The sequence below is a fragment of the Marmota monax genome, unplaced genomic scaffold, assembly GCF_021218885.2.
Source record: "Marmota monax isolate L192 unplaced genomic scaffold, Marmota_monax_Labrador192_F-V1.1 WCK01_AAM20220418_F8-fsc00132, whole genome shotgun sequence".
Classification (NCBI taxonomy): domain Eukaryota; kingdom Metazoa; phylum Chordata; class Mammalia; order Rodentia; family Sciuridae; genus Marmota; species Marmota monax.
In genome coordinates, this window is record NW_026695199.1 from 5,338,720 (window position 1) to 5,410,808 (window position 72,089).

Below are 72,089 nucleotides of genomic sequence, written 5' to 3' on the forward strand. Positions count from 1 at the left end.
TCTCATAATCTAATGTTTTTACACCTGAATAGACCTGCATTAACAGAAGTTCAGGGAGGGGATACCTTATTTTCATATCATAGCAATGATTAAGACTTTAATTAATAAGGATTAATATGTCTATGGGAGTAGGTTAGATCTGACAAGACTGGATAAGTTACTGCAAGAGACAGTTGGTATAAAATGGGGTCACCCCAAATGTTTGGCCTCTTGGGCACATACCCAAGTGCCATACTATTTTTCTGTCATGCTATGACATAGCCAGAGTGTGCTAACCAGTGCCATAATCAGATGCCAATCCAGGCAGTAGAACCATAATCAAAATGAGTCTTTTACTTATAATGTACCTTGATTTAGGTATTTTGTTATAAGAATATAAAATGGAATAAACTCAGAAGAAAAATTGAGTTTAAGTCCATATAAAATAAGATTTCAAAATTCTGTGAATATATTAGGAAACATTGAATTATACACTTTAAATTGGTGAATCGTATAGTATCTGTATATATCAAGAAAATTTCAAAATCACCCTTGAATCAGATCATCAAATAAATGCTGTGTCAGATGTATTATTATTTGATACACATAGGAGATCCTTTCAGTTGCCACTGTCCTTGATATCATTCTAAAATACAATATGTAAGACAGGTAATGTACATATGAGAGATCAATAAGTCTTATCTGGAAAATAGCACTTACAAAAATGAAGGAGATATTAAACAAGTTTTTATAACCTTAAGGTACTCTACCTTGTATTTGTTCTTCTATCATCCACATGATCAGCCTGTACAAGTGTACTTTGAAGTGCAGAAGTTATACTTTAACTTTGGATTGATTTATCCTGAGAGATATAAGCCTAAGAAATTGAAGAAAAGAAGAGCTGCTAATGTAACAGAAGCATTGCATTGCACTAATATGTCTGTGAAAAGGAACTCGGTTCTTCTGCTGATACAACTGATGTGTTACTTTAGCTCTGGAAGCTGTGGAAAAGTGCTGGTGTGGCCCACAGAATACAGCCATTGGATCAACATAAAGGCAATCCTGGATGAACTTCTCCAGAGAGGTCATGAGGTGACTGTTCTGACATCAACAGCTTCCATTCTTATTAATCCCAACACAACATCTGCTATTAATTTTGAGGTTTACCCTGCACCTTCAAGTAAACAACATTTGGAAGAACGTTTCTCCAAATGGATCCATGAATGGATTTATGATACTCCAAAAGATGACTTCTGGGAATTTTATTCATTAGTACAAAAAGTTTTCAAGGACTATTCTGATACAATTGAACAACTCTGCAGAAATGTAATTTTAAACAAGAAACTTATGATGAAACTACATGAATCAAAATTTGATGTGGTTCTTGCAGATGCAGTTGGTCCCTGTGGTGAGCTGCTGGCTGAGCTACTTAAAATACCATTTGTATACACTCTCCGCTTCACTTTTGGCTACACATATGAAAAATACAGTGGTGGACTTACAGTTCCTCCTTCTTATGTTCCTATTGTTATGTCAGAATTAAGTGATCAAATGACATTCATGGAGAGGGTTAAAAATACAGTGTATATGCTTTATTTTGATTTTTGGTTCCAAATATTTGATGTGAAGAGATGGAATCAGTTTTACAGTGAAGTTCTAGGTAAGTTGATTCTTTAATTATTATTTGAAATCCTAAATTTTCTATGACTTTGAAGCTGACCTTTCATAAGCATAAAATCAGAAAAATTTTCTTTTCTGTAAGTAAAACTATAGAACAAAATGTGGTGTATATACACAATGGAATTTTACTCAGCATTACAAAAGAACAAAGCCATTGCATTTGCAGGTAAATGGATGGCATTGGAGAAGATAATGCTAAGTGAAGTCAGCCTATCCCCCCAAAACAAATGCCTAATGTTTTCTCTGATATAAGAAGGTTTACTCATTAGTGGGGTAGGGCGGGAGAGCATGGGAGAAATAGATGAATTCTAGATAGGGCAGAGGGGTGGAGGGAAAAGGAGGGGGCAGGGGATTAGCAAGGGTAGTGTAATGTGATTACATTAGATTATACAAAGTACATGTATGAAGACTTGAATTGGGTGCCAACATACTTTATATATAAACAGAGATATAAAATTTGTGGTATATATGTGTATTAAGAATTGTAATGCAAAAAAAAGTGTACATGTATAAAGGCAAAAAAAAAAAAAAAAGAATAGCATTACCTTAGATTAGGTAGAGGGAAGAGAAAGGAGGGGAAGGCAGGGGATGTGGGGATAAGAAAGACAGTAGAATGAAACAGACATTATTACTTTATGTATATATGTGACTATGTGACCAATGTGATTCTGCAATATGTATACTCAGAAAAATGAGAAATTATATCCCAGCTATGTATGATACATCAAGTATAAGTGAATTCTACTGTCATGTATAACAAATTAAAACAAATAAAAAAAATAATTTTAAAAAGTATGGAATGAAAATATAAGGTGAACAAATGGTCTCACCAATAAAAAAGGGCTTTTACATTATAGGGTCAATTAGAAACCAGTGGCAATCACTTGTACGGAATGCTCTAGGAAGCAATAACTTGCAAATTGAATCATGGAAGATTTGTCTGCACTTTACTATTTTTTTCATCTTTAAGGACTGCTGAGAGCCACGGCCAAGTCTGTATGGCCCCTGGCATTTTGCCAACAGTATTGATTGACAGGAGAGGCATTACTATCCGCCTCTGCCGCAACTTTTGAGTTCTCGCACTATTTTGGAGTTCTCATGGGGATTTCTGGGGATTCCCCAAGAGTTCCCATTGGTTGGGGAAGTGCAGGAGGAGGGATTTCCGGGAGAGATATTTCTGGCTGGGGGTTCCTGGACAAGCCTCGTGGCATTCGGGGAGGATTCCCCAGGAGCTGTGTGAAGTGTTTTCCTGCAGTTTAAAAATAAAGTTTGTTCCTGCTTCAGTGGCTCCTGATTTGTGCCCAGCCAGACTGCGGCAAAGGACAGTCATTAATTTCCCTAAATGTTTTAATGATGATATACATGTACATTAATAACATACATATGTATTACTAGCATAACAATATGTATGTACCATGGAGAAAATTATTTTTGTGTAGCTTTATTTCCTCAGTTAGAAATTAAAGTATTTATCTGAATTACCTTAAAGATTCCTTCACAGTTAAGTAAATAGTGTCTCTATCTCAGATGCAGAGAGCTATATATTGAGCTATCTCATACTTCACATTCCTTTGATAAAAAAAACAAACCAACCATGCTTTGAGGCCTAAAACTTTGTGTGGAGTGGAACCACACCTTATTAGTCTATATTTTTAAAGACTAATATTTACTATTTAACACAATATGAACTAAATTGAGCATGAGAACAAATCTCTGTTTTAATGATTTGTAAAAACTATATGGCTGTTATTTTCAAATACATATATATTACCGAGTTAATATTATTAATCTCCTAATAGGAGGCAATTGCAGTAGTGGTCACTAGGAATTCAGGCATACTCACTAACCATTACAGATCACTTGTGGAATCAAGAATCAAGAGAATGGTTTGTTCAATTGTGAGAATAAGACTGAGTACTCCTAGAAAAGATGTCTTTACAGTTATGGGAACACTGATTGGTTATGGAGCTCACAAAGATTTTAAAAATTTAGATTATTCTACAGTTTTAGAGAGAAAATAAAATAAAATATGTTACTTCTATGCTGGCTTATGTTAGTAATTATTTGTGATTGTATATATACTGATGGAACATTAGAAAGTACCCACACAACTAGTTTATGTACATATTAACATATGTAAAACATATCAATTATAGTATACAAAAAAGTACACTATAAAACATATCAATTTTAGGGGCTGGGGATGTGGCTCAAGTGGTAGCACCCTCGCCTGGCATCCGTGCGGCCCGGGGGTTCCATCCTCAGCACATACAAACAAAGATGTTGTGTCCACCAATAACTAAAAAATAAATAAATATTAAAAACTCTCTCTCTCTCTCTCTCTCTCTCTCTCTCTGTGTGTGTGTGTGTGTGTGTGTCTTTAAAAAATATCAATTTTAGGATGCAAACACACACAAACACATACATACATGCACTTTAAGCATCTTGACAACATTAATCCAGTTCATTTCATGGAAATTATATGAGGCATTCAGGATACAAGTCTCTCATCATCTTTTTCTTTTCTTCATCCAGGGAGACCCACTACAATATATGAAACAATGGGGAAAGCTGATTTTTGGCTCATTCGAACCTATTGGGATTTAGAATTTCCTCGTCCACTTTTACCAAATTTTGACTTTGTTGGAGGACTCCACTGTAAACCTGCCAAACCCCTCCCTAAGGTAAATCTGCTCCTGTTTGTTCTGTTTAAAGATTGACATTTTGGGTAGAAATGATTCTACATTCCTAATTCAGAGATTTTGAGTCAAAGATATGAAAAGCAAGATAAAGAGTTCTGCCAATTATACTCAGCATTTCTATGCCATCAAACATACTGGCATTTCATTATTGTCACAGAAGAAAATAGGAAATCTGGCATCCTCTGAGACTAGTCATTAAAATTATGCCTTCATTATATAATTCATAAAAAAATCAATCAATTATTCTACTAAATATAAAGAAAATATTTATTAAGTGACTCACATCTACCAGAGGTAAATGCTAGATACAGAGAGATATAAAGTTGACACAGTTTCTGCATCATCCAGACCTTACATTCAAGCTGAGTACAAGGACTATAACAAGGAATAAATTTGTGTGTGTTATCATAAGGAAATTATACAATGCTAAGGAAACCTCCAGCAAAGATCATGAGAAACATCCTAGAATCCTTGATAACTAAGGTGAGGTCTAAAGAATGCACAGGATAAGAAAAGGGGTTGAGGGAGAGAGGAAGACACAAAAAGAAAAGCACATACAATAAAAATAAATAGTAAGGGAAACTCCCAAGAACTTCAAGAGTGCCACAGTCTGGCTGGGCACAAAATCACGAGCCACTCAAACAGGAACAAAGTTTTTATTTTTTGAAACTGCTGCCAATGTCTGGTACCGCCCGGGAAGATTTTTTCCACCCACGCGGCCTCCTCTCGGACCCGCAGAGAGAGCTCCTCCCCTGGAACTCCCTCCTACTGTACTTCCCCAGCCAATGGGAACTCTCCAGGAGTCCCATAGCTGGCCTAGGTGAACAGCAGGAGTCCAATATCCATATGAATGCAAATCTTACCATAAACATATCATCTCAATGGCTAGCTGGCTTCACCTTTCGACCAAAAATGCCATGCATCATATACTTGGCTCTTAGCACAAGAGTAGTGTAGCAGGAGTAGGACAGCAAAGAGCAGATAATGCTAGAGAGGTAAGTGAAAGTTAGGTAACTAGGAGTTTAAAGAATCTATTAAGTGCATTGGGGATTCCATGAAAAGAGTTAAGCATAAGAGAGATGTGAAGGGGCTGAGGTTGTGGCTCAGCAGTAGAGCACTTGCCTAGCATGTGTGAGGCCCTGGGTTCCATCCTCAGGACCACATAAAAATAAATAAATAAACAGATAAATAAATACATAAAATAGATTTCATCCAACTACAATTGAAAAGTAAAATTTTTTTTAAGAGAGAGATGTGAATAAATTTTCTCTTTTGAAAAAATCTCAAAATGCAGTCACCAAATTGGATTGTAGAGGGAAAGATAATACAGAGGAAACACTCAGAAAGTTGTTGCAAGACTGCACATAACAAATGATGTAAACATGGATGAGGTAGTTCTTACATGTGATGATGCTTACTTATCTGTTAATAGTTCAATTTCATATTGTGTTACATGGAAAAAATATATAATACTGATACACAATATCCTTGGTACAAACATAGGATCCATAGTAATATTAGCTGTTGTAATTATTTCTTTTTTGTATCTATAAAACAATTTTTTTCCTTCTAAATAACTGAACTTTGTTATCTACTTTTAAAGATCCTAACTATACCAAAAAGGTAGGCTTAATGTTTAGAAATAATAATATTTGGGTGTTTTTACAGGTAATTCATTTTAACATACCCAAAACACTACTGTGTACATGAATTTGGATTATATTCAACTTGAGAGAAAAAAAAACAATATGGCTGAAACTAACTACCGTAGGTATTCTCTTGGAAATGTAACCAGTTCAGGTCTTGCATGGTAGTTCTGTAAGGATCCCACGAAATGTCGGAGAAAGAGACCACCAAGTGACCACTCATGCAATTGGCAGAAGGGAGATTTATTGAACCAGCATGCTGGGGCTCCGTGCCCATTCAAGAAGGGGAAGCAGCCCAGAGCCCCAAGCAGGGGCTGAGCACTGCTTAAATACACTTTTTGAGGAGGGCGGAGGGCCTTGTATACATCAGAACAAATCATCATGAGGCGTGGAAAAATTGAATAACAACTCCTAAACATGATTGGTTCATTCATTGGCGGGAAGGGTCAGGCTGGAGTGATAGGTCATTCCTAAGGAGGGGGTTACATTTAAACTGATTGGTCCAGGCCCTGCAATGCCTACGTGCGACCACACAGAGCCCTTATTAAACAACCAATAGTCAGGGGAAATATTTACTGGGCAGTTCCAAGCATTGTCTTAACAGCTACAGAAATTTCAGGTTTTGCAGGTAGCATAGAAACCTAACGATACCTAATCCTTTACACTTTAACTCAGACCTTGCAGCTTAGAAACTTTACAACACCCGGTCTTTTACCCTTTAACTTTTATGCTTTAACTTCAATTTCTTTTACCCTTACAGTTCCCAATAATATCAATTAGTTAATATGTAAAAGACATAATGGATATAATTACACATATAACAGAAATTAGTTTTCTTTTTTTAAAAAATTCTAATTTGTTATATATGACAGCAGAATGCATTACAATTCATATTACACATATGGAGCACAATATTTCATGTCTCTGCTTGTACACAAAGTAGAGTTACACCATTCATGTCTTTATATATGTACTTAGGGTAATGATGTCCATCACATTCCACTGTCTTTCCTATATCTTCTCTTCCCTCCCACCCCTTTGCCATACCTACATTTGATCTATTCATCCCAAGCCCCCCACCATCTCCATTATGAGTTAGCCCCCTTATATCAGAGAAAACACTCAGCTTTTGTTTTTTGGGGATTGGTTAACTTCACTTAGCATTATATTCTCTAATGCCATGCATTTAACGGCAAATTCCATGATTTTATTCTCTTTTAATGCTGAGTAATATTTCATTGTGTATATATGCCACATTTTCTTTATCCATTCATATACTGAAGGGCGTATAGGTTGGTTTCACAGTTTAGCCATTGTGAATTATTCTGCTATAAACATTGATGTGGCTGTGTGCCTGTAGTATGCTGTTTTTAAGTCCTTTGGGTATAAACTGAAGAGTGTGATAGCTGGGTCAAATGATGGTTCCATTCTGAGTTGTCCAAGGAATCTCCATACTGCTTTCCAATGCTGCACCATTTTGTAGTCCCACCAGCAATGTATGAGTGTGCCTTTTCCCCCACATTCTCACCAACACTCATTGATGTTTGTATTTTTAATAGCTGCCATTCTGACTGGAGTGAGATTAAATCTTGAAGTAGTTTTGACTTGCATTTCCCTAATTACCAAAGATGTTGAACATTTTTTCATATATTTGTTGATTGATTGTATATAATCTTCTGAGAAGTGTGTGTTCATTCCTTGGCCCAGTTATTGATTGGGTTATTTGTTTTTGTGGTGTTTAACTTTTTCAGTTCTTTATATATCCCAGAGATTAGTGTTCTTTCTGATATGCATATGGTAAAAACTTGCTCCCCAAATGTAGGTTCTCTTTTTACCTAATTAATTGTTTCTTTTGCTGAGAAGAAGCGTTTTAGTTTGAATCCATCCCATTTATTGATCCTTGATTTTAAATCTCGTGCTATAGGTGTCTTATTAAAGAAGTTGGGCCTAATCCGACATGATGGAGTTTTGGGCCTACTTTTTCTTCTATTAGGTACAGTGTCTCTGGTTTAATTCCTCTGTCCTTAATCCACTTTGAGTTGAGTTTTGTACATGGTGAGAGATAGGGGTTTAATTTCATTTTGTTGCATATAGATTTCCAGTTTTCCCAGCACTGTTTCTCCAGTGTATGTTTTTGGCACCTTTGTCTAATATAAAATAACTTAAATTATGTGAGTTTGTCTCTGTGTTCTCTATTCTATATCACTAGTCTACAGGTCTACTTTTGTGCCAATACCATCTGTTTTTGTTACTATTGCTCTGTAGTATAGGGTAAGATCTGGTATAGTGATGCTACCTACTTCACGCTAAGGATTGCTTTAGATATTCAGGCTCTCTTATTTTTCCAGATAAATTTCATGACTGCTTTTTCTATTTCTATGAGAAATGTCATTGGGATATTGATTGGGATTGCATTAAATCAGTATGATTCTTTGGTAGTATGATCATTTTGACAAAATTAATTCAGCCTATCCAAGAACAAGAGAGATCTTTTGCTCTTCTAAGGTCTTCTTTAATTAGTTTTTTTAGAATTCTGTAGTTTTCATTGTAGAGGACTTTCATGTCTTTTGTTAAATTTATTCCCAAGTATTTTATTTATTTATTTATTTATTTATTTATTTATTTTTGAGGCTTTTGTAGATGGGGTAGTTTTCCTTGTTTCCCTTTCAGAGGATTTGTCACTGAATTTCAGAAATGCATTTGATTTAAAGGGTGTTGATTTTATATCCTGCTACATTGCTGATTTCATTTACTAGTTTTAGATGTTTTCTGGTGGAATTTTTTGGGTCTTCTAAGTATACAATCATATAGCTGGTAAATAGTGCTAATTTGAGTTCTCTTTTCCTATCTGTATCCCTTTATTTTCTTTTATCTGTCTAATTGCTCTGGCCAGTGTTTCAAGAACTATATTAAATAGAAGTGGTGAAAGAGAGCATCCCTGTCTTGTTCCAATTTTTAGAGAGAATGCTTTCAATTTGTCTCCATTTAGAATGATGTTGGTCTTGGGCTTAGCATAGATAGCTTTTACCATGTTGAGATATGTTCCTATTATCCCTAGTGTTTCTAGTGTTTTGAACATGAAGGGGTACTGTATTTTTTGCCAGTTCTATAAAAGGTCCAGAGGAACACACACCAGTGTGCAACAGTTCCCATTGGTCATATGAGGTGGTGATAAGGGTTATTTACAGCCACTTATACACAGTTCATTATTGTGGAACTTCAATATTATTTACAAATTTCAGGGCAAAAGATGATACATATAAACAACCCAAACAAATGATCACCCATATATATGTATCATTCCAATGCAGTGAAAATGCTGATTGTGGATCAGTATGGTTCTGAAATGGACAAGTAGAGGATTATTAGGATTATGTAAAAGAAAATCCAACCACACTACTTATATTCTGAATACCAGTGATTGTTAATCTCCAGCTTTTATGGGATGTTATAGAGGAAAGCACTGAGAAACTCTCTCAAATTATAAAGTGAAAAAATAAGTATTATAGAGATAAGAACTATAAACATGTAAAAAAAAATCCCAGTAACTTTTCTTCAGTGCTCACTAGGAGAGAAATAAGTACTAATAATTTCAAATTAAAAAATTATCCAGGTAACCTGCCTAGAATAAACCCAAGTGATTTCCTAGAAATGTAACAATTGAAGCCAAGTAAAGTACTAGCTATAGTGTCTAACAAAAAATTGACATTAGTAATGAATAGAGTTATAAATTAAGAGTCTACATGTAATAATTTCTAACATCACCTCTCAAATTACTGTTTAATGGCTCTAGGTCATTTCTTCCTGACACACAAACACAAGCACACACAGGGAGACATGTTTATACAAGTAAGCCTAGTAGAACTTGAATGCCATAATACACATCTCTTTCAAAAGGGTGAGAGATAAGGGTCTAGTTTAATTTTGATAAATGTTTGGATCAATTTAAAAATAGCCATTGACACCAAATTCCTAATAATACATGATTTTTCTCCTCTTAGTTTACATAGAAATTATTTCTAGTATTTTCTGTTTCTCTTTTTTTCAACACTTTTATTGGTGCATTATAGTTATACCTAATGATGGGATTTTATGTTACAAATTCATACATTCACACAATATAACAATATAATTTGGCCAATATAATTTTCCAGAAATTCCCCATTTTTCCCCACCTCCCACCCATTGATCCCTTTCTCACCCGATCTCCCTTTGATTTTCATGAGATCCATCCCATCTTTATTTTCCTTTTTCCTCTCTAGCTTTTACATATGAGAGAAAACATACAACCTTTGACCTGAGTTTGACTTATTTCACTTAATGTAATGATCTTTAGTTCTTTGGGCTGAATAAAACTCCATTGTGTATATAGACCACATTTTCTTTATTCATTCATTCATTGGCAGACACCTAGACTGATTCCATAATTTGTCCATTTTGAATTATATTGCTGTAAAATGGGTATGTGTATATCCCTGTAATAAGACGACTTTAAATATTTAGGATAAATACTGAGAAGTGGTATACCTGATTGTTCCATGCTTACTCTTTTAATGAATCTCCATACTGATTTCCATAGCCATTTACAATGCCTCCAATTGTGTAAAAGTATTCGTTTTTCTCCATATCCTCTCCAGCATTTATTACCCTTTTTATTCTCAATGACTACTATTTTGACTAGTATAAGATGAAATCTCAGTATAGTTTTGATTTTCCTAATTGGTTATGATATTAAGCATTTTTTCATATTTTTGTTGGCTATTTATACTTATTCTTATGAGAAGCATCTGTTTAATTTATTTTCCACTTATTAATTGGGTTATTTGATTTTTAGTGTAAAGTTTATTGAATTCTTTATATATTCTAGATATTAATCCTTTGTCAGAAGGTAGATAGCAAAGATTTTCTTCCATCTTATAAGTTCTCTCTTCACAATTCTGATTGTTTCCTTTGCTGTGCAGAAGCTATTTAATTTGATGCCTTCCTATTTATTATCTCTTGGCATTGTTTTCTGACCTCTAGAGGTCTTATTTGAGAAAGTCATTGTCTGTGCTTATATGCTGGAATGTTGACCCTATGTTTTCTTCTAGGAGTTGTATTATATTTACTTTAATTTCTAGGTCATTGATTTTTGTGAAGGGTGAGAGATAAGGGTCTAGTTTAATTCTTCTGCAGTTTTCCCATCATCATTTATTAAAGAGGTAATCTTTACTCCAATGTATGTTTTTGGCACCATTGTCAAGGATCAGATGACTATACATATGTGGGGTTTTCTCTGTCTTCTATTCCGTACTACTAATCAATGTGTCTGCTTTTATGCCAGTAACAAGCAGTTTTTGTTACTACAGAAGTGGTATGCCTGGGTGATATGATGGCTCCATGCTCTATAGTATAATTTGAATACAGATATTGTGAGGCCTCCAGGATTGCTTTTTGAATTTAGATTTGCATTCACTATTCTGGGTTTTTTTATTTTTCCAGTTGAATTTTAGGAGTGTTTATTCTAGTTCTGTGAAGGACATCATTGGTATTTTTATGTGGATTGCATTGAATCTGTATATTGCTTTGGATAGTTGGCAATTTCAACAATATTAATTCTACCTCTCCATGAACATGGGAGGCCTTTCTAATTTCTTATGTGTCTTCTTTAATTTCTTTCTTTAATTGTAGAGGTCTTTCAACTCTTTTGTTAGATTTATTCCTAGGGGCTTTTAGTTTGCTTGTTTTGTTTTGAGGCTATTGTGAGTGGAATCATTCTCCTGATTTTTTTCTCTGCTTATTCAGTGTCAGTATATAGGAAAGCTATTGATTTTTGTATGTTGATTTATTATAAGCTATTTTGTCAAATTTATATATTAGCTCTAGCAATATTTGGGTAGAGTCCTTCGGGTCTTCTGTGTATAGAATTATACATTTACAAACTAATAATTTGACTTCTTTATTTCTTATTTTTGTATCTCATATATATCTTTCTTTTCTAACTGCTCTTCTTCTGGTTTTGGAATTGGTTTGTTCTTCTTTTTCAAGGGCCTTGAAATGAATAGCTTTTTTATGTGGAATCATTATGATTTTATTATACAGGCACTCAGCTATAAACTTTTCTCTTTAAACTGCTTTCATACTAATCCAGAGATTATGATTTGTTGTATTACTCTTCTCATTTGAGTCTAAGAATTTTTAAATTTTTCTCTTGATTCTTCTATAATCCATTTTTTGGGGGGGTTGTTTGTTTCATTCAAAACAGTCTGTTCAATTTTCATATGTTTACATAGTTTGGGTATGGTTTTAGAAATCATGCTGATTTCTAATTTAATCCCATTATATTCAGATAGGATATAATAAATTATACCAATTATTCTGTATTTGAGGAGAGTGGCTTTGTCATCATAAATATGGTCTGTTTTGGGGATGGTTTCATAAGATGCTAAGAAGAAAGTGTATTCAGATGTTGTTGAATGAAATATTCTATAGATATCTTTAAGTTCATTAGACATAATATTTTTCAGATCCAAAGAGTCTTCTCTTTGACTTTATGTTTGAATGACCTTGATAAACAAACTGTATTAAATCACCCAGTATTATAAACAAACTGTATTAAATCACCCAGTATTATTGTATTCATGTCCATCTGAGGCTTTAATATAAGTAGGGTTTCCTTTATGTAATTAGTTGGACCCATGTTTGTGACTTAAATATTTATAATTGTTATATCCTCTTTGTAAATTATTTCCTTTACCAGTAGGAAGTGACTATCTTTGTCTCTTTGATTAATTTTGTTTTGAAGTTTACTTTGTCAGATATGAGATTAGCTAATCCTGCTTATTTTATCTTACCCTTTGCATTATATATTATTTTTATGCTTTTGCTTCAGCCTTTGGCTGTTTTTATCTGTAAGGTGCATATTTTACAAACAATGTATCATTGGGTCTTCTTTTATAATCCATTCTGACAGACTATATGTTTTAATTGGAGAACTGAGACCATTTATATTCAATATAATTACAAAGGGAAGTTTATTAATTCCTGTCATTTTGATTTATTTATGTTTAATTTGGTCCTGTTTCTCATTTCCTTAATTATTCTTCAAATCAGATTTGTTCATTTTTGAACTCTATGGTCTATTTTTCATTTCTTCCAAAAGAATTATTTTATTAAATATCTTCTGTACTGTTGATTTACTTGCTCTGAATTCTTTTATTTTCTGCTTATCTAGGAAAGTTTTAATTTGATTTTGAAGAATAGCTTTGCTGTGTATAGCAATCTTGGTTGACAGTTATTTTCTTTCAGGAGTTGGAACTTATTACTCCAAGATCTTCTGGCTTTTAGAGTTTGTGCTGAGAAATGAGAAGTGATTCTGATTGTCTTGCCTCTAAATGTAACCTGACAATTTTTTCTTAAGGATTTTAAAAGTCTATTCTTGTTCTGTATTGTCGCGACCCCTTGCCCGCAAGGAAGACGCAACTCAGGAATCTTCTTTCAGCAGTTTATTCAGGCCCTTGATATTTCTTCTTCTTCTCTCTCTCGGATGCCCCTCCCAGCCTTAATAAAGCATCCCAAGCCCCAATGCAAAGCTGCCGCGTGGAGCTTTCTCACAGGGTGGTGAAAAATTATGTGCCAACTTTCCCAGATAAGGAGTTGTTTGTCACAGACCACAGCGGAGCCAGCGTCATCTTGTAATGGCGACCATAGTCTGCAGAAACGGCAGAAGCGGCTCACCACAGTTCCCCCTTTTCTGTTTTATTAAAACAATACAGGCGAGAGTAGAGGTCCTATCCCACTGTGCAGAAGTGGCTGCATAGTATGACTTAGTCCTAAGGAGGCGCCTTCCCCAGATCTGAAGCCATATCAGCCGACGCCTTTTTTCGTGGGGCGGGGCGTGAACGCGTCTAACCCGCATGCAATAGGACATGCTCTCCTTGAGGTCCTCGTCAAGGATCACTCAAGTGCAGTGCCTTGCCTCGCATCCTGTATCGTGACGATGGTGGACGAAGGGGGATAGCTGAGGCTGAACTGTGGCTGTTTATAATGACAAACAAGTTGACAGCACCCTGAAAGAAAGGCACGAACTTCAAGGCGATAGAAAAGTACTAGTGTGGAAACCCATCTGCGTGCAATGGCAGTAAGACCGGCAGAGTGCAAGGGCTTTCCAACACTAAGAGAATAACAAGGAAAGTCATGTCGATCCCAGTGCAATGTTATAATAACTTGGGGTGTAACGACCATGACAAAGGTTTACTGCTTAAGATGCGCAAGCCAGACTTGAGGCGAGTTGCCATTTTCTAAAGCTGCAAGAGCTTGTATGATCATAGCCTTATCGTGAGCACTGCGGGCCTTAAGGCGACAGAGAAACCACAAACAGAGGAACATACCGAAGCAACACATTGCACCAAAAATGCCTACCCCCACCCACTCTTTGAAGAAGGAAAAAGCAGAAGATATCCAATCGGTGAACTGACCCAAAGTCACGGGATCGACACGGGTACTGTTCAAGACAGCTATCTGGGTTAGTTGAGACTGGATCAAGTTTTCTGCTTCCATGGACCAGGTTCCGGATAGATACTCCCCGATGATGCAGGAGGCATTTCTGGAATCATAAAATCTGACAGAGGTTATACATAAATGTGCACATTGATCAATACAACCCAAAAGCACCAAGTCGGCCAATTCTTCTACCTGAGCTTGGAGTAAATCTATTCTTTGGTTGGCAGCTAAAATCCCTGACAAAATATGTTGATTAATTGAATTTTGAGATTCAAGTATGGTGGATGTTTGTTGAATAACCTGATTAATAGTGGCAGCAGTTTGAACCTGGCTGGCCATGGCTACTCCAGCTGTAACTGCTGCAGCAGCAGACACCACCACAGCTGTCACTATAGCTGCCGTAATTCCAAAATCTCTACGGGCTCTAATCAGTTCAACAATAGGAAAGGATTCTGGATCTGCAGTAACTGGGATCGGGACAAAGGTTGGAAATTTCATAACCATTGCCATAGTTCAGGAGCCATTCCAACACTCAGACAAATAACAGGTAATATTAGAGCAATTAAGCATCCCCTGTAATGTAACATTAGCCAAAAGAAACAGGAACGGAGATTGGAGACAGACTGCTGCGGAGGGTAATGTAGCATTAAACAATTGTGAATTCTGTGAAGTAATTTTAAGTCTCCTATCTCGCTCCGAGTCTTGGGTACTGCCAGAAACATTAAACAGCCAACTTTGGACTCCTAATATTTCCCTGGGGAAACACAAGCGCGGACTAGACTAGCCCAATCTGAGGGAGTCATGCAAAATCTAGTAAGTCCCTCCACCTGAGTGAGAGTGAAAGCGGCATCTATGCCATAAGTGCGGACAGATTCTGCCAAGGTTTTAATTATCTTAAAGTCTAAAGGCTCATGATATCTTCCCCTGTTATTGTCCTGAAATACAGGGTATGCAAGTCCCATATCTGTATTAACTGTCCTCCAAACTTGTGCATGAAAAGATCTCCCGGAACCTTGGCTCCCCCCCACATACGGAGGTGGGGCAATCGGCACCATATCTTCTTCTAGATATTCTACCTCCTCCTCCTCAGAGTTTTGTTGACCGATGTTAACTCCCTTCCCCTTCTTACAGTAGGCCTGTGTGCCCTGTGTCTCCTTTTTCTTCTTTTTCATTTTTATCTTATGTAGTTGTTGTAACAATATATCAAGGTCCTCAGAACTCTCTGAGTTGCTTGTGTTCTCAGGCGTTTTTAATTCGGTCAAGTCTGGGTAGAGCCTTCTCCTATTTTTATCTTCAGGCTCTTTTGCCTTCTCACTACTGTTACTTTTAATACTCTCTGCCACTCCACTACATGATCCTTCAGATTTTTCCTCATGCAGTTGCTCAAGAATAGCTTGACCCTCACTCACAGCTTCCTGGCATTTACCATCTGTAAGGCAACCACGGACCATTTTCCAAAGGGGTATCACCCCACCCTCTAATATGCCCTGCTCAGAAGCAAAGTCAAGATCTTTGCCTAATTTATCCCAACTAGGCACAGTAAGGCTGCCCGAAAATGCAAACCACGGTGCAGCGATATCTATCTTCTGTAAAAATCTCTGTAAAGTACTATGTTTCACTTCCAGTCCCTTGGAACGTAACAGGCCATCTAGGGCCAGGAGAAGCGGACTTGAAGATGCGGCACCCATGACACAACAACAAAGGAAGCACAAAAAAAAGAAAGCGAAAGTAGAAGCGAAAGTACACAGTGCAGCTGCAATAAAATGTAAGGCTCTCTCTTTCATTACAGAGGAGCTGTCCCGCTTTGGTCACGGATCCCACTTACTAGGGACTAACCCCGCTTTGATCGCGGATCCCACTTACCTGGGACTAACCGGTGCACCACCCCTGACTGTTGAAAGTTCTGGTTCCCGGGTCTCGGCGCCACTTGTCGCGACCCCTTGCCCGCAAGGAAGACGCAACTCAGGAATCTTCTTTCAGCAGTTTATTCAGGCCCTTGATATTTCTTCTTCTTCTCTCTCTCGGATGCCCCTCCCAGCCTTAATAAAGCATCCCAAGCCCCAATGCAAAGCTGCCACGTGGAGCTTTCTCACAGGGTGGTGAAAAATTATGTGCCAACTTTCCCAGATAAGGAGTTGTTTGTCACAGACCACAGCGGAGCCAGCGTCATCTTGTAATGGCGACCATAGTCTGCAGAAACGGCAGAAGCGGCTCACCACACTGTATGTTAGGCATTTTAATTATAATGTGTTGTAGAAAGTTTCTTTATCTATCCTGTGTATTTGGGGTTCTATATCTGGATATATCCTTCTGTATCTGGGTATCTGTCTTATTCTCAAAGTTTGAAAAATTTTCTGTTATTATTTTCCTAAAGAGGCTATCAATTTCTCTTATCCTGCCTTTCACAATCCTCCTCAATTCCAATGGTTCTTAAATTTAATCTCTTAATGTTTTCCCAATATTCTTGTATGTTCTGGTCATGGTTACATATTTTCTTTACTTTAAAATTGCCTATATGTTCAAGGCTGACCATTTTTTCTTTTATATCTCAGATTCTGTCTTCAGCATTGTCTACTGTATTATAGAGATTTCAAACTGAACATTTTATTTATTTTGTCTTTCATTTCCAAGAGTCACATTTGGTTCTCTTTCAATATTTCTTATTTAATTTTTCATTTATATTCTATAATAACATCCTTAGTTCATTCAATTGTTTTTCTGTGTTCTCTAGGAATTCATTGATCATTTTTATAGTAAGTTTTAAAATTCTTTATCTGATATTTTATTTATTAAAATATCTTTGGGGTCAGTTGTTGGTGAATTATAAACTTTATGTGGTTTAATATTACCTTGCTTTTACATATTTGTTATAGACCTGTGTTGAATTTTATATATCTTTTAGATGGGGATATTTCTTTCACTCTATATAGGGCATTGTCTTTACTTTCCAACATGTCCTAGAATGATCTGGATTGAGGCACTCTTGTAAATGTGGTATTCATAGGCTTTGCATTAATTCTTTCTGATTTTGCTGTGGCAATGGATTTCCATAGGTGGAAGCTAAAAGCCCACCCCCAGCTGTTTCTACTTAAGGTGGCTTTATAAATAGTTTGTGTTTTTATCTTTGTATTAAAGTATAGACAGAGATTGAGTTTCATTAATTTGTATGTGGAGGAAGGTAAACTGTATTTTGGCTGAATTTATTTTAGCTGGAGACTTCTCTACCCTGTACTTGTAGTAACACTATAGATATCCAGTTACAGAATAGGTGGAATCAAACAATAGAAACAAATTATACAAACAATAAACAGCATTAAAATAAATAGTTGGATTCTACTATGACTTCTACAATGCCAATTGCTACCAAAAAAAAAAAAAAAACACAGAAATGGTGGGGTCAGCAATTGCCAATAACAACATCAACAATAACAAAATGGTGTATAACCATACTAGATACAGCATTAAAACAAGAAACAGGTATCAAGGATGTCATCCACATAAGTAATAATTTCAAGAGTGTTAATGGTGGAAACAGGACTTATATAAAACAATTAGTTCTAAAAGATGATGAAAAATACAGTTAAGAGGAAATGAAACATGATAGGAAGGAAGAAAAGGGTTTGCAATTTTCAAAAGTGAACAGAGAGAATGCAGCAGAAGTGTGGCAGGTGACAGTTATGAGGATGGAGGAGAAAAAAGAAAAAGTAAAGGAAGAGAGAAAAAGAAAATAGATTTTGGCTATCAGCAGGAGAAGAAAAGAGAGGAAGAGAAACGAACAAATAAAAACAATACAAAATGAACAAAAATATACAGATCAAAAATCCTAACCCTCAAAAGACAAGGCAAAGGAAATAACTACATTTTTAAAAAATGCTAAGAAAAAAAATGTAGATATATGTCCATGAACCACTGGAAGAACACACACACACACACACACACACACACACACACACACACACACAGAGGGAGAGAGAGAGAGAAAATAAGAAAAAGTAAAAATATTCTTAATGATAAATGAAAAAATAATTTCAACTGAAGTGGTCAAAATAGTCAGCAAGAATGGATGATCACCGACTATGCCCAACTATCTTTCTTTCCATTTCTTCTTAAGCTATGTAAGAAGAGCCAGAGCAAGGGATGGAATTTGTTATCCTCTTTCTCCTTGTGTTTGTCTCTGAGGTACCAGTTGGAGTTGCCTAAGGCTGTAGCTGTTTTAAACAAGTGACAGCTTTCCTTCTTACCAGTATGACATAGGATGGAATGGGAAGAACTGTTAGTTGGAGCTTTGCCTACACAGACAGATCTATGCACACCAAGCTGTGGTGTTGTATGAGGGGAGTCCTGATGGATGAGGCTTAGGTCTAATCAGAGCTCAAGGGCTTTGTTGGAAGTCTGATCTGAAGAGAGTAAATGGGACACACACCTAGGGCCTGGCAGTTGCTGATCTCTGTAGGGAGTCTGAATCTCAGCAGCCTCCCAAGAATTCTATTCATTTGGCTGTGTTAAGATGCTATTCCAAAATCCCAAATAAAACTCTGGGTTTTTTGAAGGAAAGACGAAGGATATGTTTTGGCCAGGGCCAAGGGAGAAGAAAGCAGACAGTTCTATGGCCCAAGACACTGAACACTGGTGGCAGGGGAGGAAGGACAGCTTAAAAACACAAAAAACACAAATAATGGGGGTGGAAGAGGCAAGTACAATCATAGGACACAATTCATAAAGTGGAAAGCACCAAGTTCTCAGAATCGGCACCTTTTTATACATAATCAGGAAGCAAACTTGCATTAGTTCCAGAGTTTAAATACATGTGGTCAGTGTGCAAGTGGGTGAGGGTAGAGATGTCAGCTCTGTGTGAGTGGGCTCATGCAGAAAGGGGGACCAGTTCTGCACAGGGTGAGATGTCTGAGCAAAATGCAGTCAGCCTGACTTAATTTTCAAATTATCCCATAACAGCAGGGGAGCTCATCCTCCATTTATTCTGAGGTCCACCAATATAGATCTCCCAGGCTTAGGCTCTGAGTATTTCTACACCTGCATTTTCAGATTCTCTACCCACTTCACCTGGTCACATGAACCACCAGTCTCAAAGGAAAAGTAAGTTGTGCTCCCACTTTGCTTTTTTGACTTGATTCCCCTGGAGTAAAATCTTCTCTGTGCCTGTTTCCCTTCCATTTAACTAGGTACTCACTAGGCCACACAGTAGGCATTGCAGCAGTGTTTGCTCTGATCTCCCAGTACTAGCAGCAGCTGAAGTATGGCCACTTCAAGATTACTCCACCTCATCTCTCCCCACCTAGTAAAGAAACATAATTTTTCAATCATCAGTGTACAGTGCATCCTCTGGATCAGCTAAGTTCAGGCTGCTTTTCTGATCTCAGGTTTTTTCATATCAAATATGTCCATTGTGTTTTTTTTCTCTGTGTTTTCCTTTCTCTGTGGTAGACAGCACCATTACTACTAGTACAGCCACTACCATAAATACTTTGGTTTCAATGTAGTCTTCTTTGTTTAATGAACCCAAACTTCTGAGTCTCTGAGATAACTCTGATTGTCCAGTACTGAATTTTAGTGAAATCCTTCTTTCACCTACCTCACTAAGAAGCAGTATTCTCACTACTTGTATTTTGATCCTTGGAGGAATTAAGAAGGCAGCCTTCCTCTAATCTGCCATCTTCTATTCCATCATGTTAAACTTTTTTAATGGAGCAAATGATTTATTCACAGGAAATGGAAGAATTTGTACAGAGTTCTGGAGAAAATGGTATTGTGGTGTTTTCTCTGGGGACAATGGTTTCTAACATGCCAGAAGAGAAAGCCAATATGATTGCATTTGCTCTTGCACAGATTCCACAAAAGGTAAGAGATAGTGCCCTCTTAATGTATAAGTATGAAAAAGTCTGTTAAACTTTATAAAATTTACAAAGGATTTAATTAAAGATGCATCCTTTCTTAAAAAAAAAAACCTATCATGGTATATATAATTCATGATATATACATATATATACATTTTATATATACATTCTTTTATATTTTTTTTTCACAGATTCACTGTGAGATTTTAATTCTAAGGGTATCACACCATTTACACAGATACTACATTCTTCCCTGCCACTTCTTCCTTTTCCGTGCAGGATTCCTGAGGGCACCATATACACAGCAAACGTTATCAGAAAGCTATAAAAAGTTAACTCATAACTGGACCACCACAATAATATTAATCAGGTATTGGAAAAGGCTAAGTTTTACCATGATTTTAGATATCTTATGCAATCCCTTGTTCCTTCCTTAAGAATAAGCTTCTTGGAATCATATTCCACCTCATCTCTGGCCCAGAACATTGGAGTATGCCAAACGTGTGCTGAACCTCGGAAACTATGAGTTCAAAATACTCCCATAAAAAAATAGGTTTCCTTAATGAACTGTTCCTGGAGTTTTGAGGAGAAAGGCTACCCAGAGTTGAACAAGCCTTAAACCCTGACTCTAAATTCACACTCAGTCACATGTATTTGCAGAAAAACAAACAAACAAACAAAAAACAGCTTGCACTAACAGATAATGTCTGAGGAAGGAAAATATTTTAATATGTGTAGAGATTAGCCCTCCCTCAAAGTGGACCCTGTGCATTATTAAATGTGCCCCAAAGAACTTTGCTTCTAAAATATCAGATTAACACCTTTGAAGGAGAAACAAGACAGTCTAAGGAAGAGTTAAGCAGAAGCAAGCCTAGCATGGGGTGGAATTCAGGAGATGCAGCTCCATAAAATGCTTTAATACCACATTTTCTACATACAGAATGCTCTTGTGGTCTTTGGGTGATAGCCATTTACTTTGTAGTTTTCTATCTGATATAGTCTTCTCTTAATCACCCAAGCGTTTTTCTTTTCTGCAGAACTAAAGTTACTTTGCTATTCACATTGCATATAGAAATTAAGCACGTAGAAAGTATACTCCAGTTCATGAAGTCTGCTTTCAATTTCCAAAGTCAACTCCTTGTTTTGGTTTTAGGCATAAAAATATCTTGAATCTGTATGAGACTACCACCAAGACTTTGTAGTACATCATTAAATAACAAACAGTTTTTAAAAATCTAGTGACATCAAAATTTTGCACTTTATTTCAAAACCCATGTAATTATTTACAAATTGCTAATAAGCTAATATCCACCAATATTGATAAAAGTATAGGTTAAATTGATAAAGTGTGGGTTACAGTTCACATGTGCCAGTGAAATGCTTCTTGTAGTTACTGCTTAGTAAAATGCCAACTAAAACAAGTTACATGTAACTCCTCATTAGAATTCATTTATTTCTCACAAGTAACTGACTGTATTGTTTTGCTTTTGTGTATTAAAAAAACAAAATGCCAAACTGAAATAAGTACCTTAAAGAACTAATGAATATATGTAATGTCCAATCTATGTCACTCAAAAGAAACAAACCTGATAATATTAATTTTAAAAATGAAAGCTAGGGTAAAATACATTAAACAAAATAAATGTGGAGTGGCCCGCGGTGGGACAGAGCTTCCAATCACTCCTGCAAGGTAGGCGGGCCTGCGACCCACCGGCAGAAGAGGGCCTGCTGAGAGGCAGAGCCGCCCCCTCCCCCTGCACCGGCAAGGTAGACGGAACTGTGACCACCCACAGAACAGGCCCAGCGGCCTGCTGAGGGGCAGAGCCACCCCCCAACCCCCCGCGCCTGCCAGGTAGGTGGAACTGTGACCACCGACAGAAAAGGCCCAGTGGCCCGCGGAGGGGCAGAGCTTCCAATCACTCCTGCAAGGTAGGCGGGCCTGCAACCCACCGGCAGAAGAGGAGCAGCGGCCTGCTGCGAGGCAGAGCCGCCCCCTCCCCCTGCGCCTGCAAGGTAGACGGAACTGTGACCACCATCAGAACAGGTCAGACCTGCAACCGACAGACAGAACAGGCCCAGTGGCCTGAGGAAGGGTAGAGCCGCCCCCCCCCCACGCCTGCAAGGTAGGCGGACCTGCGACCCACTGGCAGAACAGCCCCAGAGGCCTGCAGAGGGCCAGTGCCGCTGCCTGCACCTGCAAAGTAGGCAGAACTGCGAACACCAACAGAACAAGCCTAGCGGCCCGCAGAGGGACAGAGCCGCCGCCCGCACCTGCAAGGTAGGCGGACCTGCTACCGACCGGCAGAGCAGGCCCAGTGGCCTGCCGGCGTGGTAGGCACATTGCCCCAATTGGAGGAGGGGCAGAGCCGCCGCCCACGCCTGCGAGGGAGACTTTGCAACTATACAAGACCAATATAAATATATAGGGGGAAAATTCAATAGCACAACAGTTTCACCAAGTAGAAAGGAACGCGAACAGTATGAAGAGACAAGGAAAGAAAGGACCACAAGCAATGCAGGTCAACTCAACTTTAGAAGAGGTAATAGCTGCAGCAGATGGAATGTCAGATAAAGAATTCAGGATATACATGCTTCAGATGATCTGGAGTCTCAAGGAAGACATCAGACAGCAAAATCAGACAATGAAAGATCACTTCAACAATGAATTACATAAACAAATCCAAGAAGCAAAAGATCAATTATACAGGGAGATAGAGGTTATAAAAAACAAACAAACAGAAATCCTAGAAATGCAGGAAGCAATAAACCAACTTAAAAACTCAATTGAGAATACTACCAGCAGAGTAGAACACTTAGAAGATAGAACATCAGACAATGAAGATAAAGTATTTCAACTGGAAAAGAACATAGACAGCTCAGCAAGACTGTTAAGAAACCATAAGCAGAACATCCAAGAAATATGGGATAACATCAAGAGACCAAATTTAACAGTCATTGGGATACAGGAAGGGACGGAGTTTCAAACCAAAGGAATGAGCAATCTATTCAATGAAATAATACAAGAAAACTTCCCAGACTTGAAGAATGAGACAGAATCCCAAATCCTAGAAGCCTACAGGACCCCGAATGTGCAAAATCATAAGAGACCCACACCTAGACACATTATAATGAAGATGCCCAACATACAGAATAAGGAGAGAGTTTTAAAAGCTACAAGAGAAAGGAAGCAGATCACATTTAGGGGTAAGCCAATCAGGATAACAGCTGATCTTTCAACACAGACTGTGAAAGCTAGAAGATCCTGGAATAACATATTTCAAACACTGAAAGAAAATGGGTTCCAACCAAGAATTGTGTTTCCAGCGAAATTAAGCTTCAGGATGGAAGATGAAATTAAAACCTTCCAGATAAACAAAAGTTAAAAGAATATGCAGCTAGAAAACCATCTCTTCAAAACATCCTCGGCAAAACATTACAGGAAGAGGAAATGGAAAATAACAATGAAAACCAACAGTGGGAGGTAGGACAGTAAAGGGGGGAAAAATAATCAAAGAGGAAAACAAACCATGTTTAGTAACAGAAATAAACATATATGGCTGGAAGAACAACCCATATCTCAATAATAACCCTAAATGTTAATGGCTTAAACTCACCAATCAAGAGACACAGGCTAGTAGAATGGATCACAAAACAAGACCCAACAATATGCTGCCTACAGGAGACGCATTTGATAGGAAAAGACATACATAGGCTGAAGGTGAAAGGTTGGGAAAAATCATATCACTCATATGGACTTAGGAAACAAGCAGGAGTGTCCATACTCATATCAAATAAAATAGATTTCAAGCCAAAGTTAATCAAAAGGGATAAAGAGGGACACTACATACTGCTTAAGGGAACCATATACCAACAAGACATAACAATCATAAATATATATGCCCCAAACAATGGTGCAGCTATGTTCATCAAACAAACTCTTCTCAAGTTCAAGAGTCTAATAGACCACCATACAATAATCATGGGAGACTTCAACACACCTCTCTCGCCACTGGACAGATCTTCCAAACAAAAGTTGAATAAGGAAACTATAGAACTCAATAACACAATTAATAACCTAGACTTAATTGACATATATAGAATGTACCACCCAACATCAAGGAGTTACACTTTTTTCTCAGCAGCACATGGATCCTTCTCAAAAATAGATCATATATTATGTCACAGGGCAACTCTTAGACAATATAAAGGAGTAGAGATAATACCATGCATCCTATCTGATCATAATGGAATGGAACTGAAAATCAACAATAAAAGAAGGAAGGAAAAAGAATACATCACTTGGAGAATGAACAATGGGTTACTGAATGATCAATGGGTTATTGAAGACATCAAGGAGGAAATTAAAAAATTCTTAGAGATAAATGAAAACACAGACACAACATATCGGAATCTATGGGACACATTGAAAGCAGTTCTAAGAGGAAAATTCATTGCTTGGAGTTCATTCCTTAAAAAAAGAAAAAAAACAACAAATAAATGATCTCATACTTCATCTCAAAATCCCTGAAAAAGAAGAGCAAAACAACAGCAAAAGAAGTAGAAGGCAAGAAATAATTAAAATCAGAGCTGAAATTAATGAAATCGAAACAAAAGAAACAATTGAAAAAATTGACAAAACTAAAAGTTGGTTCTTTGAAAAAATAAACAAAATCGACAGACCCTTAGCCCTGCTAGCGAAGAGAAGAAGAGAGAGAACACAAATTACTAGCATATGGGATGAAAAAGGCAATATCACAACAGACACTTCAGATATACAGAAGATAATCAAAAATTATTTTGAATCCTTATACTCCAATAAATTAGAAGATAGTGAAGGCATAGATAAATTTCTTAAGTCATATGATCTGCCCAGATTGAGTCAGGAGGATAAAGACAACCTAAACAGACCAATATCAATTGAGGAAATAGAAGAAACCATCAAAATACTACCAACTAAGAAAAACCCAGGACCGGATGGGTATACAGCAGAGTTTTACAAAACCTTTAAAGAAGAACTAATACCAATACTTTTCAAGCTACTTCAGGAAATAGAAAAAGAGGGAGAACTTCCAAATTCATTCTACGAGGCCAACATCACCCTGATACTTAAACCAGACAAAGACACTTCAAAGAAAGAAAACTACAGACCAATATCTCTAATGAACCTAGATGCAAAAATCCTCAATAAAATTCTGGTGAATCAGACACAAAAACATATCAAAAAAATTGTGCACCATGATCAAGTAGGATTCATCCCTGGGATGCAAGGCTGGTTCAATATACGGAAATCAATAAATGTTATTCACCACATCAATAGACTTAAAAATAAGAACCATATGATCATCTCGATAGATGCGGAAAAAGCATGCGACAAAGTACAGCATCCCTTTATGTTCAAAACTCTAGAAAAACTAGGGATAACAGGAACATACCTCAATATTGTAAAAGCAATCTATGCTAAGCCTCAGGTTAGCATCATTCTGAATGGAGAAAAATTGAAGGCATTCCCTCTAAAATCTGAAACAAGACAGGGATGCCCTCTCTCACCACTTCTGTTCAACATAGTTCTCGAAACGCTGGCCAGAGCAATTAGACAGACGAAAGAAATTAAAGGCATACAAATAGGAAAAGAAGACTTAAATTATCACTATTTGCAGATGACATGATTCTATACCTAGCAGACCCAAAAGGCTCTACAAAGAAACTATTAGAGCTAATAAATGAATTCAGCAAAGTGGCAGGATATAAAATCAACACGCATAAATCAAAGCCATTCCTGTATATCAGCGACAAATCCTCTGAAATGGAAATGAGGACAACCACTCCATTCAAAATATCTTCAAAAAAAAATAAAATACTTGGGAATCAACCTAACAAAAGAGGTGAAAGACTTATACAATGAAAACTACAGAATCCTAAAGAGAGAAATAGAAGAAGATCTTAGAAGATGGAAAAATATACCCTGTTCATGGATAGGCAGAACTAACATCATCAAAATGGCGATATTACCAAAAGTTCTCTATAGGTTTAATGCAATGCCAATCAAAATCCCAATGGCAAATCTTGTAGAAATAGAGAAAGCAATCATGAAATTCATATGGAAAAATAAACGACCCAGAATAGCAAAAACAATGCTAAGCAGGAAGTGTGAATCAGGCGGTATAGCGATACCAGACTTCAAACTATACTACAGAGCAATAGTAACAAAAAACAGCATGGTACTGGTACCAAAACAGGCGGGTGGACCAATGGTACAGAATAGAGGACACAGAAACCAATCCCCAAAACTACAACTACCTTATATTTGATAAAGGGGCTAAAAGCATGCAATGGAGGAAGGATAGCATCTTCAACAAATGGTGCTGGGAAAACTGGAAATCCATATGCAACAAAATGAAACTGAATCCCTTTCTCTCGCCATGCACAAAAGTGAATTCAAAATGGATCAAGGAGCTTGATATCAAATCAGAGACACGCCGTCTGATAGAAGAAAAATTTGGCTACGATCTACATACTGTGGGGTCGGGCTCCAAATTCCTCAATAGGACACCCATAGCACAAAAGTTAATAACTAGAATCAACAAATGGGACTTACTCAAACTAAAAAGTTTTTTCTCAGCAAAAGAAACAATAGGAGAGGTAAATATAGAGCCTACATCCTGGGAACAAATCTTTACTCCTCACACTTCAGATAGAGCCCTAATATCCAGAGTATACAAAGAACTCAAAAAATTAGACAATAAGAGAACAAACAACCCAATCAACAAATGGGCCAAGGACCTGAACAGACACTTCTCAGAGGAGGACATACAATCAATCAACAAGTACATGAAAAAATGCTCACCATCTCTAGCAGTCAGAGAAATGCAAATCAAAACCACCCTAAGATACCATCTCACTCCAGTTAGATTGGCAGCCATTATGAAGTCAAACAACAACAAGTGCTGGCGAGGATGTGGGGAAAAGGGTACACTTGTACATTGCTGGTGGGACTGCAAATTGGTGCAGCCAATTTGGAAAGCAGTATGGAGATTTCTTGGAAAGCTGGGAATGGAGCCACCATTTGACCCAGCTATTCCCCTTCTCGGTCTATTCCCTAAAGACCTAAAAAGAACATGCTACAGGGACACTGCTACATTGATGTTCATAGCAGCACAATTCACAATAGCAAGACTGTGGAACCAACCTAGATGCCCTTCAATAGATGAATGGATAAAAAAAAATGTGGCATTTATACACAATGGAGTATTACTCTGCATTAAAAAATGACAAAATCATAGAATTTGCAGGGAAATGGATGGCATTAGAGCAGATTATGCTAAGTGAAGCTAGCCAATCCCTAAAAAACAAATGCCAAATGTCTTCTTTGATATAAGGAGAGTAACTAAGAACAGAGTAGGGTCGAAGAGCATGAGAAGAAGATTAACATTAAACAGGGATGAGAGGTGGGAGGGAAAGGGAGAGAGAAGGGAAATTGCATGGAAATGGAAGGAAACCCTCAGAGGTATACAAAAGTACATACAAGAGGAAGTGAGGGGAAAGGGAAAAATAATACAAATAAAAAATAATACAAATAAAAAAATAATACAAATGAATGTCAGTAGAGGGGGCAGAGAGAGAAGAGGGGAGGGGAGGGGAGGGGAGGGGGGATAGTATAGGATAGGAAAGGCAGCAGAATACAACAGACACTAGTATGGCATATGTAAGTCAATGGATGTGTAACTGATGTGATTCTGCAATCTGTATATGGGGTAAAAATGGGAGCTCATAACCCACTTGAATCAAAGTGTGAAATGTGATATATCAAGAACTATGTAATGTTTTGAACAGCCAACAATAAAAAATTAAAAAAAAAAATAAATAAAAATAAATAAAGCCTTCATGGGCCTTTTTCCTTTGTTAGAGATTGGACCCATCAGGTCCTGTCCACCCACCAGGCCCTAGCTGTGGAAAATAAATAAATAAATAAATGTGGACTTTTACTTTAGATTTTAGGAATTCTCATTGTTTAAAATTGTTTGTATTCATTTCATTATGTGTGAAATATTGAACTATATGATCTCTTAAATTTTTAGAATTCAAACATATTATATCTTTAATCTTTAAATCATAGAATAAGATACTTTCTTTACCAAACAGGTCATATGGAGATTTAATGGCAAGAAGCCAGATAAATTAGGACCCAACACTCAGATATACGAATGGATCCCCCAGAATGACCTTCTTGGTAAGACTCTGAGATAAATCCTGAAAACGTGAGTACAGTCAATCTGGATGCTCACAGTTCAACAGGAAACATTTTATTGAATACTTGTTATTTTTAAAAAATCAAACACAATGTTCAACATTTAAAATATTATTTTCCAGACCCATGGATGGTTTGGAAAAGCAAAGTAAAAAGCTTCAATTTTATTATATACAGAATCCAAGTTATCTTTATTTCTGGTGCAATTACCTCTGCAAGAATTTTTCAGTCAGTTCCTGGATTGTCTCTCTGTCTTGTTTTACATCTCTTTTAAAAATATATTTTTTCCCATTCCCCTCACAACCTCTTATATGTAATTTTGTATAACAATGAGGGTCTCCCTCCATTACCATGCAATTTCCCTTTTCTCTCCCTTTCCATCCCACCTCATGTATCTGTTTAATGTTAATCTGTTCTTCCTGCTCTTCCTCCCTGCTCTGTTCTTAGTTGCTCTCATTATATCAAAGAAGACATTTGGTATTTGTTTTTTAGGGATTGGCTAGCTTCACTAAGCATAATCTGCTCTAGTGCCATCCATTTCCCTGCAAATTCTATGATAAACAAGGAGAGATATGAATTACAGTGGATGGGGTAGAGAGAGAAGATGGGAGGGGAGGGAGGGGGGATGGTAGAGGATAGGAAAGGTAGCAGAATACAACAGTTACTAATAGGGCATTATGTAAAAATGTGGATGTGTAACCGATGTGATACTGCAAGCTGTATTTGGGGTAAAATTGGGAGTTCATAACCAACTTGAATCTAATGTATGAAATATGATATGTCAAGAGCTTTATAATGTTTTGAACAACCAATAAAAAAAATTTAAAAAAAAAAATATATATATATATTTTAATTGTAGATGGGTACAATATCTTTGTTTATTTTTTATGTGGTACTGAGGATCAAACCAAGTAGTTCACACACACAAGGCAAGCACTCTACCACTGAGCCACAACCCTAGCCCCTTAGTTTACATCTTTCACTCATTCTTTCCCCTCTTGCTGAAGTATTTCAAATACCACTCGAAAGTAACTGCCAGTTTTTTTTTTTTTAATTAACAGCAATTCTTTATTTTCTATAGAAATGAATGCACAATCTTTATTATGAAGTGATAACACATTTCATAATGAAGTGTTGTCTCTCTTTTCTCTGATTTCAGTACCATCACCATTCTACTTCCTGCTGCTTTGGACATGCTACATAGCAAACTTAGTGACTTCAGTTTTTGGGTTTTTTCTTAATGAGAAAATGTGCTAACATGTCCTTCATGACTGTATTTTTCATTAGTACATGTTGATTCCTTTACTCAAAAAATGTTCTATTTTTTTACTACCTATCAATCTTGTGTTCAATTATCAAGTCTCAAGTCATATATTCCCTCTTTCATGTAGTTTTCACTTAGCACTCCAGTGGACATAGGTGCTTGTTCCTCTGAGATATGAAAAAATAATAATAATTCAGGGCAAGATAATGGTTACAATAAACTATTATCTAAAATACACTGCTCCCTCTAATGTCTTATAATACACATTTCTCATTTCATTTCTAAGATTTTTAATTAATAATTTTTCTGACATTGACTCAATCCTAGGTCATCCAAAAACAAAAGCTTTTATAACTCATGGTGGAACCAATGGCGTCTATGAGGCAGTCTACCATGGTGTCCCTATGGTGGGCATTCCTTTGTTTGCGGATCAACCTGATAACATTGCTCATGTGAAGGCCAAGGGAGCAGCTATTAGATTGGACTACAGAACACTTACAAGTGCAGATCTTCTCAAGGCCTTGAGGATGGTCATTAATGACCCTTCGTAAGTACAACTTTGACATTGGTTAGTTTTCATAGTAGGATTGTCTTCTCATCAATGAGTATAAGTTTTATCCCATTTTTTAGGAGGGTAGTTTTGAAAGAATTTAAAAGATTTAATCCATATTAAATCTTATTTATTTCAAACCAGTTTAATCAGTACGATTTCAGAGTTGTAGACAGCTTCAAATATAGGTATGTCATATTCACAGTAATTTATCAATTCATCAGTTTATGGACATTTTTGTTGTTTTCAATTTCAATCATTATGAACAATGGGTACAACTTTGTATAAACATAAGTATTCATTTCTTCTGATAATTCCTAATAGAAGTGATGGGTCATATGTTAATTTTATATGTATTAAGATCTTCCAAACTGTTTTACAAACTAGTTGCAAAATTTTCTGCAGCATCCAAGCAACATAAGAGTTACAATCTCTCCATATCATTATTAGCATTTATCACCTGTTTCTTTGACTATAGCCAATCTAGTGACTAGGATTGTAGCTCACTGTGGTCTTGACTTGCATTTCCATTATAGCTAAAGAGCATTGCTTTATGTGCTTATTGGTCATTCACTTATATTCTTGAGAGAAATGTCAGTTCCAATTATTTACTCATTTTTAATCAGGTTATTTATATTTTAATTATTGATGATAATATTTCACCATATTTTATCTCATCAGATATATGAATTTCAAGTATTTTTCTAACATTCCATATGGTTGACTTTTTAAATTTATGGTAACTTTTGAAGTACAATAAAATTTTCTACATGACATTTGATAAAACAAAACTTCAGTTATTAACCTTTTCCATACTGCAAAGATAAATGGGAGTTATATCTCAGTAGAATGACTATCTTCAATTCAGCTCTCATTTCTCCTTTCAGAATATTATATTTTAGGAAGGTATCACTTAAAGGACAAGTTCAAAATTACATTTCCAAGAAGAAAATAGTAGGACAATGAATAATAAAAATACTCTGAAAGAAGTAAAGAAAGAATAGAAAAAGAGCCATAAAAATGGAAAAGAAAATACAGATTAAAACATCAGACTTAAATATGAATATATCAGTTAATACATTATGTCCTAGAAGACTTTGTAGTACCCTAACAATCTCTCCCCCTCCTCTCCTGATCCTTTCCTTCTTGTATAATAGTCTTGCTGTTACTTATATATTACATCACCCTGCCAGATTCCATATATCAGGGAAAATACACAATATTTGTCCGATTTTTTAATTTATTTCATTTAATATTAGAATTTCTAATTTCATCTCTTTTCCTACAAATGACATAATTTCATTCTTTATGGCTCAAATAATTCTGTGTGTGTGTGTGTGTGTGATATATATCACATTTTCTTTATCCACTCATATGTTGATGGAAATCTGGGCTGATTCTATAATCTAGCCACTGTGAATGTGCCATGAAGAGTGTAAATATGCAGGCATCACTCTACTATGATAACTTTAATTCCTTTCAGTATATACCCAACAGTAGTATACCTTCATTATATGTTAGTTCTATATTTAGTTTTTTGAGGAAATTCTACCCTCGTGTCTATAGTGAATGCATTACTTTCCATTTCCACCAACAGTGTATAAATGGTTCTTTTTCCCTGAATCTTTTGCCAGCAGTTATTGTTACTTGGATTCCTGATGATAGTCATTCTTACTGGGCTGAGATGGAATCTCAGTGTAGTATTATTTTGCATGTTCTTACTGGTTAAAGATGTTGAACATTTTTTTCATAATTTGTATTAGTCAGATTTTGTTGCTGTGACAAAAATACCTGACAGGAAAAAAATTAACTTAGAGGAGGAAAACTTTATTTTGGATCATGGTTTTAGAGATTCAGTTCACAATCAGCCAACTCAATTACTGTGGGCCGAGATGAGGTTGAAAATCACAGCAGAACATCATGGCAGAGGAAAGCTACTCAGCTCATGGCAATCAGGAATCAGAGAAAGGGAGTTATAGGGACTCAGGGGCAAAATATAATCCCCAAGTTCACATCCCCAGTGATCTACTTCTTCCAGCCACATCCTGGATACAGTTACTACAAAGTAATACATCACTTCCATTCAAATACATTAGTCCACTGATGAGACTATACCTCTCATCATCTAATTATCTCACTTTAAATATTCCTGTGATGTCACATGAGCTATTGGGGGGTAACTATATTCAAACCATAACATGTCTGTTCAGCTCATTGGCCTATTCATTTACTGGTTTATTTGGAGAATATTATGGTATTAAGACTTTTGAATTCCTTATACATTTTGAATATTAATCCTGTCTGAAGAGGAGAGGGCAAAATGTTTATCCTATTCTGTAGGCTGCTTCTTCACTGTGATGATTATTTTCTTTACTATGCAGAAGCATTTTAATTTGGTGCAGTCCCATTTATTGATGTTTCTTATAACTTTCAGAATTATAGGAGTTCTCTTGAAAAACTCATTGCCTGTTCCTATGTCATGAAGTCTTTCTTTGTGTAGTTTCAATGTTTTAGATCTTATACTCAGGTCATTGATCTATTTTGTGTTTATTCTTGTTCAGGGTCAGAGTTAGGGATCACATTGCAAAGTTCTACATGTGGATATCCAGTTTTACCAGCACCATTTTGAGAAAAGGCTATCATTTCTCCAGCATACATTTTTGGCACCTTTCTCAAGAATCAGATGGTTATAACTCTATGGGTTTATTTCTTGAGTCTATTGTATTCCATTGGTCTGTATCTGTTTTATAATTACAATATTATTTTTATTACTGTGGCTCTCTAGGCTATATGAAATTGGATATTGTGATACTTCTAGCTTTTTTCCTTTTGCTCAAATTTTTTGACTATTCAGTCTTTTGTACTTCCATATGGATTTTATGATTGTTTTTCTTAGTTTTGTGAGGACTTTCACTTATATATATTTTTTGTTTTAATTAGTTACATATGACAGTACAATGACTGAAACCAATAAAATTCCTGACAAAATATAATACGTTGACAGAAATTTTATCAAAAATCAGTAGATTGGTTTCAGTCAGATGGCCATTTCAACAGTATTCATTCTGCTGATTTATGAACCAAATAAATCTTTCCATATTATAGTATATTTTTTCTTCCATATTCCATAATTTTTATTATGGAATATGAAAGAAGACTTTCACCTCTTCTATTAGGATTATTCCTAGTTATTTATCTTTGGAACTATTGCTAAAGAAATTTCTGATTTCTTTCTCAGTGAGTTTGCTGTTTATGTATTAGACAAGTTATTGAGTTTTGTGTGATGATTTGTATCCTATTACTTTTCTGAATTTGTATTTTACCATCAGATCTAAGTCTTCCAGTGGATTCTTTAGGATCTTCTAAATGGCAGATCATATCATGTGCAAACCCTATGTCATTGATCCAATTAGTGGGTACATTAGTGTCCTCATTTCACATACCTTCAAGTTAATTATGATATTTCCAGGTGATCACTTAGGATATGTGCATTTATCTTGTATTGTGGGGGGATTATTAGAGAAAATATAATGTGGTATAAAAGAGAAATTCATTTAAAACAACCAAAATAATAGAAAAATGCCTAGTGCTGCTATGCTAATATGGTCAGGAAAAGCACCTCTGAGGGGTGACATGAGGGCCAAGACCTCAACCATGAAATATAAGCAGGCCTTGTGGTGTTGCAGGAAAGGATGCTCAAGGAAAAGCCAGACAAGTTTAAAAGTATGAAGGTGCCAAGTGGAGAACATATTTAGTGACACTGGGGAAGAGGAAGAATGCACATGAGCCTAAACTACTGAAAACTAGAAATGAAACCACCATAGATTATCCCACTCCTCAGTATATATCCAAAAGATCTGAAATCAGTATACTACAGGAATTCAACCACATCAATAATTATAGCAGCACAGTTCATAGTAAGCAAGTTATAAAACCAATGTAGGTGCCCTTCAACAGATGAATGGATAAAGAAAATGTGATATATATTCATAATGGAGTATTAGTCATAAAGGAAGATATTATGGCATTAACCAGAAAAGAGATGGAACTGGAGACTGTCATGCCAAGTGAAATGAATCAATCTCAAAAACTAGAATGTCAAAAGTTGTCCCTTATATACACAAGTTAATCCAAAATAACAGGGAATGGGATGGGGGGCAGGGGGAGAAAGAAAAAAAAGAAGAGAGAATTTTATCAAAATAGAGGAAAGATCAATAGAGTAAACAAAGGGGATTGAGGACAAGGAATGAGGGAAAGGAAAAGGGAAGAAGAGTAGAATGAATCTGACCAAATTTTCATATGTACATACCTGAATATATTACAGTGAATCCCAATATCAAGTATATATAAAAACACTTATTTGAAAAAAACTATAAATAAATTAAAGAAAGATCAGTGGAATAGAAAGAGTTAAGTAGAGGGAGGGTATGAGGAAGGGGGTGTTCTGGGGGCTGAATTAGAGCAAATTATATTCCATTGATTTGCAATTATGTCAAAATGTATTCTAATGTTATATATAATTTTTTAGAAAGCTTTAACAATAAAATAAATAAGACACATATGCCTAGACAGAATAAGCAAGGAAAAATGATATCAGAAAACATGGTCAGTGTCTAACCCATTAGAATCCACTAGTACAATAGCAGACTTGGATTTTATTCCACTTGTGATGAGAAGTCAAATGAAAATTTTGAGCATACAACTTCATAATTAGATGTGCATATTTTCAAAATACCATTCTAGCTACCAGTTGTAAAAGAGACAATAGAAGGTAGAAATGAAGAGAAGAAACAGAGAATGGTTAGGAAGCACTGCACACCATCATATGATTCCTCTTTAAAAGGCTTCAAGGTAATCTTTCACAAACTGTATGCCTTCTCTCTCACTCATTGGACTCAGAATTATTTATAATTATTTTCTCTGATGGAAAGAATTTTTCTCACCTCCCTGAAATTCCATAGGCACTTTTGAGATATTTATACATCAGAACATTCCAATTAAAATCAAACATAATATGGTGACAAAAACAAAAATACACCATATGCAGGGAAAGTCTATGATATTTATTTTAAATCATCTATATGGCACTTGTGAAAAACTTTCATTGACTTCATGTGCTTAGACAGATTAACTTACTTTCAATGTTGATCCTTTTATGTTTCACCTTTAGATATAAAGAGAATGCTATGGAGTTATCAAGAATTCAACATGATCAGCCAGTGAAGCCTCTGGACCGAGCTGTCTTCTGGATTGAGTTTGTCATGCGCCACAAAGGAGCTAAACACCTCCGGGTTGCTGCCCATGACCTCTCCTGGTTCCAGTACTACTCTTTGGATGTGATTGGGTTCCTGCTGGCCTGTGTGGCAACTGTGATGTTCATCATCAGTAAATGCTGTCTGTTTTGTTTCCAGATGTTTTTCAAAACTGGAAAGAAGAAAAAAAGGGAATAATTGTACCTAGGCCTGAAGCTGGGAATCCTGATAAATGGCTCCTCCTGTTAACTTCCACAAGAGGAGGCTGTATTGCCAGGTTTCTACCTATGCTAACAACTTTTCACAAATCACTTTGTCAAGTCCAATTTTGGCTTTTGTTAGACCAGGACACAAGAAAAGACCACTGACTCCAATTCAAATCAAATTAAAACAAGCTTATTATTTCAACAGGCCGGGCTGCCTCTCCCTCCCAAAATGGCGGGAACAAGACAGCACCCCAGCTTTCCTGCAGCCCAGCTTTATAGCCCAGAATGTTACACAAAGGGGGGTTACAGATAACAGAACTCTGACAAGCATCACACTAATGGTAGTTTACATTTTTTGCTGGCCCCAACATCAGAATTTATGAGGACCATTAGAGCCTCAGAGAGGATCGTTGTCTGGCCAGGGAAGGCCAATATTTATGAGGTGTCACTAAGTTTCAGAGAGGGCTGCTATCTGGTCAGAGAGCCAGGCATGGGTGAGTTCAAGGCACAGACAGGCATTCCAAGCAGGTTCAGAATTTGCAGTAATTTATAGTAAGGCCGAAATTATCTTTTCATGGTTTTGTGGCGAGATGCCCAATTTTAAGAAAAGATCAGGTTGGGTCTATCACTTTATAAAATATTTCTAGAATTTTTCTTCAATAACAAAAAATAACTATTACTGTTAGTAACAATTGTCTGATATTTTTGATTTTACAGTTAAAAAAAATTAGACTTAACATCAATAGCATTAATGTGCTTGCCAGAGGAGACACCTGATTAATTTGCAAAGTTAAAATGCTAACACATTAACTGCTAATAAAAAAATCAAGAACTCTTGACTTCTTAGATTCCATAAAGTAATATATTCAACCATAAAATGTATTTTTATAAATTGGTAAATAAAAAAGTTTAAGATTTCTCTCTTTCTATGTCTTTATCAAAAAAAAGGTTACTAAGAGTTAATATTCTATCAGGTATAATTTTATATAAAAAGAGTACAAAAGTTTTCAGGTGGGTTTAAAGTAAAGGACTAAAAATATGAAGTATTTCATCTTATTAAAGTAAGTAATTTGTTTAAATTCAGAAATTTTATAAGGATTGTTTTAGAATGTAAATTTTTTTAGAGAGAGAGAATTTTTAATATTTATTTTTTAGTTTTCAGCGGACACAACATCTTTGTTTGTATGTGGTGCTTAGAATCAAACCCAGTACCTCACACATGTGAGCCAGGCACTCTACCACTGAGCCACAACCCCAGGACCCAGAATGTAATTTTTTAAAAAGGGGTGAACAACAACAAAAGAGATATAAGAAAGTTGTAGGTAAGGGAGTGTATTTTAATATAAAAAGTAGAAGGAAAAAGAAATGTTTCTGGGTGAGAAAGAATTGTGTGATAATATAAAAAGCTGTAGAATGTCTAAGTAAATTGCATAAGGTTTGTGGAGGGTGAAATTCAAAAAGTTTTTGTGTAACTAAGTTGGCTACTTAACACTATAAGTTAAAGTTATTCAAGGTTTTTTCTTAAGGCTAAATATTAATGTACTTATGTAAACCAAAGTTTAATTCTCTATGTATTAAACTAAAAAAAGAATTCCTAAAACATTAAATTGCTCTTATCCAACAAGATAATATATCATGACTAGTTAGTTTTATTATTTAGAGAAATTGTCTTAAAGAAATTTAGGGTTTATACAACTCTAGGTAAACAATAGCTGTTATTTTAGAGTAATACACTACACTACAAATTCTGAATTTACCTTTAAAAGTTAAACTTTGTTAATATAATATAATGGCTTTTTTTATACTTGATGTATTCATATATTTCAAGTATAAAAATCTTTAAGATATAAAGTATAGAAAAACATTTTACTGAGTTCATGTTCTTCAAACTAAATTTTTCTATAACAATAGTCTCTTTCAGACTTATATAAAAATAATGGATTGGGGCTGGGGATGTGGCTCAAGTGGTAGCGTGCTCGCCTGGCATGCATGCGGCCCGGGTTTGATCCTCATCACCACATACAAAACAAAGATGTTGTATCCGCCGATAACTAAAAAATAAATATTAAAATTCTCTCTCTCTCTCTCTCTCTCTCTCTCTCTCTCTCTCTCTCTCTCTCTCTCTCCTCTCTCTTAAAAAAAAAATAATGGATTGTGGGATGGGGATATAAATCAGTTGTTTGAGTGCTTGCCTTCAATGAACAAACCTTGGTTCAATCCTCAGCACCACACACAAAATAATAATAATAATAATAATAATAATAATAATAATAATAATAATAATAATAAACAAATTTAGCTGGAGGCTTATTTATATTATTTAATTTGTAATTAGAGAAAAATAACCTGCTATCAATAAGTCATGTATAACATTTCATGTGACTCTTTACACTGGACTGGCTTATAAATACTTATAAATGTATTTTATAAGTCAGTAGGAAGGCATGGTTTATTTACAAGTTAAACATGTTGAACATAAAAACATTTTGTCACTTTCTCACCAAAGGGAGCTAAAAATCTGTCAGGTCAATTGAGGTGGCTCCAGATCCAAACACCAAGCAATCAATGCGCAGGCAAAAAAAAAAAAAAAAAAAAAAAAACACCATCAGGCACTGACAGAACGCCTGTCAATCAGAGGGGTCTCCTGGCCAATCCTGAATCATAGCCAGCTCTCTGACCAACCCAAGTAGGACAAGGGATTCTAAAAACTCCTTTTCCTGTCCCAAGCCCTTCCTTCCTGCCCTAAGCCCATTAAAAATTCCAGTCCAGTTGAGCCCCATGCTTTTCTCCTTAGATCCTCTTTTCACCCTGTTGGTCTGAGGGTCCTGTCCAGAAGCAAAATCTCAATAAAGCCTCATTCAGCAGCCCTTAAATCTGCCTCCTTTAGGTGGCTGCTGCCTGACCTTGCATCTGGTGCTGAAACCCAGGGGAGATTTTCAGGCCTCTTCCATACCTTACATCTGGGGAATGAGGTCCACCCTCTCCCCCTTCAAACAAACCAGGAAATTCCTAAGCTGCTTCTTCTTTCCCTCTCCCTTCATCTGGGCTGCCAGGAGTGGGGTAAGTTTCCTCATTTCGCCAACCCTCCAGCCCCTCTCTGGCCACAGGGGGTCTATCCATAAGTCAGGAGTGTGCCATAGACTCCCACCCATTCTGTTTAAGGCCCCAGGAACTTTGGAAGTGTCCCAGTACCCCGGCTAGCCACTCCTATCCATTTGGGACCCCAGTGGGTTGCAGGGATACCTCAATCCCCGCCTGGCCCTTATACATTCCTCAGGTGAGTGCAATCAGAATTTGGGATGCCTTTTTCTGATCCCACCTATACCTGAGGGTGCCAGAAGGTCATTGGAAACATTGAATCTTCCTTAGACCCCCAAAGTGTTTTGAAAGTCTATATTCAGGGGCTGGGGATGTGGCTGACTCAGTAACGCACTCGCCTGGGATGCCCGGGGCGCTGGGTTCGATTCTCAGCATCACATAGGTTGTGTCTGCTGAAAACTGAAAAATAAATATTAAAAAAGTCTCTCTCTCTCTCTCTCTCTCTCTCTCTCTCTCTCTCTAAGAAAAAGAAAAAAAAAAGAAAGTCTATATTCAAATTTTGACAAGTTAGGACTCAGACCAATGCTTTAACTGCCTGGTCTTTACTGCACTGTGGCCTCGCCCCCTAGACAATGGGTCACAATGGCCCCCACAAGGAACTATTGATTTTAATCCTTTACTGAATTGAACAATTTCTGTCACCAGATAGGGAAGTGGGCAGAATTTCCTTACATATGGAGGTCACAGAACCTCCTCCCCCACTCTAGGAACCTCCCCCACCCCTCCATCCTCCTCTTCTGCAGCCATGATTCCTCCACCCACCTCTTCTACTGATAAGTCCTTCCCTCTCCTTCTGCAATGGATTTCTCCACCTACTCACTCTTCTCTTCTCCTGTCAGTGTCCACACCCTGTGCCACCAGGCCTTCTTACCAGCTAATCCAACGCTCAAACAAGCTGAGGAGGGTCCTCCAACCCCTATCCGAGATCTTGTGGAAATGGCCTTTAAAGCAGGCTCAATTGAAGAAAAAGGCAGCACTCCAAACCCAGGGTTTAGCAGCGGCCCTGAGGCCTACTCCTCTAGCAAAATCTTCACGTGGGAACCAGCATCCCTCTCCACCAGGGGCTTGCTTCAAATATCGATGTGAAGGTCACTGGCTCACCAATGACCAAACCCATGGTGCCACCCCAGGCCATGTCCCATCTGTAAGCACACAGGACATTGGAAGAGCAACTGCCCCATGGATGGCCCTTCCTGAGTGCCTCTATGTGGGGTATGACCAGTCAGGCAATCCCTTCTCTTGAACTATAAGTGTTCACAGAAGACTGAAGAAGCCCAGACTCAAGGACCACCATCACCCTCAATGAGCTCAGGGTAATGCTCCAGGTAGTGGGTAAGTTCATAATATTTCTTGTGGGCATTGGGGCTACCTATTCTGTCTTGCCTGCTCACTTTAGGCCTCTGTTTTCTTCCCAGGTCTCCGTTATGGGGATTAATGGCAACCCTCCTCACCAAAGTAAACTGCTAAGCTGGCCTATTCCCTGGAGGGACACCCTTTCATACACTCTTTTCTGGTCATTCCATCCTGTCCTAGGCAGAGATGTTCTCCAATTACTAGGAGCCACCCTCCAACTACATTCCCAAGAATACTACTTCACATCTACTTTTGCCTCTAATCCTTACTCTAATAACCTGACAGTATCTAACATGCCATTGCCCCCTGACCTAGTCGATCCCCAAGTCTGGGATACCTCCAAGTTCATCATAGTCTCTCACCACAAGCCAGTCTGTATCCAGCTGAAACCCCAAACTAAATTTCCTTCGTGTCCCCAATTTCCCATCTCTAAAACCCATGGGGAGGGACTTAATCCCATCATGGACTGGTTATTTGCCAAGGGACTCCTCATCCCTCCTGACTCCCCATGCAACACTCCCATATTGCTGGTATGCAAACCCTCAGGAGCCTATCACTTGGTCCAGGACCTCCACATAATTAATGAAGCAGTTATTCCCATCATTCCCATCCACTTGGTGGTTCCCAACCCTTAATTTCTTTTTTCTCATATCCGCCTTTGACCACTCACTTAGCTTTTCTGGATCTTAAAGATGCCTTCTTTACAGTGCCTCTCCATCCTGACTCTCATTACCTCTTTGCCTTCACATGGGAAGACCCTCCATCCTTTAGGTCTCAACAACTGACATGGACAGTCCTACCCCAAGGTTTCAGGAATAGTCCCCACCTCCTTGGGCAAGCCTTGGCACAGGTTCTAACTGCTTGTACAGGTTTTAACTGACTTGGGGGTTAGAACTCTCCTACAGTTGGATAGAAGCCTTCCCTACCTCTAGGGAAACTGCTGACACCATTGCCTCCATTCTAATTGAGCAGATCATTTCCAGGTTTGGACTTCCCACATTCATCCAAAGAGAGAATGTTCTGGCCTTCACTTCTGAGGTTGTTCAACTAGTCTCCAAAGACATCAACAACACTAGGAGGCTCCACATACACTACCAACCCCAATCCTCTGGTAAGGTTGACAGGGCTAACAGCATTCTCAAGTCATCTTACTAAACTTGCTATTGGACTCAGGCTGTCCTGGCCCAATCTCCTGCCCTTGGCCCTCACCCAAATTCAGGCAGCCCTTATAGCCTCCTCAAGCCTTAGCCCCTTTGAGCTACTATATGGGCACCCTTTCTTAATCAACCAAAAATTTCTAGTTACTCCTCCTCCCCTCATATCCTACCTGCCCTATCTCACACTGCTACACAAACTACTAAGGGAACACACAAACCAGTGCCTTCCTCTGCCATTCATTGCCTCAGTCTTAGCAAACCATGGACTGAATCCAGCCCTCTTCAACTGAATGATGCAGTCTTACTTCAAGAGCTGCATTCTCAGTCATTGGAACTTCACTGGATGGGACCCCATACAGTCATAATTACTACCCCAACAGCAACCACGCTTTTGGGCCACTACCTCTAGTACCATGTCTCCCACCTTAAAAAAAAATGCCTCTTCTAAATGTCCAGCCCTGGACTTCTACCATGCTGGGGCCTACCAAACTCAAGATTTTTTTTTACCAACCCACGTCTTTTACTAATTATTAATCTCTCTCAAGCTTTATCTCAACCTCCAGATGATACTTCTACATCCAAGCGACATGGAAGCAGGATGGCACAACTTGCTTTCAGTTTATGGATCAAGGTGATTGCCTTTCCACTGGCTGCAATCGAATAGTCACCCTTAACATTACTGGATTCAACTAGGCCACCTAGTCCTTCCTGTGTTCAGCAGTTTGGTCATAAAAGACCAAACTGAGGAATCTTGATTGCCCAAAAGCACGTGAGTGAAATTGCCAGAATGACCTACAACCAGATGCTCCTACACCCCTACAGTAGCTTCCCCACTAAACTGACACCCAATCTACCCCCTTTCCCCTGGCACCCCTATCCAGCTGGAAGTAGTGAAATGAAATTCATCACAAAGCCTGGGATGTCAGGTTGATTGAGGTGGCTCAGGAACAAAGCTCCAAGCAACCTGTGCATGCAAAAGAAACACTAATCAGGCACTGATAGAACACCCTGTCAATCAGTGGGGTCTCCTGGCCAATTCTGAATCTTAGCCAGCTCCCTCAACCAACCCCAGTAGGACAAGGGACTCTAAAAACCCCTTTTCCTGTCCCAAGTCCTACCTTCCTGCCCTAATCCCAATAAAATTCCAGTCTGGTTGAGCCCCATGCATTTCTCCTCAGACCCTCTAATTACCCTGTTGGTCTGAGAGTCCCACCCAGCAATGAAATCTCAATAAAGCCTCATTCAGCAGCCTGTTTAAATCTGCCTCCTTTAGGTCACCACTGCCTGACCTTACAAAAGCTTTCTTAGCTTGTTTGATTTTTGTTTCAGATGTAATAGTGTATTATGTTAACTGATGTTGACATGAATTCAGGCAACAATACATAAGGGCTTTGTAAAATGATATTTTAAAAAGTGGCAAAGATCAGCTTTAAAAATAAAACACTGTATAAAGAGACCACCTTACCTGAGCTAGGACTCTTCCTCTCACCCTAGTCTGTGTTAAGATAACTACTTAAGTTCATTTAAAGTTAAGTTAAAAAGATACATTTCCATTATAAATGTTACCTAATTATTCTTGTTAATTCCATTCTTGTACTTTTCTTGTAAATTTCATAACTATCCTCTGTTAGTGCCTTACAAAAGTACAGCTTGTAATATAACAACCTGAGTTAATTTGAGATAACAGACCATCATCCATATCACATACAGGATATAAAGCTAACTTCTAGTACTGATACTGACCTCAATTAAATGGAAAGGATAAATTACTATAAAATAATAGACATTAAAGTTAAAATTCAGTACTCCTCTATCAAGACTGGTGAAAATGACTTGCTAGATGTTTAAGACCAAAACTTGGAGCCTAAAGTTAAAAAAATAAGCGGGCCAAGAAGAAAATACCCAGTATTGTTCTGGTGCCCTCTGAGGTCAACTTGAACCCCAGGCATAAGGAGACTTCTCCAAGGGCTTTGCAACTCTGGGCCACATGACCTCTTGATCAGAGAATCAATGATTACATGGAGACCAGAAAGCCAAGCAGTGCACATGCTGCAAAGAGGAGGGTCATTGGAGAGGGAAATGTCCTAATACTTCCAAGGGAAGCCACACATATTCAACAAGACTCTGACCCATCCTTGCATAATGCACTAAGGAAGCTAAGAGACTCTTCAGTGTTCCCAGGAGTGACCGCCCCCCCCCCCAGGAAACTCAGTTGACTCTTAGTAATAGATAGAAACAAGGTCAATTTGACTGGCTTGGTCTTTAACACCTAGGAAAGAAAGTCATAAATAAAGCACAGCCATACCTGGACATTTAAAAGAAAAAATAATAGTTCTTTCAATATGACTTCGATGTACACTTGTGAGAGCCCCACCAAGAGTAAATAAAGCTGAATGCTATAAAAGAAAGATTCTTAAGAGTGCCTAATAACTACTAAAAGAGACTATCAGATTCAAAAGTTGGTTTTGTTGTTGTTGTTGTTTGTTTGTTTTTAAATTAAGTCTTACAAATCTTCCTAACCTCCTACATGGGCAAACTTGATCTGTTTTGGTAATATAATTATCTAGCCCTAAGTGACAGAAATAAAGATATCTGTACTAAACACAGAGGTATTTATGCCAATATAAATGTATTTTACAAAAATCAGATGATGTTAGATATCTTTATATTTTATGGGGGCATCTGTGACATTATAAAAACTTAGTATGTGATTACATTCCTGATAACTCTGGCAATGTCATTAATTAAACATTTACATTATTATTAAACATTTACATTCCAAACCAGAGGTCATGTCATCACTACCATTGTCATGGGAACAATTTCTTAGCTCTTGCACCTCCTGGTGAAAAAAAAAATTGCTGGTCTCTATAATCATCATCATATTCACTTAGTTTTGTATTAATCTCATTCCAGTACTCATGTTTTCTTGTTTCTCTCAGAGAGCCCATCCTCTCTCAAATGACTTACAACCTGTTCTTTCTGAACCAGACTTTTGCCCCTGACCCCTTAACTGACCCAAAACATTCCTAAAATGGAAACCCAAACTACTTGTTCCATGTTACCCCCTCTCAACCTGAAGCAGCCAGATCAGTCATTGCCCATTTCCCCTCATAGCAGTAAGTTTTCCCTTGAGAGACAATGAGACCAGGGCAAAGGACAGGTAACTTGTTATCAGAGAAAAGGAAAAGGGTAGATAGCATTCCCATCTGGTTGCTAACACCTCCAGACGATGGGAAGTGTCAGAACCCACATGACATTTACTTAGTTTCTTGAGCTAGGGTGGTTAGTCTGATTGGAAATATTAAAGGTATGAGAAATTGAAGCAGTAAGACCAGACATAAAAGTAAGTAAAAAGCAGAATCCATCAGCTCTGATGGAGATTGGGTCTAACTCCCCAAAATGGAGTCTCCAGTCTCCAGGAGAATACAGTGAGAAGCTTCTTTAGGAAAGCCAAATGAAAATGGGGAAAACGAGTTGTTTGGGGCTGAACAGGTTCCGCCCACCTCCAGACAGCTACATTTGAATCTAGAGCTGTGAGTTAAACAGGGGGTCAGTATAATCTGGCATTCTTGAATGGGGAATTTCCACCTGGTTATTCCTTAAAAAGCAACCCCCGATCTACCTTGTAATGACTCAAATAAACCCATAATTCATACACAATCTCCAACAGGGAAGGATTGCACTTCTTTATGACAGTGCATGTTGGCACTCACCCTTCCTTTTCCTTGTCATTTGAGGCTCATTTGAGCCAATTTGGGTTTTTTTGAACCGGTGTGAACTTTTGCCATTTGCCTGACAGGGAAGTTTGTATTCCATAACTTTGTAGTGCCAGTGAGCAGGGAAGGGATTTAATAACAAAATAAAAGTAATGTTGTTTTGGGGGACATCTCTATTCTTATTTGTATTAGAACAGAAAATCCTAATTTTGTGCCAGTGTCCCCTAGGGAGAATTTTGGCTGCCTGATTTATTTATAGCAATAAACATATGATTAAGGAAAAGATGGTTCATTATTAAAGTACAGCATGGCTTTTATTCCTGAAAGTACACACTGATTTAATGTAATTGTTTTATGCACTCTTTTGTCTGTTAATCTGTGTTTGTGATGAGTGACTCAATAAAGGCAAAAAATCAATAAGTAAATAATGGCTGGTGGTGATGGTGAAGCCAGAATTAGATAGGCAGTCAATATAGATAGGTAAAGAGAGTCAGGTCAGATCAAGGAGGCCAATTTGAGTGAATCTGGGATGTTGGAGGCTGCCTCCTAAAGGACTGAAATGTTAATTCCTTCAGAAATCTTCCTGCACCTTTATCAAGAACCTGTCTCTGCTCCAACCTGTTGCTAATGTAACCTGTCATAGGGATTACCCCTTCCTACAGGGAGCTATAAAGATGTTAATTAGTGTGTCCTGGGCTGCTCCAACCTCCTCTTCCCCTTCAACCCACCTGTTTCCTATCTTTTGGCCATCCCACTGAGCATTTCCTGGGCCTAATCACATATGCAGGAAGGAGAAAGATAAGGGGAAGGGATCAGGAGAACAAAGGAAGCTTAAGACATACAAAAAGGCATAATATGGTGCTTCTTGAGATACTAGAATACGAGCTATAGCCCCCTTCTTCCTCCTGGGAGAACTCTATTTTACCCCTTTTTAGATAAATCCTCCTTTATATGCTTGCCTCCTCATGCTTTTCTAATGTTATAGTTCAACATGTGAGGGAGCAGAACTTCTCACCAGTAACTGGTGTATCAATGATCCCTACTGAAAACTTATTTCTTGGTTGATAGTTCTTTGCTTCTTAGCTGGTGAATTTGGATAGCTTTTGCTTCACAATTTTTGGTGGAACATTACTTGCTAACATTTGATCTTTTTCTCCTGCCACCTGATTGTGTAAATATTCCTTTTTGCATCTTTGTCTTTGTCTCTTTCTCCTTATCATTGCAACTTTGAACTTTTTAGTGCAAAACACATGTACCCCAGTAGTTCACAAGGTAATGATTTGGGGAGAAAGGGCTATTTCACCAAAATGGGGAACATATTTAAGGGAGGAGAAACCTCACATAGCACTCAAACTGGTTTTATGTTTGATGATCATGATGCTTCAACTTGCAAGTATTCAAGAAATGGGGGACACTTAATATTCCTAAATTGGATTTCCACCACATTGCTCTAGAATTCTTGGGAAATAAGTTAAAATTGTAAGATATTTATGAATTTCTGACTGGCCATTCTATATTCTGATACAATGGGAAATATTTTAAAATGTAAGGCAAGCGTTTTCTAAGATTACTGAAACCTATAATAAATTAAAGAGGAAGAAAAGGTTTTGTAAAGTTCAAACTAGGCTTTCTAGGTTGGGTGGGCATGGAGAGAACCCTTGGCCTACCCATTGAATGATTACATATGACAAGAAAATAAGCTAAGTCAGAAGAACTTATTAAATAAGAAGTTCTCCAAAATATGATTTTAAGCTATTCAACAAGAAATTATCATTTGAGTGGGTGACTCCCTCTATTGATTATCTCTTAAAATAAATAAAATATTAACTTAAGCCTCCAAAACAAGCCTCACCATTAAACTTTTTGCTTTTCTGGGCCTTTGCCTTTATCCTTCTCAGTGGTGTTCAGACTACATTCTGTCATAGAGATATAAAATTTCTGCTTTGTTTTTGAGGAAATTGTACCTTTGGAAGAGCAGATTTAAGATTATGAATTGCTTAAGACTATAATAATCTATTGAAAGGACTGGAAAAAGATGAATCTAAATAAAAGCTATATTTTTTTTTAGTATGTTTGTGGACAGGCATGTATTATGTGTTGTATATACAAAGTATCAAATTGACGTATAAATCAATGGTTGCTCACACATTTAAAAAGAACATAAACCCACATGTTTAGTCCATGTGATTTAAATAAATCTTTGAGAAGTAAGTTAATTTAAATTTGTTGGTAAGATAACAGTAAAAATATCTCTAAAATTACTAACACTTTTTTTCCCCAAGTTACCAGCCAATTGGGATTGCATTGTCTCTGTTTAGATGTTTAAAGTATACTCTCCCTTTCTTTTAAGATTTTCCTTTGTCAGGGGAAAACAGTTTAAAAATTAACTTGTCTGAAAGTTTGATTTTTGTGAGTAACCTAAAACTGGAAAATTAGATCTGACATAAATTGGTTAAATATGTATAAATGTATCAATTAGAGAAAACATCTGAGTCATTTGTAAGTTAAAATGCTAAAAAAGTAATTGCTAAATATAAACACAATTACTCTTGGTCTTCTAAGTGATGAACCCAGCTTAATTCCATCTTAAGATTGGAATCCATCTGTCACAAAGTCATGAAAAGTTCATTTCTTTTTTACTATAAAATACAAAGATTTCTATTTGGAACTTACCATAATTTGATGTTTTAAAAATTTGTTTGGAATTTCTGCCTCTGCTCGGAACTCACCCATGCCTGGCTCTCCTTGATCAGATGACAACCCTCCCTAAAACCTTAGTGCCTCCTCATAAATTCTGGCTCTCCCTTACCAGAAACAACTCTCCCTAAAACCTTAGCAGGATCTTACAAATTCTGATGTTGAAATTTCAATTTACTCCCTAACTTTAAATGTTAAGCCATGTAGATCATTAACCTGCTATCTGCCTTTGTATCATGATTGCCAGAACACTGTTAGCTATACGTTCCCGACACAAGCCCCTTTGTAACCTTCTTTGCTGCAAAAACCTTTCTTTCCTGAGAGCAGTTGCTGTCCTTTGTCCCAGGTTTTCCAGTGAGGCATTTGCTGGCCAGCTGTCTTGAGTACACAATGTAAGCTTACTTTAATTTGGTTTAAATTTGGAGTTGGTAGTTTTTTTTCTTTGCATCATGGGTTCAACACTAAGTTATGTAAGAAAAATATATATATTTTATTCTATTAAGTGAGTTCTTAAAAAGTTTTTTTAATAAATTCTTGATATATGACAAAAACTGTTTAAGGTCACTTTATTTCTGGGTCTCTACAAAGCAAGATCACCAAGAGTTTAAATTATAATTAATAGATGTATTTCTATATGCAAACCTATGAAGAGTTTCAGCTGTGTTTTGATTAAAATACTATTGAAATCATAAATTATTTCATTTATTGGGGTAGAATAAGTTATTTTCCTAAATTGAAAAAATTTTAAGAATTGTTTTAAAATGTACAGTTATGGGAAAATGAGTCAGCAAATAAGAGATATAAGAAAGTTTTTGGAATTGGGATATATTTTGTTAAAAAAAATTAAAGAAAAGAAAATGGTTTGGGATGAGAAAGTATTTTATATGATAAAGTGATTTTTCCCCCTAAAGTTCTAGATGGAAATGAGAGAAAAGCTAACAATGTAAACATGTTGTAGATTGTCTAAGTAAGTTGGAGATGGTGAAAAGTAAACATGTTAGGAAGTTTTTATGTGTGAATAAGTTGCTATAATGTACACATTATAGTGAAGATTATTTAAGGGTTTTTCAGGTCAAAATTTAATGTACTTGTATAAAACCAGAATCTAATTTTTTATGTTTAAGACAAGATTTTCTTAAAACACTTACTTATCAAGATATCCTCTTGTTTATGTTAGCATTTTGCCACTTAGGGAAGCTGTCCCTTTTTTTTCTTTCAACCAAACTTTAAATGAAAAGACTATAAAATAAATTTTTTATTGATGAAGTAAAGACTGCATGCTGCTGGAGAGATCAGTCATCAATGAATTGCTTTCCTGTAACACTAGAGGGTTGCATACCTGCAACTCTGGCCTGAATTTATCCAAACTTTAGAGGGAAGTAAACTCAATATGATGACTGACAATGGTGGTGACCAGTACAGGGGTGCAATCTCAGTGTTCTTCCCCCCTCTCTAGGAAGGACATAAACTAGAATATAATACCTCTTCTAGTTCCAATGAAACAAAGCAGTTATAACTTAGAAACCATTCTTAAAATAATTAGGAATTGTCTATATATCTTTCTGTTTTAAAGTCTGTTAAATAATAATTTCATAGCACTGGTTAAATAAAAAATGTTATTTTAGGTTATTTAATATATTTAGGTTGACAACATATATATATGAATCAACGTACATATATATCTAAGGACTTAGTATGTTTGAGTTTCATCTAATGTCATGCAGCACTTTTTACAATTAATACAACAGGTTTAATACCTACAAGATAAATAATAAGTGCTCCCTTTAATACAACATGTATTATATCTGAACCTTAAAACATAAAATAGTCCATGAAACTTATGGATGGCATTTATACATTATTGTGTCTGCATTAGTTTGCTTTAGGAATAAGCATTTGGTTTTTGTATATCAGAAATGCACTTATACATCATGTAATACGTCCATTTATGGTGATTATTACTGTTTCCTAAATTTGTATATTTTTATTTTTATCAATATTAAAGCTTTTTTTTAATTTTTATCAATACTGTAACCTATGTAGACCTCTAATTATGGTTATTCTGAATTTTGCTTCAAATGTTTAATTAAGCTAACATGAAGCATCTGTGTAACTCTGCTGCTAATTGTTAGTGACTTTCTTATATGTCAAAACTATTCATGCTCTCCAAGTATGAAAAACCTTATAAATAAAATTTATATAAAAATATATATGAATATATTATATAAATATAATTTATATATAAATGTGTATATTTATATATAAACATATAAATCATAAGTAAATAAACCCTTAGGAGAGCACTTTATCAAGGTGATGTCCCCTTAACTAAAGTTTTTAGTAATAATAGCTTTTTTTCATACTTATAGAAATTTAGAAAGTTTAGATGGGTATTTATTTATGTCAGGTAATTTTTTGTAACTGGATAAAAATTACTATTATCAATAAGCTATAGATGAAAATTATGTTATTCATTACATAGGCGTGGAAATTTAAATGTGTTTTTAGGAAGATAATTAGAAGAGTCTAATTTACATGTTGGCAATGTGGATCCTGGAAATATTTTTCCACTTTTGCTACTTTTGTTAAGTTGCTTAGGGCCTCACTTAGTTGCTGAGGCTGGCTTTGAATTTTTGATTCTCCTGCCTCAGCCTCCCAAGCCACTGGGATTACAGACATGTGCCACCATGTCCAGCACATCTTTCCTTTTCTTAAAAGAGAAAATAGTATGAAAGCAGAACAATAAGAACAACTACAGCCACCAAAACATCCAGATTTAGATTTCTATGATGAGCTACAGATTATAGATTCTTTCTAAAATAATGAAAATCTACAATAAATTAGAGCAAGAAGTGAAGGATTTAAAGAGGCATAGGCAGCCCAACTCATCAAGCTGGATGGCCATGTAAAATGCTCTTTGTTGTATTCATTGAAAGCCCTAAATTTAGTGATCTTAATTAGGAAGTCAAATAGGTTAGAAAGACTTACCAAAAAAAAAAAAAAAAGTTCTCCTTAGTATGAGTGTAAGGGTCCCGCCAACACAGAGGAAGAGACCACCAAGAGACCGCAGCTCATGCAACAGCAAAAGGGGTTTATTGAGGATCCAATCCAGCACGCTGGGGCTCCATGCTCACTCAAGAAGGCGGAGCAGCCCAGAGCCCTGAGCAGGGGCTGAGCACTGCTTAAGTACACTTTTTGGGGAGGGTGGGAACTTTACATACATCACAGTCTCCTTTAACAAATCATCATACACTGTGGGAAAATCAAACAACAACTCCTAAACATGATTAGTTCATTCATTGGTGGGAACAGGTCGGGCGGGAGTGATAGGTCAGTTCTAAGGGGGGAGGTACATTCAAACTGATTGGTTTAGGCCCTGCGATGTCTACGTGCAAAGTCATACAGGGTCCTAGGTTATCAAACAACCAGGCAATCAGGGGAAATATTTACTGGGCGGTTCCAAATATTGTCTTAACAGCTACAGGAATTTCAGGTTTTGCGTGTAGCATAGGAACTTAACAATACCTGGTCCTTTACATTTTAACTTAATTTCTTTTACCCTTACATGAGTTTCTGAGGTTTTGGTTGGTTTTATTGTTTGTTTGTTTGTTGTTGATATTTTGAAACTTTTTAAACAAAATTTATATCTATAAATAAATCTCCATTTTAAGGGCATTTCCCTATCTGTGAACTAACTTCTATAACAGGAAAGATAGCAGCTTAAGTCTACATAACAAACTTCATTTTTTACCTTTTTCTCCGTAACTGGGTTTTTATCAGAAAAAAAAAAAAAATTGTGTTTTTATCCAAGTTTGGTATCTTTGAATTGAAATTTTTCTACCTTGTTTCCCTTAGAATCATTCTTCAGAAGTGCCAATTTAGGGTTACTGATTACTTAGGGTAATGGAGAAGAATCATAGCCTTAAGAGAGAGGAAAACTATGTGGAAAAGGAAATGAAGAATCTAAATAAATGTTATAAAAAAATCTTTATTGTCTGTTTGCATTTTGATTATGTTATAACCACATGTGTGTTGATTGTCTGTAGATGTGTTTGTATATTGTGTATGCGGTATCAAATTGCCTTAGAAATAAATGAGTATTCATAAATCCAATAACATAAACACAAATACTTTTCAAATTTTACATAACTTAGTATAATCATAAGTAAATAAAGCCTAGTGTTTCTTTAAAAAACTGATGTGTCTTCTCATCAAGAAAACACCTATTTATTTAACTTTATTGTTCTTTTCTAACATCCACATACTGTTAAAATGGTTAATTGGGAAAAACACTTTAGATGATAGCTAGCTAACAGTGCTTAATGCCTCAAAATTCTGAAGAGCAATTCAGATATAATTGTTAAGAACAAGTAAATTGTTAAGAACAATTAATTGTTAACAACAAATATAAATGGAATAAACATTTATAAATGAATTCTCTGTAGTTTTCAAAAAAAAATTTTTCAGTAACTTAAAATATTATGGTTTGGATATCCCTCCAAATGTCACATGTGAAATAATGCAAGAAAGTTTGGAGGAGAAATAATGGGTTATAAAGAATCTTAACTTAATTTATGAATGAATCCTCTTGTAGGAATTAACTGAGTGATAATTAAAGTAGTAGAGTGTGGCTGGAGGAGGTGGAAATTGGGGCACAGCTTTGAGGTATATATTTGTATCTGGCGAGAAGAGACTCTCTGCTTCTGATCATCAATGTGAGCTGCTTCCCTCCGACACACTCTTTCTCCATAATGTTCTTCCTCACCTTCAACCCCTAGGAATGGAGCCTGTTGTCTAAGGACTGAAACCCCTGAAACCATGTGTTCTTAAATAAATATTTCCTCCTCTAAAATTATTCTGGTGGGGTCCTTTTAGTCACATCAGTTGAAAGCTGACTAAAATAGGTTATATTATAAATTGTACAGGTATATTCAACAGAGGGTTAAACTCATTTTTCAGGAGAAGGTGTGGTACTGGGGATTGAACTCAGGGGCACTCAACCACTGAGCCAAATCCCCACCCCTATTTAGTAGTTTTAGAGACAGGTTCTCACTGAGTTGCTTAGCACCTCACTTTTGCTGAGGCTGGCTTTGACTTGCAATCCTCCTGTCTCAGGCTCCCAAGCCACTGGGATTACAGACATGCACCACTGCGTCCAGCTGGTTAAGTCATTTTTAATTCAAAATACTAAAGCATCAACTATTTAAATTATGATTTAAAGAAAAGAAGTTAAATTACTTGGATCAATTTCTACATTTAAAAATTTCATAAGGAGGAATTACATATTTATACAATTTATTATTCTATAAAATTTAAATTGCTAAGGATCAATAACAAAAACTAAAATCACAAAGGTAAAATGAGGTAGAATAGAAAAGATAAGCCTAGGTAGAAAGGAGAAGAACATAGAAAAACTAGAAATGTAAAAACTTCATGAACACTTTTACTCCCCAGGCATGAATTCTTAAAACATCCAACAAATTCTAGCACACTGTAAGTTTAGATAATGAGTGCCTATATATTTTAATTTATAGAACACATTTTCAGATAATTAACTTAAGCCTAGGGAAAAACATTGTCAAAACCCATGAGATGCTATCTTATGATAGTATTAAATCTAAAGAATTTGCAATGAACTAGATGATTTGACATGCTGTGTGCTCCAAAAACAGAAGAATTAAATTCACTAAGCAGACACTATCCTGAAAACCTCTCATACTCACAATTTACAAAGTTTCCTTCAAAGGAATCCTGAGACTCCAAAAGCTTGTTTCAATTTTAAGCACCTACAATCCCCCTCCCTTTGATTGTGTATCCTGCTGTATTGTTTGCTTTCCTGAATAAATTTTCTTGCTTTCCTAAATAAATCTCTGCTTGTGCCTCTTTTGATACAACCCAAAATTCATTCAGAGCTGAGGTAAGATCAAATCTCCCTTCTGGAGGACCTTCTCAGGCTTCATCCTGTGACATTTCTGTGATGAGACAGCCAAGAGTTAAACTGAGGCACAACCTTTGGTTTACACCATTGCTTCTCCTTCTGCTTTGTGTTTTGCTATGACTTATTATATTTTAATGCCTGTACTTTCTCTCTCTCTCTCTCTCTCTCTCTCTCTCTCTCTCTCTCTCTCTCTTCCTTCACTTTCAAAGACTAAACAGTATAAATATAGTCTGATAAACTTGGCATGCTCTACTTCTTGAATATCTGGAGAATATCCCAGCAGTGTAGTTTCGTGTGGCAGTTGGATGGTGGTTGACACTGTCCTTGGGGTCCTGGTAGAGTCTCTGAATTGTAACTGTGCTAAAGTCTACTGGGTTTTTCTTCCATTATTTTTTTTTCATTTACTTCCTTCTATATAGTAATTTTAGGGTTAATTGAAGAACCTTTTAAGTTACTGTTTCTTCTTCTCCCCCCCCACTTTTTCTTTCTTTTGTTCTCTTCGTTCTTATCTTTCTCTCTTTCTGTGGATACCAAAATAATTTATTATTCATGGCTGCTTATCTTGATCAGATCTTAGCTAGAAGTACACATCTGTTGACTCCCATATTAATTTGAGATGAAAGAAAACATAGTGTCTTTTTAAAAAGCCAAGATGCTATAAGACCACACAAGCTATCTTAATTTGTTTCATTTTGTTATGAAATAAAATTTCTCTCCTTATCCCCTTGTCTTTGGCAAAAATCTTCTAAGAAAATTTTCTTCCATTATTTACTCCATTGCATTGTGGGCTGTCAAGTCTTAGATATGTCTCTTTATCTTAACCCCTTTAAGAAAACAAGAAAGAGGACAAAATAATATCTTTGAGAGCATATGTAGGGCACAAACCCACAGTGGTGATTCCTGCTAAAGTAATGGTTTTATGTGGCTAGAGGTCTCTTTGATTTAGCAATCTACCCCAACCTGTAAGTCCACACATGCTTTGAGATATCTGTTTTGAATTTAATTTGAACTGGAAGTTCACTCTGTTCTAATTTCAATGTTCTGTGTGTGCTTTTACTAGAGTAACTGGGAACTTTTCAATTTTGACAAATACCTCTCTTATCTGACTTCATTTTTTTTTTCTGGGGGAATTCACTTTCGGCTCTTTACAGTTTATTATTTTTGTCCTGTTTGTTTGTTTTCTATAACCGGAGATATTTTGTAAAGGAACACCTGTGGAGGAATACCTGTGAAGGAGATGCACAAAGGACAGACACAGACACACAGGGAACATACAGACAGACAAAAAGATGGCAGACAAAATAATGTCTACCTCTCTCTGCCATTATCTTTATTAACCCAAAGAAGGTTACATATTGCCCACCACCAATGACTACACTCTAACCAGCATTCCTTTAACCTTGAGTGCTAGCTAACTGAGATAAGGTCCAGGTTACTGCAAACACAGAGCCTCACACACCCCAGATGTCACTATGAAAACCAGGTAGTACACTGCATAGTTATCTTAATAGCCTCAGAGGGAGACTACTGTGGGAATCAGGGTGCCAGTTACTCTCTGGGAGTTTGCTCACAGGGGGAATGATTCCTTATCTATTTCCTAGGTCAGAATACCTACAACTTTTGCCTCTCTATCTACATGCTTTTTTCCCCAACTGTCTTTATTTAGGAATGAATTTCTCAAGAGTTAATCCTCAACTTACTTGACACTAAAAAGAAAAAATAGAAGAAATCTTCCCCTTTGAAGGGTCCTAAAGAGGGGAATAACAGTGGTGATAATTAATGTGAATCTTCCTCATGAATGACAAGTCATGCCTATTTGACTACTTATTGTCAACCATGACCAGAAGTTACTGCCATTGCCATCTCCAATTGTAAGGACCTTTCCCATGTCTGTATTATGCAATAAAATCTATGACAGGCTCTATATCTGACATGTTCTCTATCTAGTGACTATTTCTTTCTTGTTGCATACCAGTGGGGACCAATTACCTGGTGAATGAAAACTATTAAATCTTTGTTTTCAGTCATTTTCATGTGTATTTGTGTATGTAAGTGCAGAGTATTTTATGTCTTCATATGTGCTTGTGTCTAAATAATTTTTACATGACATCATATTAGCTTACAAGTAAATTAATGCTTATAATTTTTCCAAAAAACATAAACCCTAAAGCCTTTTAGCTCACATGACTTTGGTAAGTCTTAAAAACAATTTTGTTGGTAAGATAAAAGTAAAAATGTTTTTAGAATTAAAACAATTGATCTTAATTTGCCTAGGTTGCTAGCCATAAAATGTTAACTATGCTCATCTGATACTTTGTTCATTATGGATAATATAAAAAACTGTTAAAAATAAATTAGGGAAAAGTAAATATATAAATTCTCATAAGAATGCTCTTTATATAATTTAAAATCTAAGTTTTATATGTGTTAGCAAAGAACTGAAAGAAGGGAACAGAGAAGAGAGGTGCCTCAAAAATAATACACAATTTTTTGGAACAAATTTGTGAAGAGGGGCACAGTGGAGACTGAAACCTATCTTCCATTTACAACCTGAGGTACTTACAGGGAATTGAGGGAGGGGGAGATTTTTGTTTAGGCATTTTCAGGATTTCAGTCCTGATAACAATTTCCTTGAGATTGAAATGTTTCTTTGCATGATAATAGAGTACTGAAGGAGTTTAGGTCAGGCAGAATCAGAGTGGCCATGAAGTGATTTTTGCTTTAAAATGGAGGATATGTTTCAGTGGCATTGCCTGTATCAACTTCTAACAACACAATAGATGTAAAATATCTGAGTCATTTATAAGTTAAAATATAAAATGATGATTGTTAAATATAAATTCATTTATATTTACATATTGTCTTCTTAAAACCTAAAAGATTACTTTTGGGCCTATGATCCTGTTATTATAAATTATAATAGGAAGAACAAATCAATTTGTTTTGGGGTCTTTACTAATAGGCAAGTTTACCAAAAGATAAAAACCTAATTAATATATGTAATTTATATACAAAAAATACAAAGAATTTATACTGTGTTTTGATGAAAACACTATAATAAAAACATAAAGCATTTTATAACATTAAGGATAAAGTAATTTTTGTAAATTCAGAAATATCAGAAGAGCTCTTTTAAATTGTAAACTTAAGGAAGGGAAGGGAGAAAAAGCAGAAAAGACTCAACAATAAGGGGAAATATGTAAGAGTGTTATAAATACAAGAGCATTTTTTAAGAAAGAATTCTGTATGCAAAAAGTAAGAATTTCATCTTAAATTCCATGATATAAAGGAAAGAGAACAAAACTAAGGATGTAAACATGTTGTAGATTGTGGAAATAAGTCACAGAAGCTTGTGGGAGATAAGCCTTAAGAAATTTGTATATATAATTAATTTGGTTTTACTGAAAAAAATTGTTTAAGGGCTGTTTCTAAGGTCAAAATTCAATATACTAATATAAGACAAGAATCTAATTTTCTATATTTGAAACAAAGAGGTTTTCTTAAGATATTGATATGCTCTTGGTTAAGTTTGTAAGAAAAAAGCTCACTATGAAAAAACAAACTGAACGTGTTCAGCATCATGTTTCTGTTTATCAAGGCTATAATCTTTTTTTTTTCTTTTTTTTTATTGTTGGTTGTTCAAAACATTACATAGTTCTTGATATATCATCTTTCACACTTTGCTTCAAGTGGGTTATGAACTCCCATTTTTAGCCCATATACAGATTGCAGAATCACATCAATTACACATCCATTGATTTACATATTGCCATACTAGTGCCTGTCATGTTCTGCTACCTTTCCTATCCTCTACTATCCCCCCTCCCCTCCCCACCCACCCCTCTTCTCTCTCTACCCCCTCTACTGACCTTCATTTCTCCCCCTTGTATTATTATTCCCTTTCCCCTCATTTCCTCTTGTATGTTCTTTTGTATAACCCTGAGGGTCTCCTTCCATTTCCATGCAATTTCCCTTTTCTCTCCCTTTCCCTCCAACCTCTCATCTCTGTTTAATGTTAATCTTCTTCTCATGCTCTTCGTCCCTACTCTGTTCTTAGTTACTCTCCTTATATCAAAGAAGACATTTGGCATTTGTTTTTTAGGGATTGGCTAGCTTCACTTAGCATAATCTGCTCTAGTGTCATCCATTTCCCTGCAAATTCTATGATTTTGTCATTTTTTAATGCAGAGTAATACTCCATTGTGTATAAATGCCACATTTTTTTAATCCATTCATCTATTGAAGGGCATCTGGGTTGGTTCCACAGTCTTGCTATTGTGAATTGAGCTGCTATGAACACCGATGTAGCAGTGTCCCTGTAGCATGCTCTTTGTAGGTCTTTAGGGAATAGACCAAGAAGGGGAATAGCTGGGTCAAATGGTGGCTCCATTCCCAGCTTTCCAAGAAATCTCCATACTGCTTTCCAAATTGGCTGCACCAATTTGCAGTCCCACCAGCAATGTACAAGTGTACCCTTTTCCCCACATCCTCGCCAGCACTTGTTGTTGTTTGACTTCATAATGGCTGCCAATCTAACTGGAGTGAGATGGTATCTTAGGGTGGTTTTGATTTGCATTTCTCTGACTGCTAGAGATGGTGAGCATTTTTTCATGTACTTGTTGATTGATTGTATGTCCTCCTCTGAGAAGTGTCTGTTCAGGTCCTTGGCCCATTTGTTGATTGGGTTGTTTGTTCTCTTATTGTCTAATTTTTTGAGTTCTTTGTATACTCTGGATATTAGGGCTCTATCTGAAGTGTGAGGAGTAAAGATTTGTTCCCAGGATGTAGGCTCTATATTTACCTCTCCTATTGTTTCTTTTGCTGAGAAAAAACTTTTTAGTTTGAGTAAGTCCCATTTGTTGATTCTAGTTATTAACTTTTGTGCTATGGGTGTCCTATTGAGGAATTTGGAGCCCGACCCCACAGTATGTAGATCGTAGCCAAATTTTTCTTCTATCAGACGGCGTGTCTCTGATTTGATATCAAGCTCCTTGATCCATTTTGAATTAACTTTTGTGCATGGCGAGAGAAAGGGATTCAGTTTCATTTTGTTGCATATGGATTTCCAGTTTTCCCAGCACCATTTGTTGAAGATGCTATCCTTCCTCCATTGCATGCTTTTAGCCCCTTTATCAAATATAAGGTAGTTGTAGTTTTGTGGATTGGGTTCTGTGTCCTCTATTCTGTACCATTGGTCCACCCGCCTGTTTTGGTACCAGTACCATGCTGTTTTTGTTACTATTGCTCTGTAGTATAGTTTGAAGTCTGGTATCGCTATACAGCCTGATTCACACTTCCTGCTTAGCAATGTTTTTGCTATTCTAGGTCTTTTATTTTTCCATATGAATTTCATGATTGCTTTCTCTATTTCTACAAGAAATGCCGTTGGGATTTTGATTGGCATTGCATTAAACCTATAGAGAACTTTTGGTAATATCGCCATTTTGATGATGTTAGTTCTGCCTATCCATGAACAGGGTATATTTTTCCATCTTCTAAGATCTTCTTCTATTTCTCTCTTTAGGGTTCTGTAGTTTTCATTGTATAAGTCTTTCACCTCTTTTGTTAGGTTGATTCCCAAGTATTTTATTTTTTTTGAAGATATTGTGAATGGAGTGGTTGTCCTCATTTCCATTTCAGAGGATTTGTCGCTGATATACAGGAATGGCTTTGATTTATGCGTGTTGATTTTATATCCTGCCACTTTGCTGAATTCATTTATTAGCTCTAATAGTTTCTTTGTAGACCCTTTTGGGTCTGCTAGGTATAGAATCATATCATCTGGAAATAGTGATAATTTAAGTTTTTCTTTTCCTATTTTGATGCCTTTAATTTCTTTCGTCTGTCTAATTGCTCCGGCCAGTGTTTCGGGAACTATGTTGAACACAAGTGGTGAGAGAGGGCATCCCTATCTTGTTCCAGGTTTTAGAGGGAATGCCTTCAATTTTTCTCCATTCAGAATGATGCTAGCCTGAGGCTTAGCATAGATTGCTTTTACAATATTGAGGTATGTTCCTGTTATCCCTAGTTTTTCTAGAGTTTTGAACATAAAGGGATGCTGTACTTTGTCGAATGCTTTTTCCGCATCTATCGAGATGATCATATGGTTCTTATTTTTAAGTCTATTGATGTGGTGAATAACATTTATTGATTTCCGTATATTGAACCAGCCTTGCATCCCAGGGATGAATCCTACTTGATCATGGTGCACAATTTTTTTGATATGTTTTTGTATCCGATTCGCCAGAATTTTATTGAGGATTTTTGCATCTAGGTTCATTAGAGATATTGGTCTGTAGTTTTCTTTCTTTGAAGTGTCTTTGTCGGGTTTAGGTATCAGGGTGATGTTGGCCTCGTAGAATGAATTTGGAAGTTCTCCCTCTTTTTCTATTTCCTGAAGTAGCTTGAAAAGTATTGGTATTAGTTCCTCTTTAAAGGTTTTGTAAAATTCTGCTGTATACCCATCCGGTCCTGGGCTTTTCTTAGTTGGTAGTCTTTTGATGGTTTCTTCTATTTCCTCAATTGATATTGGTCTGTTTAGGTTGTCTTTATCCTCCTGACTCAATCTGGGCAGATCATATGACTTAAGAAATTTATCGATGCCTTCACTATCTTCTAATTTATTGGAGTATAAGGATTCAAAATAATTTTTGATTATCTTCTGTATATCTGAAGTGTCTGTTGTGATATTGCCTTTTTCATCCCATATGCTAGTAATTTGAGTTCTCTCTCTTCTTCTCTTCGCTAGCATGGCTAAGGGTCTGTCGATTTTGTTTATTTTTTCAAAGAACCAACTTTTAGTTTTGTCAATTTTTTCAATTGTTTCTTTTGTTTCGATTTCATTAATTTCAGCTCTGATTTTAATTATTTCTTGCCTTCTACTTCTTTTGCTGTTGTTTTGCTCTTCTTTTTCTAGGATTTTGAGATGAAGCATGAGATCATTTATTTGTTGGTTTTTTCTTTTTTTAAGGAATGAACTCCAAGCAATGAATTTTCCTCTTAGAACTGCTTTCAATGTGTCCCACAGATTCCGATATGTTGTGTCTGTGTTTTCATTAATCTCTAAGAATTTTTTAATTTCCTCCTTGATGTCTTCTATAACCCATTGATCATTCAGTAACCTATTGTTCATTCTCCAAGTGATGTATGCTTTTTCCTTCCTTCTTTTATCGTTGATTTTCAGTTTCATTCCATTATGATCAGATAGGATGCATGGTATTATCTCTACTCCTTTATATTGTCTAAGAGTTGCCCTGTGACATAATATATGATCTATTTTTGAGAAGGATCCATGTGCTGCTGAGAAAAAAGTGTAACTGCTTGATGTTGGGTGGTATATTCTATATATGTCAATTAAGTCTAGGTTATTAATTGTGTTATTGAGTTCTATAGTTTCCTTATTCAACTTTTGTTTGGAAGATCTGTCCAGTGGCAGTGGCGAGAGAGGTGTGTTGAAGTCTCCCATGATTATTGTATTGTGGTCTATTAGACTCTTGAACTTGAGAAGAGTTTGTTTGATGAACATAGCTGCACCATTGTTTGGGGCATATATATTTATGATTGTTATGTCTTGTTGGTGTATGGTTCCCTTAAGCAGTATGTAGTGTCCCTCTTTATCCCTTTTGATTAACTTTGGCTTGAAATCTATTTTATTTGATATGAGTATGGACACTCCTGCTTGTTTCCGAAGTCCATATGAGTGATATGATTTTTCCCAACCTTTCACCTTCAGCCTGTGTATGTCTTTTCCTATCAAATGCATCTCCTGTAGGCAGCATATTGTTGGGTCTTGTTTTGTGATCCATTCTACTAGCCTGTGTCTCTTAATTGGTGAGTTTAAGCCATTAACATTTAGGGTTATTATTGAGATATGGGTTGTTGTTCCAGCCATATTTGTTTATTTATGTTACTAAACATGGTTTGTTTTCCTCTTTGATTATTCCCCCCCCCTTTACTGTCCTACCTCCCACTGTTGGTTTTCATTGTTATTTTCCATTTCCTCTTCCTGTAATGTTTTGCCGAGGATGTTTTGAAGAGATGGTTTTCTAGCTGCATATTCTTTTAACTTTTGTTTGTCGTGGAAGGTTTTAATTTCATCTTCCATCCTGAAGCTTAATTTCGCTGGATACACAATTCTTGGTTGGAACCCATTTTCTTTCAGTGTTTGAAATATGTTATTCCAGGATCTTCTAGCTTTCACAGTCTGTGTTGAAAGATCAGCTGTTATCCTGATTGGCTTACCCCTAAATGTGATCTGCTTCCTTTCTCTTGTAGCTTTTAAAATTCTCTCCTTATTCTGTATGTTGGGCATCTTCATTATAATGTGTCTAGGTGTGGATCTCTTATGATTTTGCACATTCGGCATCCTGTAGGCTTCTAGAATTTGGGATTCTGTCTCATTCTTCAAGTCTGGGAAGTTTTCTCGTATTATTTCATTGAATAAATTGCTCATTCCTTTGGTATGGAGTTCTATACCTTCCTGTATCCCAATGACTCTTAAGTTTGGTCTCTTAATGTTATCCCATATTTCTTGGATGTTCTGCTCATGGTTTCTTAACAGTCTTGCTGAGCTGTCTATGTTCTTTTCCAGTTGAAATACTTTGTCTTCATTGTCTGATGTTCTATCTTCTAAGTGTTCTACTCTGCTGGTAGTACTCTCAATTGAGTTTTTAAGTTGGTTTATTGCTTCCTGCATTTCTAGGATTTCTGTTTGTTTGTTTTTTATAACCTCTATCTCCCTGTATAGTTGACCCTTTGCTTCCTGGATTTGTTTGTGTAATTCCTTGTCGAAGTGATCTTTCATTGTCTGATTTTGCTGTCTAATTTCTTCCTTGATACTCCAGATCATCTGAAGCATATATATCCTGAATTCTTTATCTGACATTCCATCTGCTGCAGCTGTTACCTCTTCTAAAGTTGAGTTGACCTGCATTGCTTGTAGTCCTTTCTTTCCTTGTCTTTTCATACTGCTTGCGTTTCTTTCTTCTTGGTGAAACTGTTGTGTTTTTGAAATTTCCCCCCCCCCATATATTTATATTGCTCTTGTATAGTTGAAAAGTCTCCCTTGCAGGTGCGGGCGGGGGCTCTGCTCTGCCCCTCCTCCAATTGGTGTGAGGTGTCTACCACCCCCGTGGACCCCTGGGCCTGATCCGCCGTTCTGTCGCAGGTCTGCCTACCTTGCAGGTGGGGGCGAAGGCTCTGCCCTGCCCCTCCTACCACGTCCGGGGACCGCTAGGCCTGATCTGCAGGTTGGTCGCAGGTCTGCCCACCTTGCGGGCACGGGTGTCAGTTCCGCTCCGCCCCCACTCCAATTGGGGTCACTTGACCACCACACAGGCGAGCCGCTGGGCCTGATCTGGGCGCGGGCGAAGGCTCTGCTCTGCCCCTACTCCAGTTGGGGTGAAGTGTGTACCACGCTGGCAGGCCGCTGGGCCTAATCCACCGGTCTGTCGCAGGTCTGCTTACCTTGCCGGCACGGGCGGTGGCTCTGCCCTGCCCCTCCCACCATGCCTGCAGACCGCTGGGCCTGATCTGCAGGTTGGTCACAGGTCTGCCTACCTTGCGGGCGTGGGCGGCAGCCCCGCTCCTCCCCTCTGGCTCGACGACAAAGCGAGAGAGACTCGGGTATCTGTGACTCACCCTCCCTACCAGGGCACCAACTGTTTCCGTCGCAGCTGGTACCGATGAAGTTTTCTCCTCGGCCGCTCTCCAATGACATCAGATCTCTGCCATGCTGGCATCCCCTGTTCTATGGCTGAATCCCATTTTCTTCTCTTCCAATAGGCGGAGATGTGCCCTCTGAGCCGAGCTTCTGCCCTCTATGTGCTGACAGAAATCCCTGTACGGTGGCTCCTGGGAGTCTCTCAATCCTGTTAGTCCAGAGCCCTTTCACTTATCCGGCCCCTCCCCCTGTTCCTCCTCCCAGCCAGCCAGCCAGGTCCTGTTCACCAGAGGCGGTTCCCCAAGGATCTGATTACAATTGCAGCCCCACCGCGTGTCCTATATCCCGAACGATGAACACCCTCTCTGTCATTCAATTAAGCCCCAGTGTTGTGGTGGGGTGATCTGGGAACCAACAGTTTAATTTTTCCGGACCCCTTTGGTGGGCACGCCCCCAGAAACTGGCGGCTAAGATCTTGGGTGTCGCCGCTGGTGTTAAGGGGAGGTGGGGATCTGGAATCCCCTCTGCTTCCCTACAGACACGCCCCCCGGTGGTTTCCTGGCTGCTTGTATCTGGAGGGGGTGTGAGTCACACACCTGCTAATGTGGATTCCGCTGGGAAGGATTTCTGTCAGCGGAACTCTGGTGATGTCACCACTCTGCTATGGCGGGCCCCAGGCTCCTTGCCGGAGTGTCCGAAGGGAGGGGTGGGACTGGTCTGTCTCTGGTTGGTTTCAGCTCCCGGTTTGCTGTTTCATGAAGGCTTGGCGAGAGACCTCTTCCTAGAGTCCCTGCACCACTCCTCGGAGGCTATCCGCCCTGACGCGGGGGCCGCGCGCAGGCAGCCGACAGTCGCCAAGTCGCGCGAGCAGCGGCTGGCGGGTCTGGACCTCTGCGCTGCGTGGCGGAGATTCACTCGTCTAGCGCAGACTGTCACCTCCAAAAATCCTTCCAATTCCCGGCCGGTCTCTCTTTAGTGGAATTTTGCTAGGAGTTTCTCAGCAGGTCAAATCTAAGCGTATCCATGCATCGCTCTGACCCCGTTGTTGAGGAGGTACTGAAAGCACTGCCTCCCCTCTCGCCGCCATGTTCTCTACCTAAGGCTATAATCTTTTTAAGGAAAAACAGATGCCATGTCATAAAACACATAAAATCTCTCAATGTAATAGTTCTACTTTGGTATATTGTGTGTCAGATTTTCAGTGCAATTTACAGCAAGTACGAAATTATGTAAGCATGAATGAGAAAATTAAAAATCCCAATATATCTGCATTAGCTACATTTCAACTTTCCCCAGAATCTCACATAATGTTGTAATGTGATGACAAAATGAAACCTGGTTGTGAAATAAAATTATAAAAACATTATAGTAAGAAACCAATGTCTGCGGAAAGGCTCAGTACCCCCAACCCCACCAGCCTTTCTCCAGGCAGTCTAATTAAAGGGTTCCTACTTTTGGATTGTAAATAACTGCCCTATGTGTCGGACTACTTTTTTTTAATTTTTATTTATTTATTTATTTATTTTTGGTACTGGAGATTGAACTCAGAGGCACTCACCCACTGAGTCTTATCCCCAGCCCTATTTTGCCTATTTTGTATTTTATTTAGAGATAGGGCCTCACTGAGTTGCTTGAGTTGCTCAGCACCTTGCTTTTGCTGAAGTTGGTTTTGAACTCCTGATCCTTCTGTCTTGGCCTGTAGAGCTGCTGGGATTACCAGAGTGCACCACTGGGCCAACTGGACTACTCACTCCCTCTTGAAATATAACAGATGCCTGTGAGAAGAGTTGTTGCTGCTTATCTGTTTCTGTTAGCAAGCTTTATGTTAGAGACCCTGCACAAGGCTTTCAGCCTCATAGATTAGGATTTTTTTTATTTTTTATTTTTTTTGTTTTTAGTAAAAGTTGTCAACTTTATTAATTATTATAATCATACTATAAAATTGGGTCAATGTGACAAAAGGTTTTTAAAATCTCGATTGTATATAGGTAACAGATAGTTTTCTTTCCTGTGATTCCCCATGTTTCCCTATTTTCTTTTTTATTTTATTTTTTTTTATTGGTTGTTCAAAACATTACAAAGCTCTTGACATATCATACTTCAAACATTAGATTCAAGGATTTTTTTTAAAGAGACAAAAAGGCCCAGTGGTAGGATGAATCTAAGATGACACCAAATAACCTATAAATGTTGTAAGAAACAGTGCATCAGGGCTCAGTATTTGGAGTTTTGTTTTCCTCTGGGCCTGCCAACATAAAATAAAGTTTGGAGATCTCCTCCCCAAGTGCTGCTTGCTGCCTCTTGACCAGGTTGTTTCCTGCATCAGTGAATCTTCCTGAAGCAAACAAACAATAGTTTTGTGGAAGGAGTTAACATATATTTCAAATAGGTAAATTGGATCACTGATTTTCTGATAAAGTATCAAGGGAAAGATAAGTTTAGTTTCCCTAGAATAGTTTAACATCTGGACATAAAATGTAAGGGGGAATTAATAAAATATTGAGGAAAGGAAGTAGAGAAAGAGAGAGAAGCAAGAGAGAGAGAGAAGAGGAGGGAAAAAGATGAACCAAACCAATAGTTTTGTGCATATTTTTACAGTTTAAAAAATTAACTATAGAGCTGATCATGGTGCCATTCAATAGCAATTCTCAATGGGAAATTGAGAAAAAAGGATCCAAAGTTTGAGCACAGCCTGGGAAACTTGAGAGACACTATTTCCAAATTAAAAAATAAAAAAAGATAGGGATGTAGCTCAGTGTTGTAAAGCACCCCTGAGTTCAATCCCAGTATAATATATATATATATATATATATATATATATATATATATATATATATATATATATATAAAATTTCCAAAATACATGTACCAAATCACCTCTCACTTATTTCTAGATTATAGAAATATATCTCCAAGGAATACAATTAATTCAGCCAGGTTGAGTCTCCTGTATTCCATCCATTATTTAAATATATGAAAACTATTTTAATAGCAATAACTGAAGGATACGGAAAATTCCTTGAGTGACCATATACATACAGACCCCTTTTTTGGGTTGTAAGGTAAACATGTATATACTATTGTAAGGGGACAAATAGCTGAGATGGTGGAACACAAGGTTAACAGACAATTCTATTTAAGTTTCCAATTTACTGACTCCTTACATATTTCTTTGCCAAAAAGCTATCTGTTTGGAGTCCTGTCTAGCCTGAAATGTCAGGAAATGTCACATTCCTCAACAAACTGAGGCATAGGGTAGAAGGTCTGCCATTCCCTGTAGGTAATGAATGATGGGAGTTGAGGAGATCAGAGAAAAAACAATGGGTTCCTAACATTGTTCCATAACAATGTTATGGTTATATTGACAATGACAAAAACACATTCCAATTTACAGAGACTCCATGTCATGTAAGAAATGCCTCTTTCATGAGAAAACCCTACCTCTGTACCTACCAACAATGGCTTAGCATAGTATATTGACAACAAAAATGATAAAATTGTCTCTTCTGTTCTTATACACTGTACTTGTGCAATGTGTCCAACTGCATGGAATGTAACTGTTTGTCTAGACATTAGTAAGCATTCTTTAACTTGTACTCAACTAGGGTCATTTTGACCCACTTCTTCTTCTGCTTTAGATTTTAGATCTCATGATTTTTGTTCATGGTTTTGAATCACAGCAATAGCCACTTATGATTAATGTACTGACATGCTTTACTTGTGGTTTGGGTCTATAGAAGATTTGCTTTATCTCCTGGAGGGGGTCCAGGGGTGCAAACTTGTGGTTTCCCCTCCTCCTGCCAGCTGGTGTCCCACTACCTGGTGAACAAAGATGGTTCCATCTCCGTGATTCATTGCAATCTCACCACAATGAGCTAACCTCCAGAATCACACTTCCCAGCACAAGGAGTTGCTAACTATTACCCCTTGTGCTGCTCCTTCCTGCCCTTCATCACATACATGAGATAAGAAAGAGAAGGTGGGGGTTCTGGATCTATAAAAGAGCAAGACACAAGGGCTGGGGTTGTGACTCAGTGGTAGAGCGCTTGCCAAGCATGTGTGAGGCACTGGGTTCAAGTCTCAGCACCACATATAAATAAATGAATAAAATAAACATACATCAATTTCTAAATAATAAAAATAAAAAGAGAAAGAGCAAAACACACACACTCCCACAGACACCCATGTCAGGGTCCCCTTTTCCCCAGAGAAATTTGCTACCTCTCTGCTTTCTCTTAAATAAAATTTGCATTTCTATGCTTGTCACAGTGTTTTTAAGGTATTTAATCATTGACACTGGGGGCACAAGGACTTGATCATGATCTGTGACTGCTGGAATAATCACTGAGGTAAGCTTCTACAACTCATATCTTTCAGAGTTGTGTCTTTTCATCTTTCTATCTCTTTCTCTTGCTTTCTGGAGAACATTGGTTCTACAAAAATCTCTTCCCTCTTTTCTATCCTGGCTTGGAGTACATCTGGTGCTAGTAGACAGCAACTCCTAATCCCACTTTGCCTCTGGGTTTGAGGAGTTGAGTAAAAGAGGGATGCAACTATGAGATTCTAACTGGGGTCTCTCCCTGGTGATCTCAAAGGCTTCTCCTTCGACCTCCTTTCTTGACAGCCTTCTGGGTATCCTGAGGTGACTGGTTGATCAAGCAGTGCTCAGTAAATGCTCCAGTAACACAAAAACCTCTGTAAGAGCTGACCACACTTTACTCCTTCTGCTCATTCCTCCTGAGCACCCCCTTTCCTCTCCAATCAGTCTTTAGTCATTGAGAGAGGGACATTTTACATAAAATGATTCATAAGGAAAATCCTGAATCTTTCAATTGACCTCTTCCTTAGATCCCTTGTGGGAAAGGGTGTTTCCTTTCTGATCTCCTCAACTCCCATCATTCAAGGAGCACTAGATGACCTCCTTGCCCTCTGGAGATTCCTCTGGCCCACAACCAACATAAACTCTTTATTCCAGTCTTTATCTCTATTGTTCTTCTGCTGCCAACCATGGCCTCAATACAAACTCCCCAACAGAGAATCATTACCATCAGAGGAAAATATAAAATTTAATATCATTTTATTGCTTAGCCTCTTCTCTAAAGCTTAAGGGAAGTAGTCTGAGCTTCCTATGTGCAGGCCTAAGGACTCCTAGGGCCCTATTTTTAAAAACAGAAATTGTGCCAAAAATGTAAATTAAATTCAGCTATGATTCTCCATTTTGAGTGAGGCCCACCCCTATCCTCCCCCACCCACCCCCCAAAAAAGTTCATTAACTAATGGTAGGCTCAGCACAGACAACCTGGACTTATTACAAGAAAAACATGTAAGTGTCATATGGTCTTTCAGGGTAGCAAGTTACATGGCAAGGGTCGACAGTCGAGATTTATAACTTTTTAATGGCAACCTATGAAAGAGGAGAGAAGTTATGACCACACTGGAAAGGCAACAGTTAAATTCAGAGGTCATGGGAGGAGAGGTGGGAACAGCTAGAGGCTCCAGGAGCTACAGGCTCCAGGATCAGGAAGATATCCCCTAGCCAAAGAGACAGTTTCCTCAGACCAGATGCCCATGTTCTGTTCTCTTTCATTTATTTCATTTTTTTAAAAAATTTTTGTTTAGAGGAGAATTGTGGTGGGTCTCTCCCCCATCCCATAACAATGGGCTTTATTTTGGCTTTTGGCCACATGAGGAATACCAACAGTCAGAGGGTAAATGTGTACCTCACTGTACAAATAAAAGAAAAAGTGACTGTATTTCCCTCTTCTCTCGCCAAGAACAACTCCAAAGGTCATGAGCAGGATTGGTGGGTTATCCCACTCATGGGGAGTGAATGTCTTCTCTGGTATGATTTCACATGCACTGGCAGAGGGATATTTTATACTTAAATTACTGCAAAGACATTATGACATGAAATTTTCTCCTTAATTCATTCTTCTCAGGCACAGTGTTTGATAAAACTTGTCTTTTCTCAATGTTTCTTCACAATAAACACTTACTGATTAATTCACACTCAGTACCTCCCCCTTATATGTGCAGTACACATATAAATAGCATTAATATCATATACTTATTCTAGTGTTAACTTTAAATGATATTTTTTGAAAGGGGGCAGATTCTAAGTATTAATTTTAGGAGTTTTGTGGAAAAGAATGAGTATTTATCAATAAAGTCAACCTTTTCTACATACAAGAAAATGTGTTTTGCAACTGAGAAAAGAAAACCTCAAATAAGAATATTGTCTTACTAAGAATTCTAATCATAATTAGTAAATATATACTACTGGGATAGAAAGCCTCTTTGAATAGTCATTACTTAGTAGTATTCAAAGATATGTGTGAGGTCATGTAACCAATGTCTTAATTTGATAATGAAGAAAGATTGTCTAAAAAACTCAACTTGAAATTTTCAGAGGTTGGATAAAAAATTCTCTCCACATTTTCCACATCAAAGTGTTTGTGCCATAGAAGTCCCTTATTTTGGGCTGAGGATGTAGCTCAGTGGTAGAACCTAGCTGTACAAGGGCCTGGGTTTGATCCCTACACTTCAAGTAATAGATGCTTTATTTCATGTGTGCCACATCCTGCCTTCATTATGAATTCCCTAGGTGAAGTTTAGGTTCATAAGTTCTAGAACAAATTTTTCAGATGACCAAGCTTCTTCAGTAAAATTGTATTTTAAAGCAATGATCACAATTACATACATAAAGTCAAAGAAAAATGAAAATAAATTTGAACAAAGCATACAAAATTGGCAAATAATTTCATTAGAAATTTTAAAAGTTATACTGAAGAATTATGAAATAAAAATACTGAATTAAAGTTTACTATCAATTCTTTTCTTATAATTATATTATGTATATAAATAATTATAAACATTGGACAATTATGTGATATATAATTAATTATAAAATATGAGCTGCCATGTGAATATTGTTATTGATTGCATCTATTATTTTAAAACTGAGTCTAATGAGATGACTTTTAAATTGAAGAACTCCTGGTAGAACTTGAATTAATTGCTACATGCTTCTCTGTAATTTATGTGGACAAGAGAAAAATTTAGTAGGAGGCATTTATCAATCTCTGAGGTGACATGTTAGCTAGACTGACATGCACAGATGATTTCTAGGCTATCTAGGTGTAGCAACAATGGAATGTGAGAAAATGCATATGCACTATTTCTGGGTCACTTTTTAAAAAAAATATGAAAAGTATATTCTCCATTTCACCTTCATTTTCCTTCAGGCCAGTATACAAATGACCTTGTCCAATTATTTGGGCAAGTGCAACATCACAAAATATTGTAAGAACATTAAGAAAATTAGTTCTTGATTCCTGGATGACTTTGTGAGTAGAACTTATTTTCTTCAGGTAGATATTTACATGAGGGAGAAATAATTTCTGTGCATTTACAATGTTTTGTTGTACATTTTTACTGCAGCTCACACTGTAGAGTCCATTGTTTCATGGTAGGTAACATATCATAGTAGCACAAATTAGAATATTGACAATGGATAATATGATGTTGTCATATCCTACAAATACTTTGAGAACAGAAATGACAGGATCTCCAGTCAGATTATTTATGTACTGTTAAAAAAAAGAGTTGGATGTATAATGATCCCAGTTATGTTTTTACCTGAGTCACTAGAAGAACTGAATTTAGTTGAATAAAATGGGGAACTTTAACCCCTATGATAAGGCAAAATAAAAATGCAATGACAAACAAACCTCAAAGGTTTATATCTTTCATACCACAGATGGAACCCAGGGGCAATTAAGCACTGAGCTATATCCCCAGCTCTTTTTATTTGAGATAAGATCTTGCTAACTTACTTAGAGCCTTGCTAACATGCTGAGGCTGGCATTGATCATTCTTACCTCTGCCTTCCCATCAATGTGTGCCATGGTGCCAAGCTTTAAAGTTTCTTAGTGCTTAACTTTTTACATCTTTCTTGCTTGCTAGCTACCAAAAAAAAAAAAAAACAATAACTTCCATTGTTTGGATTAATCATTAAATTTGTAGCCACAGTTACTTAAAAAGGAATTTATCAGTTCCAAAAAATAAATTAGCAAACAGAAATGCTAACTAAGCTGTGTATCTATCCAGTCCTGGGTTTTTCCAATCAAAATCCCAATGGCATTCCTCATAGAAATAGAAAAAGGAATCATGAAATTCATCTGGAAAAATAAGAGACCCAGAATAGGTAAAGCAATCCTTAGCAGGAAGAGTGAAGCAGGTGGCATCACTATACCAGACCTCAAATTATACTACAGAGCAATAGTAACAAAAACAGCATGGCATTGGCACCAAAACAGACTGGTAGACCAATGGTACAGAATAGAGGACACAAGGACTCCCCCACAAAACTACAATTATCTTATATTAGACAAAGTTGCCAAAAACATGCATTGGAGAAAAGATAGCATCTTTAACAAATGGTGCTGGGAAAACTGGAAATCCTTATGCAACAAAATGAAATTAAATTCCTATCTCTCACCATGCACAAAACTCAACTCAAAGTGGATAAAGGACCTAGGAATTAAACCAGAGACTCTCTGGCTAATAGAAGACAAAGTAGGCCCTAATCTTCATGGTATGGGATTAG

The 72,089-nt window shown here is 37.0% G+C and overlaps 1 protein-coding gene across 1 annotated transcript; it reads left to right on the forward strand.

Moving 5' to 3' along the window:
* The first annotated feature begins 855 nt into the window (after positions 1–855).
* Positions 856–36,775, forward strand: LOC124082290 (UDP-glucuronosyltransferase 2B15-like). The gene is made up of 6 exons (XM_046428751.2): positions 856–1,639; positions 4,195–4,343; positions 20,213–20,344; positions 28,480–28,567; positions 30,177–30,396; positions 35,570–36,775. The coding sequence occupies exons 1-6, from the start codon at positions 916–918 to the stop codon at positions 35,847–35,849; spliced, it is 1,593 nt and encodes a 530-aa protein (XP_046284707.1). The 5' UTR covers positions 856–915; the 3' UTR covers positions 35,850–36,775.
* The last annotated feature ends 35,314 nt before the right edge of the window (positions 36,776–72,089 follow it).

Bases quoted from the DNA above. Each gene is read 5' to 3' on its own strand.
- LOC124082290 (XM_046428751.2), top strand. From the start codon at position 916: ATGTCTGTGAAAAGGAACTCGGTTCTTCTGCTGATACAACTGATGTGT. The intron at 1,640-4,194 runs GTAAGTTGATTC...TTCTTCATCCAG, and splicing joins GTTTTACAGTGAAGTTCTAG to GGAGACCCACTACAATATAT. The intron at 30,397-35,569 runs GTAAGTACAACT...TTTCACCTTTAG, and splicing joins ATGGTCATTAATGACCCTTC to ATATAAAGAGAATGCTATGG.